Source organism: Aotus nancymaae, unplaced genomic scaffold (genome assembly GCF_030222135.1).
Source record: "Aotus nancymaae isolate 86718 unplaced genomic scaffold, 86718_ANA_hifiasm-v0.15.2.pri h1tg000012l, whole genome shotgun sequence".
NCBI lineage: Eukaryota > Metazoa > Chordata > Mammalia > Primates > Aotidae > Aotus > Aotus nancymaae.
This window is the reverse complement of record NW_026988423.1, coordinates 50,767,481-50,834,530: the sequence shown is the minus strand read 5'-3', so window position 1 is coordinate 50,834,530 and position 67,050 is coordinate 50,767,481. Positions and strand designations below refer to the sequence as shown.

Sequence of the window (67,050 nt, the reverse complement as noted above, 5' to 3'; positions counted from 1 at the left end):
GGTCACACTGCCTGAGTTAGTCCTATAGGAGATGCGCAGGAAAGAAGTTTAAAGGCAGAGTTGTGTCCGGGCACGGTGGCTCACGCCTGTAATCCCAGCATTTTGGGAGGCTGAGGTGGGAGGATCATGAGGTCCGGAGATCGAGACCACCCTGATTAACACGGTGAAAGACTGTCTCTACTAAAAATACAAAAAATTAGCCAGGTGTGGTGGCACATGCCTGTAATCCCAACTACTTGGGAGGTTGAGGCAGGAGAATCACTTGAACCCGAGAGGCAGAGGTTGCAGCGAGCCGAGATCGTGCCACTGCACTCCAGCCTGGTGACAGAGCAAGACTCTGCCCCCCTCCCAAAACAAACAAACAAAAAAACTTGCCAGGCACTGTGGCTCACACCTGTAATTCCAGCACTTTGGGAAGCCAAGGCGGGAGGATTGCTTGAGTCCTGGAGTTTGAGACCAGCCTGGGGAACAAAGTGAGACCCCTGTCTCTATCAAAAAATTGGCTGGGCATGGTGGCACGTGGCTGTGGTCTCAGCCACTGGGGAGGCTGAGGTGCAAGGATCACTTGAGCCTGGGAGGTCCAGGCTGCACAGAGCCTTGACTGCACCACTGCATTCCAACCTGGGCAACAGAGTGAGACTCCATCTCAAAGAAACAAATTAACTAGCCATCCTAGAGAAAAGACTGAGGAAGAATAGAAAATAATATTACAAAATCTTCATATGAAGAAGTGGTCAAAGAGTAACACATACATCTAAGAAAAAAGCAGGAAATGCAAGCATTCCAGCACTACGTCAGTCTTATTTACTATAAGTATTGTGATTTTTCTAGATTGTGTAATATTTATAATATTTGTCATATTTTAAACATTTGAGGTCAGTTGTGATTTCTTTTCTTTGTTTGTGTTTTTGTTTTTTGAGATAGTCTCCCTCTGTTGCCTAGGCTGGAGTGCAGTGGTGAAATCTCGGCTCACTGCAACTTCCATCTCCTGGGTTCAAGCAATTCTCCTGTCTCAGCCTTCTGAGTAGCCGGGACTACAGGCTTGAGCCACCATGCCTGGCTAGCTTTTTTGTATTTTTAGTAGAGATGGGGTTTCACCATATTGGCCAGGCTAGTCTCAAACCCCTGACCTCGTGATCCACCCGCCTCAGCTTCCCAGAGTGTTGGGATTAAAGGCGTGAGCTACTGCTCCCGGCCATCAGTTGTTTCTTTTCTCAATACAAGACATTAATTTTTACACCTAATTTTTTTTTTAAGAGACAGGATCTCCCTTTGTCTCCCATGCTGGAGTTCAGCGGCGTGATTGTGGCTCACTGCAGCCTCGAACTCCCAGACTCAAGAGATCCTCCTGCTTCATTCACCCTCCCAAGTAGCTGAGACTATAGGCGTGTGCCACTATGCCTAGCTAATGTTTTTAATGTTTGTGGAGATGGGGTCTCACTATGTTGCCCAGGCTAGTCTTGAACTCCTGAGCTCAAGTGATCTAGCCTCAGCCTCCCAAGGTCCTATGGTTACAGGTGTGAGCCACTGCACCTGGCCTGGCTAATTTATTTTATTTTAATTTTTTGTAGAGATAAGGTCTTAGGTCTTGCTATGTTGTCCAGGTTGGTCTCAAACTCCTACTTGATTCCAGCACTTTGTGAGGCCAAAAAAAAAAGTTTAAAACATGGGCGTGGTGCCTCATGCCTGTAATCCCAGCACTTTGGGAGGGCAAGGCAGGAGGGTTGCCTGAGGTCCGGAGTTCCAGACCAGCCTGGCCAGTATGGTGAAACCCCGTCTCTATTTAAAAAAATACAAAAATTAGTTGTGCGTGGTTACAGGCACCTGTAATCCCAGCTACTCAAGAAGCTGAGGCAGGAGAATCGCTTGAACTTGGAGACGGAGGTTGCAGTGAGCCAAGATCACGCCATTGCACTTCAGCCTGGGCGATAGAGTGAGACTCCGTCCCAAAAAAAAAAAGTTTAAAAAAGGCTAGGCAAGGTGGCTCACGTAAGCCTGTAATTCCAGCACTCTGGGAGGCCGAGGCAGGCATATTACCTGAGGTTGGGAGTTCACAACCAGCCTGGCCAACATGATGAAACCCTATCTCTGCTAAAAATACAAAAAATTAGCTGGGTACAGTGGTGCGTGCCTGTAGTCCCAGCTACTCAGAAGGCTGAGGCACAAAAATAACTTGAACCTGGGTGGGGGTTGCAGTGAGCCAAGTTCGCGCCACTGCACTACAGGCTGGGCAACAGAACGAGACTCTGTCTCAAAAACAAAACAAAACAAAAAAACAGACAAGGTATAGTGGCTCTCGCCTGTAATCATAGCACTTTGGGAGGCCAAGGTGGGAGGATTGCTTGAGCTCAGAGTTCCAGGCCAGCCTGGGCAACATAGTGAGACCCCATCTTTAAAAACAAAAAATAAAATAAAATAAAAATTGAAAATGGAGGACACCAAGTCATTCTCTACCTTCCAGGATTAGACAGGTCAGGGACAGAAACAGCCATGGACCTCACCAGCATCCAGGTGGCTCAGCGCCGAGCATAAGTGGTGGTGCTCAGAGGACCCTACAGGACCACGCAGGAAGCACAGCTGATGTAGGTTTCAGGTGAGCTTTCTGCAGCAGGTCACACTGCCTGAGTTAGTCCTATAGGAGATGCGCAGGAAAGAAGTTTAAAGGCAGAGTTGTGTCCGGGCACGGTGGCTCACGCCTGTAATCCCAGCATTTTGGGAGGCTGAGGTGGGAGGATCATGAGGTCCGGAGATCGAGACCACCCTGATTAACACGGTGAAAGACTGTCTCTACTAAAAATACAAAAAATTAGCCAGGTGTGGTGGCACATGCCTGTAATCCCAACTACTTGGGAGGTTGAGGCAGGAGAATCACTTGAACCCGAGAGGCAGAGGTTGCAGCGAGCCGAGATCGTGCCACTGCACTCCAGCCTGGTGACAGAGCAAGACTCTGCCCCCCTCCCAAAACAAACAAACAAAAAAACTTGCCAGGCACTGTGGCTCACACCTGTAATTCCAGCACTTTGGGAAGCCAAGGCGGGAGGATTGCTTGAGTCCTGGAGTTTGAGACCAGCCTGGGGAACAAAGTGAGACCCCTGTCTCTATCAAAAAATTGGCTGGGCATGGTGGCACGTGGCTGTGGTCTCAGCCACTGGGGAGGCTGAGGTGCAAGGATCACTTGAGCCTGGGAGGTCCAGGCTGCACAGAGCCTTGACTGCACCACTGCATTCCAACCTGGGCAACAGAGTGAGACTCCATCTCAAAGAAACAAATTAACTAGCCATCCTAGAGAAAAGACTGAGGAAGAATAGAAAATAATATTACAAAATCTTCATATGAAGAAGTGGTCAAAGAGTAACACATACATCTAAGAAAAAAGCAGGAAATGCAAGCATTCCAGCACTACGTCAGTCTTATTTACTATAAGTATTGTGATTTTTCTAGATTGTGTAATATTTATAATATTTGTCATATTTTAAACATTTGAGGTCAGTTGTGATTTCTTTTCTTTGTTTGTGTTTTTGTTTTTTGAGATAGTCTCCCTCTGTTGCCTAGGCTGGAGTGCAGTGGTGAAATCTCGGCTCACTGCAACTTCCATCTCCTGGGTTCAAGCAATTCTCCTGTCTCAGCCTTCTGAGTAGCCGGGACTACAGGCTTGAGCCACCATGCCTGGCTAGCTTTTTTGTATTTTTAGTAGAGATGGGGTTTCACCATATTGGCCAGGCTAGTCTCAAACCCCTGACCTCGTGATCCACCCGCCTCAGCTTCCCAGAGTGTTGGGATTAAAGGCGTGAGCTACTGCTCCCGGCCATCAGTTGTTTCTTTTCTCAATACAAGACATTAATTTTTACACCTAATTTTTTTTTTAAGAGACAGGATCTCCCTTTGTCTCCCATGCTGGAGTTCAGCGGCGTGATTGTGGCTCACTGCAGCCTCGAACTCCCAGACTCAAGAGATCCTCCTGCTTCATTCACCCTCCCAAGTAGCTGAGACTATAGGCGTGTGCCACTATGCCTAGCTAATGTTTTTAATGTTTGTGGAGATGGGGTCTCACTATGTTGCCCAGGCTAGTCTTGAACTCCTGAGCTCAAGTGATCTAGCCTCAGCCTCCCAAGGTCCTATGGTTACAGGTGTGAGCCACTGCACCTGGCCTGGCTAATTTATTTTATTTTAATTTTTTGTAGAGATAAGGTCTTAGGTCTTGCTATGTTGTCCAGGTTGGTCTCAAACTCCTACTTGATTCCAGCACTTTGTGAGGCCAAAAAAAAAAGTTTAAAACATGGGCGTGGTGCCTCATGCCTGTAATCCCAGCACTTTGGGAGGGCAAGGCAGGAGGGTTGCCTGAGGTCCGGAGTTCCAGACCAGCCTGGCCAGTATGGTGAAACCCCGTCTCTATTTAAAAAAATACAAAAATTAGTTGTGCGTGGTTACAGGCACCTGTAATCCCAGCTACTCAAGAAGCTGAGGCAGGAGAATCGCTTGAACTTGGAGACGGAGGTTGCAGTGAGCCAAGATCACGCCATTGCACTTCAGCCTGGGCGATAGAGTGAGACTCCGTCCCAAAAAAAAAAAGTTTAAAAAAGGCTAGGCAAGGTGGCTCACGTAAGCCTGTAATTCCAGCACTCTGGGAGGCCGAGGCAGGCATATTACCTGAGGTTGGGAGTTCACAACCAGCCTGGCCAACATGATGAAACCCTATCTCTGCTAAAAATACAAAAAATTAGCTGGGTACAGTGGTGCGTGCCTGTAGTCCCAGCTACTCAGAAGGCTGAGGCACAAAAATAACTTGAACCTGGGTGGGGGTTGCAGTGAGCCAAGTTCGCGCCACTGCACTACAGGCTGGGCAACAGAACGAGACTCTGTCTCAAAAACAAAACAAAACAAAAAAACAGACAAGGTATAGTGGCTCTCGCCTGTAATCATAGCACTTTGGGAGGCCAAGGTGGGAGGATTGCTTGAGCTCAGAGTTCCAGGCCAGCCTGGGCAACATAGTGAGACCCCATCTTTAAAAACAAAAAATAAAATAAAATAAAAATTGAAAATGGAGGACACCAAGTCATTCTCTACCTTCCAGGATTAGACAGGTCAGGGACAGAAACAGCCATGGACCTCACCAGCATCCAGGTGGCTCAGCGCCGAGCATAAGTGGTGGTGCTCAGAGGACCCTACAGGACCACGCAGGAAGCACAGCTGATGTAGGTTTCAGGTGAGCTTTCTGCAGCAGGTCACACTGCCTGAGTTAGTCCTATAGGAGATGCGCAGGAAAGAAGTTTAAAGGCAGAGTTGTGTCCGGGCACGGTGGCTCACGCCTGTAATCCCAGCATTTTGGGAGGCTGAGGTGGGAGGATCATGAGGTCCGGAGATCGAGACCACCCTGATTAACACGGTGAAAGACTGTCTCTACTAAAAATACAAAAAATTAGCCAGGTGTGGTGGCACATGCCTGTAATCCCAACTACTTGGGAGGTTGAGGCAGGAGAATCACTTGAACCTGGGAGATGGAGGTTGCAGCGAGCCGAGATCGTGCCACTGCACTCCAACCTGGGCAACAGAGCGAGACTCCGTCTCAAAACAAACAAACAAACAAACAAACAAACAAACAAACAGAGGCAGAGTTGTGGACATGATGAGATTGCCCCATTCAGAGAGCTGTCAGAGTTCACGATGCCAGGTCAGAGAGGGCAAGGGCAGGGACCATGGGTGAGCTGGAGAGGTGGGTGAGGACCAGCCTCAGGTCATTAGGAGTTTTTGTAGGACTGTCCTGAAGAGCTGGTGAAGGGTTTTAGGACAAGAAGCAACACTGTATGGTTTGTAGAGAAAGATCCCAAGTGCACAACTCTGGGGAATGGATTGAAAGGAATCAAGACTGAAGGCGAGTAAGTCAGTGCAGTAACCAAGTGAATACTTGGGCTTGAACCCAAATAGGCGTGTGTGTGTGTGTGTGAGAGAGAGAGAGAGAGAGAGAGAGAGAGAGAGAGACTGCTGGGGGGATGGAGCCGGGGAGGATTCAGGAGATGTTAAGGGTTGGGCACTTGGGAGGCTGAGGCTGGTGGATCACTTGAGACCAGGAGTACAAGACCAGCCTGGACAACATGGTGAATCCCCGTCTGTACAAAAATTAGCCAGGTGTGGTGGCGTGCACCTGTGGTCCCAGCTATTCGGCGGGGGCTGAGGTGAGAGGATCACCTGAGCCCAGGAGGCAGAGGTTGTAGTGAGATTGCACCACTGCACTCCAGCTTGGGCGACAGAGCAAGACCCTGTCTCAAAAATAAAAATAATAGGCTGGGTGCAGTGGCTCACGCCTGTAATCCCAACTATGCAGGAGGCTGAGATGGGAGGATCACTTGATCCCAGGAGGTGGAGGCTGCAGTGAGCTGTGATTTTGCCACTGCACTCCAGCCTGGGCAACAGAGTAAGACCCCGTCTCAAAAAAAAAATTAAACAAACAAAAGGGTATGATTGGCTGGGTGCAATGGCTCAAGCCTGTAATCCTAGCCCTTTAGGAGGCTGAGGCAGGAGGATCACCTGAGGTCAGGAGTTTGAGACCAGCCTGACCAACACAGAGAAACCCCGTCTCTACTAAAAATACAAAAAATTAGCTGGGCATGGTGGCATGTGCCTGTAATCCCAGCTACTCAGGAGGCTGAGGCAGGAAAATTGCCTGAATCCAGGAGGCGGAGGTTGCAGTGAGCCGAGATCGCGCCATTGCACTCCAGCCTGGGTAACAAGAGCGAAACTCCGTCTCAAAAAAAAAAATAAATAAAAAAATAAAAAATAAATAAATAAAAAAATTAGCCGGGTGTGGTGCTGCCTGCCTGTAATCCCAGCTACTCAGGAGGCTGAGGCAGGAGAATTGCTTGAATCTGGGAGGCAGAGGTTGTGGTGAGCTGAAATTGCACCGTTGCACTCCAGCCTTGGAGAAAAGAGCAAAACTCCGTCTTAAAAAACAACAAAAAAAATTTCAGGGCCGGGCATGGTGGCTCATGCGTGTAATCCCAGCACTTTGGGAGGCCGAGGCGGGTGGATCATGAGGTCAAGAGATTGAGACCATCCTTGTCAACATCGTGAAACCCCATCTCTACTAAAGATATAAAAAAATTAGCTGGGCATGGTGCGCGTGCCTGTAATCCCAGCTACTCAGGAGGCTGAGGCAGGAGAATTGCCTGAACCCAGGAGGCGGAGGTTGCGGTGAGCCGAGATCGTGCCATTGCACTCCAGCCTGGGTAACAAGAGCGAAACTCCATCTCAAAAAAAAAAAAAAAAAAATTTTCAAACACCAGTCTGTAAAAAAAAGAAGAAAAAGAAAAAAAAAAGAGTGTGATTGTATGGTTGACCCTTTAACATTTCATGCAGACTTTCCCATCCTGCTCCTTGCCTTAGTGCTGGGGTTAGAGGAAGGGCTGTTGAGTGCTGTTGGAAGAGCTGGAGGCTGAGAGAAATAGCTAGAAACGGCAGTGAGCATCAGTGAGCTGATAGGAATGAGAGGAGGAGAAGGGCAGAGCTTGCAGCAGAGGCCAGGGATGCCGGAAGGCATGGAGGTGGAGGAGAGAGGGCCTAAGGGGCTGGGGCCAGAGCTAAGAAAGCCGGTTGGTCGGGGGGGAGTGGAAAGGTAGGGGGACGTGAGAGGATTGGGGAGAGGTAGCGGGAGGGTTGGGGAGAGGTAGTGGGAGGCTCATTGTCCCAGCAGGGGGAAGTCTTTTGTTTCCTCTCTTCCCTGACAGCCTGGCAGGATATGAAGCCAGGTCCCCCATGCCAGCATCCCCGCACCCACTAGACTGCACTGTGGCCCTCCCCTGACTATTGTGTCCTGGCCGGGAATGGGGGCAAGGGCAAGCGGGAGGCTGGCTCCACGACTATTTGTGGCATGAGGTTAGGATACCGGGGTCAGGAAGGGACCAGTAGCCCTTGGGCTGGTTAGGGGAGCTTGGCACAGAAAGATGTGTGGGGAGGAGCAGGAAGCCAGGCCGGGTGGGGCCAGCACGGAGGGTAGCAGGTCGAGCCAGGGGAAGGTAGGCTGGGCCCCAGAGGAGATGACGCAGGGCCTCAGGCCTCTCCCAACCCCCTCTCTTCCAGCCTGGGACCAGAGCACTCACCTGAACCCCAGAGAACCCACCACCCCCTCCATTCCCTAAGGCTGACATCACCCCATGCGGCACAGCCCAGCAACCTATCTGGCCAGGGCCTTCCACATCCAGCTGCTGCCTGGATACTCTCCCTCCCCAGGACCCAGGAGTCCAGCCTCGCACTGCTGCCCTCCAGGAACGCTGGAAATTCATCCCTCCCCTTGGCTCACTCCTGGGCCGTTTTGCCCCATCAGCTGTTCTTGCAGGAAGGGCGCCCTGCTCGGCTCGCCTCTCTTCCCGAGAGCCTTTTGTTTGCTGGGTCTGCAGGAAATTGGAGGGGCGGTGGCCAAGGGCTCATCTGCCCCAGGGACCTGGGGGAGGGGGGCCCAGATTCACCAGACTTAATCCTGGGGAGTTTACAGCAGGAATGGGGTGGGGTGAGGTGGGAGGATCTCCAGGAAATTAGCATTTAAGGCCAACTCTGAGAGTGCCATTGGATCTGCTTGTCCCGAAGGGGCGGACGGGGCGTGTATGTTCCAGGGTCTGGGATCTCTAGAAGTGAGGGCTGGGAGGACACTCTGTGGTCACCTAATAGGTTGACAGGGTCATTGACACCACGGGAGAACATCCCAGATACGGAATCCCATCATTTTCTTTCTTTCTTTTTTTGTTTTTGTTTTTTTGTTTGAGACGGAGTCTTGCTCTGCCACCCAGGCTGGAGTGCAATGGTGCGATCTCGGCTCACGGCAACCTCCGCCTCCCGGTTCAAGCGATTCTTGTGCCTCAACCTCCGCAGTAGCTAGGATTACAGGTGCGCGCCACCACACGTGGCTTTTTATCTATACGCCATTTTAAAAATAGAGATGGGGGCTCGCTATGTTGCCCAGGCTGGTCTCGAAGTTCTGGGCTCAACGATCCTCTCGCCTTGGCCCCGCAAAGCGCTGGGATTACAGGCATAAGCCACCGCGCCTAGCCCCATAATCCCGTCTTTTACACGCCTCGGATCCTGGGGATGCCAAGAGGTGGGGAGGCAGCTCAGACTAAACCGTCTTTGAGAATTATTTTTTCCATCAAAAAAATGGTGGAGAGGAGGACCCGCACGTAGCCCCAGAATTCGCGCCTTCCCAGGACGCAATCGCAGAAAAGGCGGCGGCGTGGACGCTCTGGCGAGCCGGCGTCCTCTCGTTGATTGCCCTCTCTCTGAAGCCAACATGGGCGCCGCCATCTTTCCTTCCTTGCCGGCAGTCACGTGAACAGCAAGTCCCAGGTCTCCAACTGCTGGCGGGCGATGGCTTGGAGCCCAGAGGGTTCCTGCAGCTACCGTGAATGTTTGGTTATTCCAGGCTCAGGAGAGCAGCGAAGAAAACAGAAGCTCCTGTTTCGTGGAGCTTAACGTTCTTACTTTTTTAAGACAGGATGTCGCTCAGTTGCATGGGCTGAGTGCATGGGCGCGATCATAGCACATTGCAGCCTCCAACTCCTGACCTCCAGTGATCCTCCACCCTCGGCCTCCCAAAGTGTTGGGATGTGATAGGCCTGAACCACCGAGCCTGTCCTGAGCTTAACTTTCTATTGGGAGTAGGCAGTCAACGAACAAGATACATAAACAATATATATCAGTTAGATGGTGCTAAGTGCTATGGAGAAAAAAATAGGAAAAAGGGAGGAGATATGGTTTAATTTTATTTCTTTTTTTTGAGACAGAGTCTCACTCTGTTGCCCAGGCTGGAGTGCAGTGGCGCCATCGCGGCTCACTGCAACCTTCACCTCCTGAGTTCAATCGATTGTCCTGCCTCAGCCTCCAAAGTAGATGAGATTACAGACGCACGCCACCACGCCGGGCTAATTTTCGTATTTTTGGTAAAGACGAGGTTTCACCATGTTGGCCAGGCTGGTTTCAAACTCCCGACCTCAGATGATCCGCTTGCCTTGGCCTCCCAAAATGCTGGGATTACAGGCGTGAGCCACCATGCTTGGCCAATTTTATTTCATTTATGTATTTAAAATGTATTTCTATTTTTTAAATTTTTTGTGGAGACAGCGTCTTGCTATGTTGCCCAGGCTGATCTAACACTCCTGGGCTCAAGTGATTCTCCTGCCTTTGCCTCCCGAAGCATTGGTTCAATTTTAAATGGGATTGGCAAGGAAAATTTCACTAAGAAGATAATATCTGAGTCCTAAAGATCTAAAAAAGGTTCTAGGGTTGTCTGAGGAACAGCCCAGCGAGAAGAGAGATGTGGGGATGGAGAGGCCACATTATAGGTGTGAGCCACCGTGCCTAGCATTCTGGGACACTTCTGAGCAAAGAAGATGCTATTTTTATTTATTTATTTATTTAGATATGGAGTCTTACTCGGTCACCAAGGCTGGAGTACAGTGGCTCGATCTCAGCTCACTGTGACCTCCCCTCCCGGGGCTCAAGCAATCCTCCGACCTCAGCCTCCCCAGTACCTAGGATTACAGGCGTGCACTACCACCCCCGGCTAATTTTTTTTTTTGCATTTTTAGTAGAAATAACAGAGAGAGATCCAAGATGGCTGATGATTAGCAGCTCGGGCACGTACCTCCCAGTGAAAGCGCAAAGAACGAGAGGACGCCACACTTTCAGACGAATATTAGTTGCTCACGGACCACGAGATTCCCAGTGGAGGAGCTCCACGGGTCGCCAGGGCGACTCTTGTGGCCGGCGTGGCGGTTTTGCTGGTGCCTTAGCACGCCAGTTCTTGGTGCAGAATCCGGATATTCCCGGGCAGAAAAGCACCATCAATCTTAACACCGCTCTTTTGGCCGGCTCAGTGGATTGCTCAGATTTCGGCGCAGGGAATCAACAAGTTGGACGTCAGAGACCCAGTTAGAAAGTCGGTAATTATAAAGACGACAGACGGACAAATATATAATGAAGGGAAGAAACCAGCGTAAAAAGGTAGAGAATACTCAAAATCAGAATGCCTCTCCCTCTACAGGGGATTGCAATTCCTCATCAGTAACGGAACAAGGCTTAATAGATTACACCGGTATTCCAATAACAGAAGCAGGTTTCCAAACGTGGGTGATAAGAAACTTCTGTGAATTAAAAGAACTTATTCTAACCCAATGCAAAGAAACTAAGAACCTTGAAAAAAGGTTTAACGAAATGTTAATGAGAATGGACAATTTAGAGAAGAATATAAGTGAATTGATGGAGCTGAAAAACACAACACGAGAACTTCGCGAAGCATGCACAAGTTTAAACAGTCGAATTGATCAAGCGGAAGGAAGGATATCAGAAGTCGAGGACCAGCTCAGTGAAATGAAACGAGAAGACAAGAATGCAGAAAAAAGGATGAAAAGGAATGAGCAAAGTCTCCAGGAAATATGGGACTATGTGAAAAGACCTAATTTACGTTTGATAGGTGTACCTGAATGTGATGAAGAGAATGAATCCAAGTTGGAAAATACTCTTCAGGATATCATTCAGGAAAATTTTCCCAACCTGGCAAGGCAGGGTAATATTCAACTCCAGGTAATACAGAGAACACCACAAAGATATTCTTCAAGAAGACCAACCCCAAGGCACATAATTGCCAGATTTATTAGGGTTGAAATGAAGGAGAAAATACTAAGGGCAGCTAGAGAGAAAGTTCAGGTTACCCATAAAGGGAAACCTATCAGACTTACAGCAGATCTCTCAGCAGAAACCCTACAAGCCAGAAAAGAGTGGGGACCAATATTTAACATCCTTAAAGAAAAGAACTTTCAACCCAGAATTTCCTATCCAGCCAAACTAAGCTTTATGTGCGAAGGAAAAATTAAATCTTTTGCGAACAAACAAGTACTTAGAGAGTTCACCACCACCAGGCCTGCTTTACAAGAGCTTCTGAAAGAAGCACTATACATATAAAGGAACAACCAATATCAGCCTTTCCAAAAATATATCAAAAAGCAAAGAACTTTAACAGAATAAAAAATTCACATCAACTAATGGGCAAAACAGCCAGCTAGCATCAAATGCTGGTATTAAACTTACATATATTTTAATTGGATAAAAAGCCAAAACCCATCTGTATGCTGCATCCGGGCCCATCTTACATGAAACAATACACAAAGACTCAGAGAGAAGGAGGAAGATTTACCAATTGAACAGAGAGTAAAAATAAACTAATAAACAAAAAGCAGCAGATGCAATTCTCACCTCTGATAAAGTAGACTTTAAAGCAACAAAGATCAAAAGAGGCGAGGAATGACATTACATAATGGCAAAAGGATCAATGCAACAAGAAGAGCTAACGATTCTATAGATCAACGAGATAGAAAATTAACAAGGATATTCAGAACTTGAACTCAGACCCGGAACAAGTAAGCTTAATAAATATTTATAGTACTCTCCACTTCAAATACACAAAACATACATTACCACCTCACACCTATTCCAAAGGTGACTATATAATTGGAAGTAAATCACTCCTCAGTAATCGCATAGCATTTCATAGGTTTAAATTAAATATTGGTTGGCTGTTTGTTTGTTATCTTCTTCCCTTACTCCTTCCTGATTACATCATTAAGTATAATTATCAGTATAAAAGAGGTTTTCAATACCCATTACTAAATTGCATTCTAGCCTGGGCAAGAAAGCAATACTCCCATTCTCTCTCCCTCTTTCTTTTCCTTCTCCCTCCTCCCCATTCTCTCTCTCTCTTTCTCTTCTTTTTTTCTCCTTCCTATTCTCTCTCTCTCTTTCTCTAAAAAAAAAAAAAAAAAAAAAAAGAAATAACAAGTTGGCCAGGCTGGTCTTAAACTCCTGACCTCAAGTGAGCGGCCTGCTTTGTCCTTCCAAAGTGGTGGGATTACAGACATGAGCCACTGCGCCCAGCCAGGAAATACTGTTAATATTCGTGTAAAGGTGACCGGGTGCGGTGGCTCACGCCTGTAATCCCAGCACTTTGGAAGCCCAAGGCGGGTGGATCACGAGGTCAGGAGATCGAGACCATCCTGGCCAACATGGTGAAACCCTGTCTCTACTAAAAATACAAAAATTAGCTGGGTGTGGTAGCTCACACCTGTAATCCCAGATACTTTGGAGGCTGAGCCAGGAGAATTGCTTGAACTCGGGAGGCAGAGGTTGCAGTGAGCTGAGATCACACCTTTGCAGTCCAGCCTGAGTGACAGAGTGAGACTCTCTCAAAAAAAAAAATTTATGTCAAGGCATCAGGCATACAGCAGGACTGTAGTCGGTGAGTCAGGCCATCAAACGTACAGATGTGGCCTTTGCCTTTTACTTGAAGGAGAAAGGGATGCTACTGGAGAGTTATGAAAGGTGGCACCCATCAGGAATGGGTATTTACTTAAACAGCATCCCTGTAGCTGCTCAGTTGAGGATAGACTTTAGGGACAAGCATAGAAGTGGGAAAACCAGTTAGGGGGCTATTGTAAAAATGCAGAAGAGGTGACTATAGCTTGGACTCAGATGGTAAACCGTGGTTGCAGACATTATAACTCTAGAGTGGCGGCCAAAGGAATTGCCTATGTTTGGATGTTGGGTTTAAGAGTATTACGGTATAATCTCAGGTTTCTGGGCTGAGCGGCGGGAGAGAGGAGAGGACCACAAGAGGAGCAGGTGGCGGGAGTTTGAGTATTTGGTTTCGGACATACCAAGTTTGAGTTGCCCGTTTGATGTCCAAGCAGAGATTGTAGCAGAGGGGGTGCCGTGGTTCATACCTGTAATCTCAACACTTTAGAAGGCGGAGGTGGGTGGATCACGTGAGGTCGGGAGTTCAAGACCAGCCTGGCCAACATGGCGACCCCATCTCTACTAAAAATACAAAAATTAGCTAGGTGTGGTGGCGGGCACCTGTAATCCCAGCTGCTGGAGTGGCTGAGGCAGGAGAATCCCTTGAACTGGGGAGGCGGAGGTTGCAGTGAGCTGAGATCATGCCACTGCACTCCATCCTGGGCGACAGTGTGATTCCCTCTCAAAACAACAACAACAACAAGCGATGGTATTAGAGTGTTGGCTATCCAGTCTGAAGTTCGGGGTAGAGGTCTGGGCTGGAGGTATACCCTTGGGGGCACTATTATATAGATGGTATTAAAACTGAGATTGGGCCAGGTGCAGTGGTTTACGTCTGTAATCCCAACATTTTGGGAGGGCGAGGTGGGAGGATTACTTGAGCCCAGGAGTTCAACACCAGCCTGGGCAACATAGTGAGAACCTGTCTCTACAAAAAATAAAAAATTAGCTGGGCATGGGTGCATGTGCCTGTAGCTACTCAGGAGGCTGAGGCAGGAGGATTGCTTGAGCCCAGGAGATAGAGGTTGTTGTGAGCTATGATGGTGCCACTATATTTCTAGGCGACAGAGTGAGACCAAGTCTCAAATATAAATAAATAAATAAAAACAGAAAAAAATAGAACTATGAGACTGATGAGGTCGTGAAGGGAGAGTGGATATAAGTGTTTTTTTTTTTTTCAATGATTATGCTATGAGTGTGTTTTTTTCAATGATTATGCCATAGGTGTTTTTTTTTAAGACAGTCTCGCTTTGTCACCCAGGCTGGAGTGCAGTGGCGGGATCTCAGCTCACTGCAACCTCTGGCTCCCTGGTTCAAGCGATTCTCCCACCCCAGCCTCTCAAGTAGCTGGGACAGGTGCGTGCCACCACGCCCAGCCAATTTTTGTATTTTTCATAGAGATGGGTTACACCATGTTGGCCAGGATGGTCTCCATCTATTCACTGTGTGATCTGCCCACCTTGACCTCCTAAAGTGCTGGGATTACAGGTGTGAGCCACTGCGCCCAGCCAAGGGAGTGGGTACAAGTGCTGAAAAGAGTCTGAAGACCGAGCTTCACTCCTCAATAGCGCTTCCATTCCACCATGGCCTCTTGGCTGTTCCTACAACACCCACAGGTGCTCCAGGGTTAACACAAGAGATGAGGGAGAACCAGCAGGGCCGACGGAGCGAGAGGAATTTGGGATCTGAGAGGCCAAGTGAGGAAAGTGTTCTAAGGGGAAGGCAGTCGGTCAAATAACGCTGGTAGGTTAGTAAAATGAAGACTGGAGCGGAGGCCATTGCATTGACCAAGTGGATGGCATGGGTGACTTGGTGAGTACTTTCCATTTTGCAGAAGGGCAAAAGCCTGAAGTGCAGTGAGTTTAAGAAAAAGTGAGAGTTATCAACGTTGGGGGCCAGGAAATTGAAAAAGAAAGGAAGTGCCGGGTGCGGTGGCTCATGCCTGCAATCCCAGCACTTTGGGAGGCCGAGGCGGGTGGATCAACTGAGGTCGGGAGTTTGAGACCAGCCTGGCCAATATGGTGAAACCCCGTTTCTACTTAAAAATACAAAAATTAGCCGCGCGGTGGCTCACGCCTGTAATCCCAGCACTTTGGGAGGCCGAGGTGGGCGGATCACGAGGTCAAGAGATTGAGACCATGCTGGCCAACATGGTGAAACCCTGTCTCTACTAAAAATACAAAAATTAGCTGAGCATGGTGATGGTGGCTTGCAATCCCACCTACTCGGGAGGCTGAGACAGGATAATTGCTTGAACCCATGAGGGGGAGGTTGCAGTGAGCCGAGATTGCACAACTGCACTCGACCCTGAGCCACAAAGCAATACTCCATCTCAAAAAGAAAAGAAATAGAAAGAGGTGAGAGGAAAGATTATAAAGAGAGCTAGGATAGGCAAGTAATATAAGGAGGGTTTTTTTGTATGGTTAGTTTTTAGTTTTGAGGTTGTTTTTTGGGGACAGAGTCTTGCTTTGTCACCCAGGCTGGAGTCAGTAGCACAATCTCGGCTCACTGCAACCTTCACCTCCTGGGATTTAAATGGTTCTTCTGCCTCAGCCTCCCAAGTAGCTGGGACTACAGGCGCTTGCCACCAGCCCGGCTAATTTTTGTATTTTTTTTTTTTTTTTGAGACGGAGTTTCGCTCTTGTTACCCAGGCTGGAGTGCAATGGTGCGATCTCGGCTCACTGCAACCTCCGCCTCCTGGGTTCAGGCAATTCTCCTGCCTCAGGCTCCTGAGTAGCTGGGATTACAGGCACGAGCCACCATGCCCAGCTAATTTTTTGTATTTTTAGTAGAGACGGGGTTTTACCGTGTTGACCAGGATGGTCTCAATCTCTTGACCTCGTGATCCACCCGCCTCGGCCTCCCAAAGTGCTGGGATTACAGGCGTGAGCCACCGCACCCGGCTTAATTTTTGTATTTTTAATAGAGATGGGGTTTCACCATATTGGTCAAGCTGGTCTGGAATTCCTGACCTCAGTTGACCTGCCCACCTTGGCCTCCCAAGGTGATTACAGGCGTGAGCCACCATGCCGTGGGAGTGCCTCAGCCTCAGCCTCCCAAGTAGCTGGGATTACAGGAGTGCGCCACCATACCCAGCTAATTTCTTGTATTTTTAGTAGAGACGGGATTTCACCATGTTGGCCAGGCTGGTCTCAAACTCCTGACCTCAAGTGATCCTCCTGCCTCGGCCTCCTGAAGTGCTGGGATTACAGGTGTGAGCCACTGTGCCGGGCCTTTTTTTTCTTTAAAGCAAGAGAAATAAAGCATATTTGCATATCCATGGGAAGGATCCAGTGGAAAGAAAAGTTGGGAACTGCTGCAAAGTGGCAGGTGGCCCTTAGCTGGGTGTTTGATTCATTTGTTCCTAATAACTGGAGGGAAGGCAGAGCAATGGGCACTGCTGTGTGGAGGTAGGTGATGGGTGATGGGTGGGGAGGGGCTACTAGGGTCTCTCTGGATGACTTCTGTTTTCTTATTTTTTTAAGACAGAGTTTCTTTCCTTTCTTTTTTTTTGAGACAAGTTTCACTCTGTTTGAACAGACTGGAGTGCAATGGCACTATCTCGGCACGCTGCAACCTCTGCCTCCTGGGTTCAAGTGATTCTCCTGTCTCAGCCTCCTCAGTAGCTGGGATTACAGGCATGCACCACCATGCTCAGCTAATTTTGTATTTTTAGTAGAAATGGGGTTTCATCAGGTTGGTCAGGCTGGTCTCGAACTCCTGACCTCATGATCTGCCCATCTCTGCCTCCCAAATACCTGCAGCATTCTTGATGGGACCTTAACCAGACACCCACCTATGGGCACTTGTCATAGGCTGGGCCCTTGGGGGCAGGGTTAGTGTCTTTCTTTTGGACCTCAGCTGCAGCCGGTTTAATTTATCACACTCGTCGGTTCATGGGGTCATTGTCATGGTCTCTGCAAAGCCCGTCACCTGTCCATACCTTTTTGTTTTGTTTGAAGGATTTTGGTTTATTCGTTTGTTTTTTGGAGACGGAGTTTCACTCTTGTTGCACAAGCTGGAGTGCAATGGTGCAATCTCGGCTCACTGCAACCACCACCTCCAGGGTTCAAGCGATTCTCCTGCCTGACCCTCCCAAGTAGCTGGGATTACAGGCATGCGCCACCAGGCCTGGCTAATTTTTAGTATTTTTAGTAGAGACGGGTTTCACCATGTTGGCCAGGATGGTCTTGAACTCCTGACCTCAGGTGATCCTCCCACCTCAGCCTCCCAAAGTGCTGGGATTACAAGTGTGGGCCACCATGCCCAGCCGGCTTCTGTTTTCTTAATGAAATGGGAAGCTGGGCAGTGAGCCCAGAGTGAGAATGGCGGAGGAAGCATTGGAGGATTGGAGGGAGGGGTGAGGATTTGCATCTAGGGGTGTGGGAACAAGAATGGACCAGACAGATGTTCGGGGAATGCTGGGCAGCATTAAGAGCCCACTTGGGGCTGGGCGTGGTGGCTCATGCCTGTAATCCCAGCACTCTGGGAGGCTGAGGAGGGCGGATCACTTGAGGCCAGGAGTTCAAGACCAGCCTGGCCAACATGGCAAAACCCCATTTCTAGTCTCTACTAAAAATACAAAAATTAGCTGGGCGTGGTAGTGCTCTGTTGCCCAGGCTGGAGTGCAGTGGTGTGATCTTGGCTCACTGCAACCTCTGTCTCCTGGGTTCAAGTGATTCTCCTGCCTCAGCCTCCTGAGTAGTAGCTGGGACTACTGGCGTGTGCCACCACATCCAGCTAATTTTTTGTATTTTTAGTAGAGACAGGGTTTCACCATGTTGGCCAGGCTGGTCTTGAACCCCTGATCTCAGGTGATCTACCCACCTCGACCTCCCAAAGTGCTGGGATTACAGGTGTGAGCCACTGAGCTGGGGTGGTTGAATGTTTTCTCCAGACACATTCAGTAGTTTGGGACAAGCTGAATGAGTTTACTAGGTCTTGGTTTTGCCAGACAGGTACAAAGAGAGGGCAGGCCGGGTACAGTGGCTGACACCTGTAATCCCACCACTTTGGGAGGCTGAGGTGAGCAGATCACTAGAGGTCAGGAGTTTGAGACCAGCCTGGCCAACATGGTGAAACCCCATGTCTACTAAAAATATAAAAATTAGCCAGGCATGGTGGCAGGCGACTGTAGTCTCAGCTACTCTGGAGGGTAAGCCGGAGAATCGCTTGATCTTGGGAGGCGGAGGTTACAGTGAGCCGAGACTGCGCCACTACACTCCAGCCTGGGTGACAGAGCAAGACTCTGTCTCAAAGAAGAAAAAAAGAGAAGGGAAATGAAGATGCTGGGGAGGGAGAGTTGGGAAAGAAGGGGAGAGTGGAAAGAGGGTAGGATGGATGAACTGGGGATCCAGTCAGGTAGAGAACTGTTGGGCCCAGGCATGACAAAGACTTTCTCCTTGAGTAAACTTTAGTCAGTCTCCTCTGGGTACTCCTCTCTTTATTTTTTGGAGATGGAGTCTAGCTCTGTCACCCAGGCTGGAGTGCAGCGGTGCAATCTTGGCTTACTGCAACCTCCCGGGTTCAAGCAATTCTCCTGCCTCAGCCTCCCGAGTAGCTGGGATTATATAGGCACCTGCCACCACGCCTAGCTAATTTTTGCATTTTTAGTAGAGATGGGGTTTCACTGTGTTGGCCGGGCTGGTCTCGAACTCCTGACCTTGTGATCCATCTGCCTCGGCCTCCCAAAGTGCTGGGATTACAAGTGTGAGCCACCGCACCCGGCCTAATTTAAAAAAAAAACAAAAAACAGACCCTCACTCTGTCACCCCGGCTGTAGTGCAGTGGCATGATCTCAGCTCACTGCAACTTCTGTGTCCAGGGTTCAAGGGATTCTTCTGCCTCAGCCTCCTAAGTAGCTGGGATTACAGGCGCCTGCCACCACGCCTGGCTGGTTTTTGTATTTTTAGTAGACGCTGGGTTTTGACATGTTGGCCAGGCTGGTCTGGAAATCTTGACCTCAGGGGATTCACCCACCTTGGCCTCCCAAAGTGCCGGATGATAGGTGTGAGCCACCGCACCCGGCCTGGGTCCTCTTCTTGACTGGGTCTCACTTTTGTGTTCTGCTCCTGCACATCCCACCGCCTTTCCAGGCCTGCCTTGCCTGGTGTAGAGAGAATCCCTTACCTTTGGTATTTGATCACCCTGTGCTGATTTCTGGGAAAATTCCCTACCCTTGATGTCCTCTCTTGGTAATTTTTCCATTGTCTCCCCGTCACTCCCATTCTGCTAGTTGGCTGTAAACCCCCAACTGCCTTTGCTGTGTTCGGAGTTGAGTCTGAACTCTTCCCTATTGCCACAGTCATTTTATTTTATTTTGCTGGTTTTTCTTTTCCTTCCTTTCTTCCCTCCCTCCCTCCCTTCCTCTCTTTCTTTCCATTCTTCCTTTTCTCCCTCCCTCCCTCTCTTTCCTTCCTTCCTTTTTTTTTTTTTTTTTTTGCTGAGGTAGTCTCACTGTGTCACCCAGGCTGGAGTGCAGTGGTGAGATCTCGGCTCACTGCAACCTCCACCTCCCAGGTTCAAGTGATTCTCCCACCTCAGCCTCCCGAGTAGCTGGGACTACAGGCGCCTGCCACTGCGCCCAGGTAATTTTGTATTTTTAGTAGAGATGGGGTTTCCCCATGTTGCCCAGGCTGGTCTCGAACTCCTGGCCTCAAATGACCCTTCTGCCTCATCCTCCTAAAGTGCTGGGATTACAGGTGCAAGCCACTACAGCTTGCCACAGTCTTTTGTTGTTCGTTTGAGACAGGGTCTCACTCTGTCACCCAGGCAGGAGTGCAGTGGCACTATCATAGCTCACTCAACTTCCTGGGCTCAAGGGACCTTCCAGCTTCAGCCTCCTGAGTAGCTGGGACAAGAGGCAGACACCATCACGCCTGGCTAATTATTATTTTATTTTGTAGAGTTGGGGTCCCACTATATTGCCCAGCTGGTCTGGAGCTTTTGGGCTCAAATGATCCCCTTGCTTCAGCCTTCCAAAGTGCTGAGATTACAGGCAGGAGCCTCCGCACCCAGTTCCTTGTCACCATTTTGGTGCCAGTCAAACTAGTCCTGAATAAAGTCTGCCTTACTGTTTTAACAAGCATCAGGTTTTTTCTTCAACAAGCTCAGTAGAAGAGGCGAACTGAAGAGGAGGGCTGCAGTCACTGACGAAGACAAGGTCCAGGGCAAAACCACAGAGTAACAGGGTAAGGTGGAGTGTGAGATTTACCGAAGCAGAGTTCAGTGATGGACAGGTCCACCTAGGCCAGGGAGTGCTTATAACCGATGCTGAAAAAAAAATTTTTTTTGAGACAGAGTCGAATTCTGTTGCCCAGGGTGGAGTGCAATGGTGCGATCTCAGTTCACTGCAACCTCCGCCTCCCAGGTTCAAGCGATTCTTCTGTCTCAGCCTCCCAAATAGCCGGGACTACAGGCACATGCTTGAGTTCAGGAGCTCCAGAGAAGCCTGGGCAACATGGCGAAACCCGGTATCTACAAAATAGTAAAAAATTAGCCAGGTGTGATGGTGTGCTCCTGTGTAGTTCCAGGCACTTGGGAGGCTGAGGCAGGAGGATGCTTAAGCTGAAAAGGCTGAAGTTGCAGTGAAGGGAGATCGAGCCACTGCACTCCAGCCTGTGTAATAGTCCTTGGATCCAAAAAAAAAAAAAAAAAAAAGGAAATATATAGTCTCCAGGCTTCAATTTCTTAATCTGAAAAATTGAAATAATAGTGGGTACCGGCTGGGCGCAATGGCTCACGCCTGTAATCCTAGCACTTTGGGAGGCCGAGGTGGGTGGATCACCTGAGGTCAGGAGTTCAAGACCAGCCTGGCCATCAGGGTGAAACCCCATCTTTAAAAAAAAAAAAAAAATGAAATAATTGTAGTACCTACCTCGGAGAGTGGCTAATTTAAAGCAGTGCTATTTGGAAGAGATAATTTACTGAACCTTTAGGTGTTGTTCTAAAGTGCTTAGGCCGGGTGCCGTGGCACACCCCTGTAATCCCAGCAGATCACCTGAGGTCGGGAGTTTAAGACCAGCCTGACCAACATGGAGAAACCTCGTCTTTACTAAAAGTACAAAATTAGTCAGGCGTGGTGGTGCATGGCTATAATCCCAGCTACTCGGGAGGCTGTGGCAGAAGAATCACTTGAATCCAGGAGGCGGAGGTTGCGGTGAGCCGAGATGGCACCATTGCACTCCAGCCTGGGCCACAAGGGCAAACTGTATCTCAAAAAAATAAAATAAGATAAAGCCTATTAGCTCACTTGACTCACAGCAACCTTAGGAGGGAGGTTCCAGTCTATGCCCATTTTACACTTGAGGACGCGTTGACAGGCGGTACTGCTGTTGATGGGATCTGTAAAGAGTGAAGAAGGAGTCTCAGCTCTCAGTAGTGTTCACAGGCTCTAGGATTTCTGCTGGAGGTGAGAACACTGCAGGGAGGCACGAAAGCGGGCATCAGACGGAGCAAAGCGACCCTGGACCCACATCGGTGGCCAATGGCTCCCTCTGGTGGCCGAAGCGAAGAGCGCAGCTGGATCGGGCGCAAGAAAGGATCCCCGCAGGGGTGAGAGGCGAGGCTGGGACCCCGCGGAGGTTCTAGGGCTTTGAAAGGTTGGAGGACTAGGACTCCAGAAATCCCGAACGAAGGGGGCCGGAGTCCCCGTGACGCACCTGGCCCAGGTATGGCAGCCCCACCCACCTCCCGGCCGCCTTCGGCCGTCCTCACACGCCCACTTTAGCGGGGTGACAGCTCCCGGCACCTAGGAGCTCGGACTGGGGTCCGGCCCCCGCGGCGGCGATTGTGTGGACGAAAATGCTGGAGGCTCCGACACCCGCGGCCCACGCCCTGCCGGAGACGGCCGTCTTCAGGGAGACCGGGGCTGCAGGGCAATCCCCGGGCGCACGTGGAGCTGGAACTGGAACCTGGCAGGCGGGGGAACGCAGAGGGGGCGGAGCTTCCCCGGACGCGCCCACGGGGCGGGGCCGGGGACCGGGACCAATGGCGCGCGCGTGCTGGTGGGGGTGGGAACAGGCTCCGGGCCTGGCATCCCGGTAGCCGCGGCTGTCTTTTCCGGCCCGCGTCCGCTCTCCGCCCGAGGCGGAGCCCCCAGGCTCGCGGGGATCGCCCCCGAGCGCTGCGTCCTGCGGGTGGGTGAGTGAGTGCCCCACGGCCCACCGAGCTGTGGGATGCACCTGGCCGGGACGGAGATCCTGGCCCCCTTGCACCCCAGCAGGCGCAAAGGAGCAGGAGCCCGGGTGGGGGGAGGAGGACCCGGGGACCTTGAGTTGCTCGGTGGGAGCCGGCCTGTGTTTCTGTTTTCCTAGTCGAGGAGTGTGTTTGGGTTGGTAGAGTTTGTAGTGGGGATGGGAGGAATCTGGGGAGGCTCGTTTGGATGGGAGGAATCTGAGGAGGCTAAGGAGAGGAGGAGGGGGTTTGGGATGGGTTGAGGGAGAGGTTTGACGGAGGGTGTGGCTTTGGAAGAGTTGGAAGTTTCTTGCTGCCTGTGGGTGCAGTGATTGCATGGGGGGCTTGGTAGGGGCAGCTCGGGACACCGAAGGAGGAGATGGGGAAGGCTCTCCTGCCCGTAACTTACTTCCCTTTTGGGAGACTTGCTTCCTCTTGAAATGCTAGTTAAGGAAGGAGAGGCTGGAGAAGCCTGTGCCGTCAGAGAACCTTTGCCTCTTTCCAGACCCGGTGCCATCCCTAGTGTCAGGAACATAAGGGAAGGGGTGGCCCCCAGCAGCCGGGAGGGGCCCTGAAACCCCTGCTGACGGGTTTGGGGTACCACTTCTTTGTGGAGGAGTGGCTGGTACCATTTGCAGCCTCATCGGCTCTTTTGAGTTGCTGTAAGCAGGGTGTGGGGGTGTTCCCGTTTCCTTGAGGTTCTCTTTTTTTGTTTCTTTCTTGAGACAGGGTCTCGCTCTGTCAGCCAGGCTGGAGTGCAGTGGCTCAATCTGGGCTCACTGCAGCCCTATGCCTCCAGGGCTCAAGCAATTCTTGTGCCTCAGCCTCCTGAGTATCTGCAATGACAGGCGTGCACCTTCACTCCTGGCTTTTTTTTTTTTTTTTGAAACAGAGTGTCACTCTGTTGCCCAGGCTGGAGCGCAGTGGTACAGTGTTGGCTCACTGCAACCTGTGCCTCCTGGGTTCAAGCGATTCTCATGTCTTAGTCTCCCAAGTAGCCAAGACTACAGGCGTAAGCCACCACACCTGGCTAATTTCTGTATTTTTAGTAGAGATGGGGGTTTCACCATTTGACCAGGCTGGTCTCGAACTCCTGACCTCAGGTGATCCACCCATCTCCTCCTCCCAAAGTGCTGGGATTACAGGTGTGAACCACTGAGCGCAGCCAATTTTTGTGTTTTTAGTAGTGAGCAGCTTTCTCTCTTGGGGAGGCTTCTGGGTGTTTGGTTAGTGGTGTTTAGGGGTGGGTGGGCTCTATGGAGCTGCTTTTGATGCAACATAATCTCCTTTGCAGGTCACCTAACCCATTTGTGGTTTCCTCTGCCTGTCCTCAGCCATGGCCAGCGAGAGCTCGCCTCTGCTGGCCTACCGGCTCCTGGGGGAGGAGGAGGCTGCCCTCCCTGCTAATGGGGTTGGGGGTCCTGGAGGGGCGTCTGCCCGGAAGCTGTCCACCTTCCTGGGTGTAGTGGTGCCCACTGTCCTGTCCATGTTTAGCATAGTTGTTTTTCTGAGGATTGGTGAGTGGGCCCTGGACGGGGAGGGCTGAGGGGACATGATGGGGAGGGGTGGGACTGGGATGACATTAGGAAGCGGCCCTGGGAGAAGAGGGTGGCTGAAGGGCTTGGGGAGGGCTCCCTGTGAGCTTGCATTTAGCTCCACCCTGGAGCGCTGCTGAGCCAGTGGGTGGGGGATTTGGGGTGTGAGTCCCCATGACCTGACTTGCTGCTCCTGCCTCAGGGTTCGTGGTGGGTCATGCTGGGCTGCTGCAGGCCCTGGCCATGCTCCTCGTTGCCTACTTCATCCTGGCACTCACCGTCCTCTCTGTCTGTGCCATCGCCACCAATGGAGCCGTGCAAGGGGGCGGAGCCTACTGTATCCTCCAACCTCAATGGACTGGGGTCTGGGCCGGGGTCTGGGCCGTTCTGCCTGCTAGGGAGGGTGGAGAAGGGGCCATTACCTTTGTTGGCTCAGGGGCAAGACAAGTGGTTTTTTTTTTTCATTCTTAAAATTTTTTTAGGCTGGGAGCGGTGGTTCACGCCTGTAATCTCAGCACTTTGGGAGGCCCAGGTGGGAGGATCACTTGAGGCCAGGAGTTTGAGACCATCCCGGCCAACATGGTGAAACCCCGTCTCCACTAAAAATACAAAAATTAGCTGGGCATGGTGGCATCTGCCTGTGATTCCAGCTACTTGGGAGGCTAAGGCAGGAGAATTGCTTGAACCAGCTACTTGGGAGGTGGAGGTTGCAGTGTGCCAAGATTGCATCACTGCACTCCAACCTGGGCAACAGACCAAGACTCTGACTCCCAGGCTGGAGTGCAGTGGCGCCATCATAGCTCACTGCAGTCTCGACTTCCTGGGCTCAAGTGATCCTCCTGCCTCAGCCTCCTGAGTAGTTAGGACTATAGGCATGTACCACCACCCCTGTTTAATTTTTAAATTTTTATTTTTAATTTTATTTTTTGAGACAGAGTCTCTCTCTGTCACCAGACTGGAGTGCAATGGTGCGATCTTGGCTCCCTGCAACCTCTGCCTCCCAGGTTCAAGTGATTCTTCTGCCTCAGCCTCCCAAGTAGCTGGGACTGCACGTGAGCACTACCATGCCCAGCTAATTTTTGTATTTTTAGTAGAGACAGGGTTTCACCATGTTGACCAGGATGGTCTCGATTTCTTGACCTGGTTATCCGCCTGCCAAAGTGCTGGGATTACAGGTGTGAGCCACCACGCCAGGCCAATTTTTAAATTTTTTTGTAGAGAGGGATTCTTGCTATGTTTCCCAGGCCGGTCTTGAATTCCTGGCCTCAAGTGATCCTCCCGCCTCAGCCTCCCAAAATGCTGGGATTACAGGCGTCAGCCACTGTGCCTGGCAGGGCAAGTTTTAATGAATGTGCAGCAGGCAGGCTGGTATAGTGAAGAAGATCAATATTGCCCTACACGTTAATGCCAGTTTCTAGTCTAACAATCTTGTCTGTTGGGCAGTGATTTTTTTTTTTTTGAGACGGAGTCTCGCTCTGTCACCAGGCTGGAATGCGGTGGGGTTTCACCATCTTGGCCAGGATGGTCTCGACTTCTTCATCTCGTGATCCACCCGCCTCGGCCTCCCAAAGTGCTGGGATTACAGGCGTGAGCCACCGAGCCTGGCCTAGGCTGTGATTGTTTTACAGATGCAGAAACTGGCACTCAGAGGGTATAAGCGACTTGTGCAAAGCCACGTGGCTGGGGACTGGCTGCACTCGGGTGAAGTGCTTCGAGCTGTGGCGCCTTCCTCACAACCATTTCATTTTTTTTTCCCTTAATGCTCACCCCTGCTTCCACTTTCAGTCATGATCAGCCGGACACTGGGGCCTGAGGTCGGCGGCAGCATTGGCCTCATGTTCTACCTGGCTAACGTCTGTGGCTGTGCCGTCTCCCTGCTGGGGCTGGTGGAGTCTGTGCTTGACGTCTTTGGGGCCGGTCTGTGCTTTGTCCACTCTGGGCATTTCTGCGGGTTTGCAGGGTCTGGGAGTGTACAGTCATGAAGGAGAAGGTCCTCTCCAGGCGAGGGGCAGAGTGAGCCATTACCTTGGCTTTCTGGAGCTCCTGCTGTGTGGCCAGCATCATGCAAGAGATGTGACATCCCGATATTGTCCTTGCCTGCCGGGAGCTAACCAGTCAGAGAGATTGGGCTGAGATTCTTGAAACTGACGAGACCACCAGGGAGAGCTAAGATGCTGGGTTAGAGCTAAGAGGGAAGTGGGGAAGGTGGTCTCTCTGACAGCAGGTGGGCAGAGGGGGGCTTGTCTTGCTTTGGGTCATGGTTGGGACTGGGTCCCTTCTTTTTTTTTTTGCAATGGAATCTTGCTTTGTCGCCCAGGCTCGAGTGCAGTAGCGTGATCTCCACTCACTGCAACCTCTGCCTCCTGGGTTCAAGCGATTCTCCTGCCTTAGCCTCTTGAGTAGCAGAGATTACAGGCACCCACCACTATGCCTGGCTAATTTTTGTATTTTTATTAGAGATAGGGTTTCACCATGTCGGCCAGGCTGGTCTTGAACTCCTGATCTCAAGTGATCTACCTGCCTCGGCCTCTCAAAGTGCTGAGATTACAGGCGTGAGCCATGGCGCTCGGTCCCCCTTTTTTTTTTCTTGAGACAAGGTCTCACTCTGTCATCCAGGCTGGAGTGCAGTGGTACGATCTTGGCGCAGTGCAACTTCTGCCTCCCAGGCTCAAGCGATTCTCCCACCTCAGCCTCCCAGTAGCTGGGACTACAGGTGCACATCATCATGCCTGGCTAATTTTTGCAGTTTTTGTGGAGTTGGGGTTTCGCAGTGTTGCCCAGGCTGGTCTTAAACTCCTGGACTCAAGCAATCTTCCCACCTTGGCCTCCCAAAATGCTGGAATTGCAGGCATGAGCCACCCACCATGCCCGGCCGGTGGAGTGCCTTAGGATCAGGTCTTCTAACTCTGTTCCTACCTCTCTCCAGATGCCACAGGGCCTAGTGGCCTCCAAGTCCTGCCCCAGGGCTACGGCTGGAACCTGCTGTATGGCTCCCTGCTGCTGGGCCTTGTGGGAGGGGTCTGCACCCTGGGAGCCGACCTCTACGCCCGGGCCTCGTTCCTCACATTCCTGCTGGTCTCTGGCTCCCTGACCTCTGTGCTCATCAGCTTTGTGGCTGTGGGGCCGAGGGACATCCCCTTGACTCCTCGACCTGGCCGCAATGGCTCCTCCCTGCCGCCTCGATTTGGCCACTTCACCGGCTTCAACAGCAGTACTCTGAAGGACAACTTAGGCGGTGAGCTAGGCACTGTGGTGGCTGGGATCGTGGGGTGAGGAGTGGGCAGGCATTGGGGCTGGCCCTTAAAATCCCTGGATGAGTAAAGGTGTCAGAGGGAATGTGGGGCAGGAGGTCTGGAGTGCAGAACAATGCAGCTTCATTCAGGCCTGTCCAGTGTGTGTTTGGCCTTTGGGGCAGGAGGGAGCCCACAAGACAGTCCCTGATTTAGAGGAACCTGTGTTCTAGCTGGGGAAAGATGTGTATTCAGGAATCAGTTCAATAGCACAGTAAGGCCCAGCATGACTTAAACAGATCAGGATCGCCCAGGAGTGGAGAGAAGGGAGGCCTGACTATGGGCTGGGAAGGGCAGGAGCCGTGGAGCTGGAGGTGGCCTGAGATAGACAGGTGGGGGATTCAGCCAGGAGCTGAGAGCAGGGAGGGAAGGCATCTCAGGAAAGAGCTTGAGACCAGGTGTGGTGGCTCAGGCCTGTAATCCCAGCATTCTGGGAGGCCGAGGCAGGAGGATCACCTGAGGTCAGGAGTTTGAGACCAGTCTGGCCAACCCTGTCTCTACTAAAAATACAAGAATTATCTCAGTCAACATTCTTGGGAAGAAAAAGAAAAAAAGATACAAAAATTAGCTGGGCACAGTGGCAGGTACCTGTAGTCCTAGATACTCAGGAGGCTGAGGCAGAATCGCTTGAACCCGGGAGGCAGAGGTTGCAGTGAGCCAAGAATTCGCCACTGCACTGCAGCCTGGGCAACAAGAAGGAGACTCCGTCTCCAAAAAAAAAAAAATAACAATAATAAAATACAAAAATACAAAAATTAGCCAGGCGTGGTGGTACATGCCTGTAGTCTCAGCTACTCAGGAGGCTGAGGCATGAGAATCACTTGAACTCGGGAGGAGGAGGCTGCAGTGAGCTAAGATCGCCACCTCTGCACTCCAGCCTCGGCTTCAGAACGAGACTCTGTCTCAAAAAAGTAAAGAGGCCAGGTGCGGTGACTCACACCTGTAATCCTAGCACTTTGGGAGGCCGAGGAGGGTGGATCACTTGATGCCAGGAGTTTGAGACCAGCCTGACCAACATGGTGAAACCTCATCTGTACTAAAAATAAAAAAATTAGCCAGGTGTGCTGGTGGGCACCTGTAATCCCAGCTACTTGGGAGGCTGAGGAAGGAGAATCACTTGAACCCAGGAGGTGGAGGTTGCAATGAGCCGAGATCACACCATTGCACTCCAATCTGATATCTATCAGTCCAATGGTGATAGAGTGAAACTCCGTCTCAAAATAAATAAATAAATAAATAAAAATTAAAAAGTTAGATGGGCATGGTGGTGCATACCTGTAGTCCCAGCTACTTGACAGGCTTGAGCCCAGGAGGTAGAGGCTGCAGTGAGCTACGATGGCACCATTGCAGTCCAACCTGGGTGACAGAGCGAGACCATGTCTCTAAAAAGTAAATAAATAAATAATAAATAAAAGAGTGTGGATTAGGGCCTGGATGGAGGAATATCATAGTGTTTCGGGGATGTGGCAATGCGTCTGGCTGACCCAAGGCCAGTGCAGGGCAGGCTGGGGTCTTGGTGAGGGCAGTCAGGGGAGGCGGGGGGCTGTGGAATGTGTGGAAAGGGTGGCTGAGAGGCCTGGATCCCTGAGGGGGATGCGGACGTCCTCTCCCTCCTGGGAGCATCCTCCTAGCTGGCTATGCTGAGGACTACACCACGGGAGCCATGATGAATTTTGCCAGCGTCTTTGCTGTCCTCTTCAATGGCTGTACAGGCATCATGGCTGGAGCCAACATGTCAGGTGAGAGTTCCTGCCTGCCGCCTCCTGGGGGTGTGGGGCTGCCACCATGAGGGACCCAGGGGGATGGCGGGAGGGCTGACCTTGCCCCGTCTGCTCCCCTCCCCTCAGGGGAGCTGAAGGACCCCAGCCGGGCCATCCCTCTGGGCACGATCATCGCCGTCGCCTACACCCTCTTCGTCTATGTCCTGCTTTTCTTCCTCTCCAGCTTCACCTGTGACAGGTACCTAGGGAGGGATGGGGGTGGGGTGTCAAACAAGGTTGCTGCACCTGGATCACCAGGGGAAACACAGGCTGAGGGATTGGGGAGCAGAAACCCAGCTTGTTGGGGTGGAGGGAAAAATAGGGGAAGGTTGGCCACTGGGGATTGATAGCGTGTAGCCAGCGACTGCCATGGACCTGGTACTGTTGTAGGCACTTAGCTTGGGAGCGAGGGTGGGCAATGGCTTTCTACTAAGTTTGCATTTCCATAAATATTTGGCCTCTTGTGCATATACCATTAGGTGTGACAGCTGGGTGAGGTGGCTCACACCTGTAATCCCAGCACTTTGGGAGACTGAGGCAGGAGGACCGCTGGAGCCTAGGAGTTCCAGACTAGCCTGGGCAACATAGCAAGACCTTCTCCTCAAATACAAAAATTAGTCAGGCGTGATGGCACCTGCTTGTAGTCCTAGCTACTTGGGAGCTGAGATGGGAGAACTGCTTGAACCCAAGAGGCTGAGGCTGCAGTGAGCTATGATTGCAGCACTGCACTGCAGCCTGGGGGTTGGAGTGATACTTTGTCTCTTAAAAAAAAAGAAAGGAGTGGGCTCGGTGGCTCATGCCTACAATCCCAGCACTTTGGGAGGCTGAGGCGGGTGAATCACTTGAGGTCAGGAGTTCGAGACCAGCCTGGCCAACGTGGTGAAACGCTGTCTCTACTACAAATACAAAAAATTAGCCGGGTGTGTTGGTGGGTACCTGTAATCCCAGCTACTCAGGAGGCTGAGGCAGGAGAATCACTTGAACCCAGGAGGTGGAGGTTGCAGTGAGTGGAGATTGAGCTACTGCACTCCAGCCTGGGCAACAAAAGTGCAACTCAGTCTCAAAAAAAAAAAAAAATAGAGAAAGGAAGGACCACTGAGTGATTAAATCCAAGGTCGCCCAATGAATACCAGGCACATCCCTTTAGCACATTTGATATCTGAGTCTGATCCTTAAGATCAGGGCTGGGGGTTTTCCCATCCTATGACGCATGATCCTCCGCGTCCCCCTTTCCCTCCCTCCTAGGACCCTGCTGCAGGAGGACTATGGGTTCTTCCGCGCCATCAGCCTGTGGCCCCCGCTGGTGTTGATCGGAATCTATGCCACCGCACTCTCAGCGTCCATGAGCTCGCTCATCGGTGCCTCCCGCATCCTCCATGCCCTGGCCCGGGACGACCTCTTTGGTGGGTTCTCTGCCTCCTTGCTGGCTCGGAGCATGCCCTCCCTTGTCTCTTCTGTGTAACCCCTAGGCCCCGGCTGATGTGTCTGCTGTGGATTCTGTTTTTCTAGGAGTGATCTTGGCGCCGGCCAAGGTTGTGTCCCGAGGGGGAAACCCCTGGGGAGCTGTACTGTATTCTTGGGGCCTGGTGCAGGTGAGACTTCTTCAACGGGCCCTTTCCTCACCCCACCAGCTGGCAGGATGGAGGTGCAGTTAGATGCAGGCTGGGAGACAAATGCAAAGGCAAATGCATTTGCAATTGGGATATACTGGTACTCTGCAGGTTTCACTGGCACTTTGTGGGGTTCACCAGCACTTTGCAGGGTTCACTCGCACCCTCGGGGGGTTTGCTGGCACTTTCTGGGGTGCACTGGCATTTTGCAGGGTTCACTGACCCTTTATGGGGTACACTAGTATTTTTCAGGGTTCACTGGTACTTTGTGGGGTACCCCAGCACTTTGAGGGGTTTGCTGGCACTCTGAGATGTACCAACACTTTATGGGGGTTTGCTGATACTTTGGAGGTTCAGTGGCTCTCTGTAGGGGTGCATTGGTATTCTCTCGGGTTCATTGACACTTTAGGGGGTGCACTGGCACTTTGGAGGGCTCACTGGCACTTTCCAGCATTCATTGACACTTTGGGGTGCACTGGCACTTTCCGGGGTTCATTGACACTTTGGGGTGTGCTGGTACTTTTCATGATTCACTGGTACTTTCCAGGGTTCACTCATACTTTGGGGGTATACTGGCACCTTTAGGGGTTGACACTTTTGGGGCATACTGGCACTTTGCAGGGTTCACTGGCACTTTCTGGGGCTCATTGACACTTTGGGGGTGCACTGGCACTCTTTGGGATGCACTGGCACTTTGGGGGTACACCAGCACTTTGGATCAACGGCATACCTCTTGGCCCCTGCCTAGCTGGTGCTTCTGGCCGGGAAGCTGAACACGATAGCCGCTGTAGTCACCGTCTTCTACCTGGTGGCCTATGCCGCCGTGGACCTGTCCTGCCTGAGCCTGGAGTGGGCCTCGGCCCCCAACTTCCGGTGAGAGACTCAGAGGCCTGTATCCCCGGAGAGGGAGAGAAGAAGGGAGGAATGGGAAAATGCGGAGGACTCTGGCCCAGGCGTGGGGCTGGGGACTGCAGCCTGGCACGCGGCCGACCCTGAGTTTCCGTCCGTCCTCCCCTCCGTGTCTGCAGCCCCACCTTCAGCCTGTTCTCCTGGCATACCTGCCTGCTAGGGGTGGCCTCCTGCCTGCTCATGATGTTCCTCATCAGCCCTGGCGCGGCCGGGGGCTCCCTGCTCCTCATGGGCCTGCTGGCTGCGCTGCTCACTGCGCGAGGAGGCCCCAGCAGCTGGGGCTATGTCAGTCAGGCCTTGCTTTTCCACCAGGTACAGGGAGCTGGGGGCAGTGGGTGGGGGAGAGGGAGGCGGTCAGGGAACCTCTTCTCCCTTCCTTCAGCCGGAGTTGGTGTTCCCATCCAAGAGGTGCCAAACGGGGCTGTGTGTTTGATCTTGCCACTTCCCCCCCACCTCCCGCTGTACCCAGGTGCGTAAGTATCTACTCCGGCTGGACGTCAGGAAGGACCACGTGAAGTTCTGGCGGCCCCAGCTGTTGCTGCTGGTGGGGAACCCCAGGGGTGCCCTGCCTCTGCTGCGACTGGCCAACCAGCTTAAGAAGGGGGGGCTTTACGTGCTGGGCCACGTCACCCTGGGAGACCTCGGTGAGCTGCCCTCCCACTCATTCACTCACTTACATCCTTCTCTTACCTTACTTTTTTTTTTTTTTTTTTTTTTTTGAGACAGAGTCTTGCTCTGTTGTCCAAGCTGGAGTGCAGTGGAACAATCTTGACTCACTGCAACCACCACATCCCGGGTTCAATCAATTCTCCTGCCTTAGCCTCCTGAGCTGGGATTATAGGCGCACACCACCATGCCTGGCTAGTTTTTGTATTTTTAGTAGAGATGGGGTTTCACCATGTTGGCCAAGTTGGTCTCAAACTCCTGACCTCAAATGATCTGCCCACCTTGGTCTCCCAAAGTGCTGAGATTGTAGGTGTGAGCCACCACGGCCAGTCCCCCTCCCCCCTTTTTTTTTTGAGATAAGGTCTTGCTTTGTCACCCAAGCTGGAGGGCAGGGGTGCCATCATAGCTCACTGCAGCCTCAACTTCTTGGGCTCAAGCGATCCTCCTGCCTCAGCCTCCTGAGTAGCTGGGACTACAGGTGTGTGCCACCAGGCCTGTCTACTTTGTAGAGATGAGGTCTCTTTATGTTTCCCAGGCTGGTCCACAACTCCTGGCTCAAGCAACCCTTGCACCTTGGCCTCCCAAAGTGCAGGGATTACAGGCATGAGCCATGACACCAGCCCCTTTCCTCCCTAGTGAATTCTCCAACCAGCCATAGCCCTGCCTGGGCCCATCTATGATTTGGACTCTAGGAGACATTGAACTTGGCTGACACTGGCTACCTTCCTTTCCTTATCTTCTCTGTAGACTCCCTGCCCTCGGACCCAGTACAGCCTCAGTATGGGGCATGGCTGAGCCTGGTGGACCGGGCCCAGGTGAAGGCTTTTGTGGATCTAACCCTCTCACCCTCCGTGCGCCAGGGGGCTCAGCATCTGCTGCGAATCTCGGGCCTTGGTGAGATGCTCCTCCCTAGATCCCCTCAGCCTTCCCCTGTGGCTACTTCAGATCTCCGCTCCCCTCCCCTAGAGAGTCAGCCACAGATTGCAAACTGCAAAAGGACCTTATAGTCGAGAGCAGATAAGACAGTGCTCAAAGATAACAGCCGCAGACAGTGTGCGATAAGGTCTCGTAGGAGGTGCTGCGGACTAGCAATGGGGTGGGCGATGCTGTTGCGGTTTTTCCCTTCTTTTTTTTTTAAGATGGAGTCTCGCTCTGTCTTGCCCAGGCTGGAGTGGTGCAGTGGTGTGATCTCGGCTCACTGCAGCCTCCGCCTCCTGAGTTCTAGCGATTCTCCTGTCTTAGCCTCCTGAGTAGGGAGTGTGCTACACTTGTGTGCTACCATGCCCGGCTAATTTTTGTATTTTTAGTAGAGATGAGGTTTCACCATGTTGCCCAGGCTGGTCTTGAGCTCCTGACCTCAGGTGATCCACCCGCCTCGGCCTTGCAAAGTGCTGGGATTACAGGCATCTGCCACTGTGTCTGGCCTTTCTTTCTTTTTTTTCTGATCCAAAAATTGGGGCATAGGCACTGAAGAGTGTATTTTGAGGGACAATGGAGCATTATTTGAATCTCCAGCTGCCTCATCAAATCAGATGGTTGTTTTCTTTTTTTCTTTTTTGAGACGGAATTTCGATCTTGTTGCCCAGGCTGGAGTGCAATGGTTTGATCTCGGCTCACCGCAATCTCCACCTCCCGGCTCCAAGCAATTCTCCTGCCTCAGCCTCCTGAGTAGCTGTGATTTACAGGCATGCGCCACCACACCTGGCCAATTTCATATTTTTAGTAGAGATGGGGTTTCTCCATGTTGGTCAGGCTGGTCTTGAACTCCCGACCTCAGGTGATCTGTCCACCTTGGCCTCCCAAAGTGCTGGGATTACAGGTGTGAACAACTGCACCCGGCCCCCAGATGGTTTTCAGCCACCAGCGTTCAGAGGAAGGAAGGCCAGCCACTATATAGCCAGCAAAGGTTTTGTGGAGAGATGGTAATTCAGCCAGGCTTTGAAAGGGGTTGGGAAGTAGGAGATGTAACATGCCCCGCCCCGCACCCCCAAGCCACAAAGGATGCCGGAGGCTGTGTGGGGCTGACACGCTTGTGGATGGAGTGGTGAATTCTTGGCTTTTAGCGCTGAGGCCACTGGGGTCATCCATGCTCAGTCACTGCCTTCTCCTTTAATCCTGGACCAGCGCCTGTCACCAAAGTGCATGCTTCCTTCTCTATTCAGAGTCTGGCTGAAGTTCAACTGTGTTGGACATTGCCCGGTTCAGTGAAAATCAGACCCTGGGAGATACTCAGGAGGGGGCGTGACTAGTTTATTTTGCAAGATCAGCTGGAGTTCACACCCGCCGAGATGTTTTAGGGTGTTGGCAAGCATCACTGACCCATAGAGCATCTGAGAGCCTGGTCTTCACCTTTTGTGCACTGACTACTATGCTCATGAAATTTATCCTGTGCAAGATTTAGGTTGGTGCAAAAGCAGTTGTGGTTTTTGCTCTTATTTTTGGACAGGGTCTCACTTTGTCACCCAGGCTGGAGTGCAGTGGTGTGATCTCAGCTCACTGCAACCTCTGCTTCCCGGGTTCAAGTGATTCTCCCATCTCAGTCTCCTGAGTAGCTAGGACTGCAGGTGCACGCCAGCACGCTGGCTAAATTTTGTATGTTTTTGGTAGAGATGGGGTTTTGCCACGTTGCCCAGGCTGGTCTTAAACTTCCGACCTCAGGTGATCTGCCTGCCTCAGTCTCCCAAAGTGCTGGGATTACAGGCATGAACCACCACACTGGCCTGTTTTTGCCATTTTAATGGGGAAAAAAAACGCAATTACTTTTGCATCAACCTACTCCAATAAAAGAAAAAGTATTTCCTTTAAATGGTGGATTCTCCTGTCATAGAGAATTTGATTTATGGGTTGAGCAATGTTTGTTTCATGAGAAGGGGTCTTAGAAGAGGTCTCTGAGTCTCCCTGTAAACTCAGCCTGGTTTAAGAGGGGGAATTACCCAATTCCACATGGGTTGTTAAAAAATTAAGAACCAGGAGCTTGTTGGCAGGGACTTGGGGCATTGTGGTTGGCATGTGCCCAGCTTGGTGTCTCAGAGTGTGACCTCTCATGCTGGGTGGAGGCAGCGTGTGTCGACCTACCTGACCCAGTACCTACCAGCCGTGAGCCTGTGGGCGAGTGACTTCATCGCTTGCTGCTTCGGGTTCCTTATCAGTAAAAAGAGGAGACTAAATAGTACCTACCTCATAGCGTTGCTTCAACGTTCAAAGGAGTTCAAATACAAAGTGCTTTCTACAGGACACAGCCCCTGGTAAGCGGATACCATGCTATACCACCACAATTAGGGTTTTGCAGTAATAGAAACATACTGGGTAGCCCTGGTTCATTTTTTCCTTTTTTTTTTGAGATGGAGTCTCGCTCTGTTGTCCAGGCTTCAGTACAGTGGTGTGATCTTGGCTCACTGCAAACTCCACCTCCCGGGTTCATGCAATTCTCATATTTCAGCCTCCTGAGTATAGCTGGTGCCCGCCACAATGCCCTGTTAATTTTTGTATTTTAATTTTTTTTGAGACGGAGTTTCACTTTAGTTGCCCAGGCTGGAGTGCAATGGCGGGATCTTGGCTCACCATAACCTCCACCTCCTGGGTTCAAATGATTCTCTTGCCTCAGCCTCCTGAGTAGCTGGGATTACAGGCATGCGCTGCCATGCCCAGCTAATTTTGTATTTTTAGTAGAGATGGGGTTTCTCCATGTTGGTCAGGCTGGTCTCAAACTGCTGACCTCAGGTGATTTGCCTGTCTCAAAAAGTGCTGGGATTATAGGTGTGAGCTACCGTGCCCAGCCTAATTTTTGTATTTTTAGTAGAGATGGGGTTTCATCTTTTTGGCCAGGCTGGTCTCAAACTCCTGACCTCAGGTGATCTGTGTGCCTCAGCTCCCCAAAGTGCTGGGATTACATGCGTGAGCCACTGTGCCCAGCCTGGTCCATTTTCTCATCTTCCCCTAGCAGGGTCTGGGGTGCTGTTCCCCTGGGGATTCAGGCCATGAGCTTGGCTGATCAGGGTGTCTGGTTTGAATGACAGAGTTCGACTCACATCTCCTACCATGAAACAGATGCCCTGCTAGAAGGTGGGAGCAGACAGTGTCCTACTCTCGCGATAGAATTGGAGTGCTCATTCGTGGCAAGCATCCTAATGCGAACTTCGTCTGTTTAAGTGGAGGAGATTAGTCACCGAGATAATAAAATAAGTGCATGTGAAAGTGTTTAGGAAAAATGAAAAGTCATTATGCAAATGTGCAGAATGTTGCTGTAAGAGCCTGTACACAGTGGGAATGTCATAGCTTATGGCTGACACATATTGCTGTCAGCGTGTGGGAGCGTGATGTAAACTTAGCCTTTGAGCCTGACTCCTGTCTGTTCCTGCCTCCCCCTCTCTGCCCTCAGGTGGCATGAAGCCCAACACTCTGGTCCTGGGTTTCTACGATGATGCCCCACCACAAGACCATTTCCTGACGGACCCAGCTTTCTCTGAGCCTGTGGACAGCACCAGGGAGGGTGGTTCCCCGGCTCTCAGCACCCTGTTCCCTCCTCCCCGGGCTCCTGGGAGCCCCCGGGCTCTCAGTCCCCAGGACTATGTAGCCACGGTGGCTGATGCCCTCAAGATGAACAAGAATGTGGTGCTAGCCCGGGCCAGTGGGGCCTTGCCCCCAGAGCGGCTGAGCCGGGGGTCCGGGGGCACCTCTCAGCTGCACCACGTGGATGTGTGGCCCCTCAACCTACTGCGGCCCCGGGGTGGGCCCGGCTACGTGGATGTCTGCGGCCTCTTCCTGCTGCAGATGGCAACCATATTGGGCATGGTGCCTGCTTGGCACAGTGCCCGGCTCCGGATCTTCCTGTGCCTGGGGCCTCGGGAGGCGCCTGGGGCGGCCGAGGGGCGGCTGCGGGTGCTGCTGAGCCAACTGAGGATCCGGGCTGAGGTGCAGGAGGTGGTGTGGGGCGAGGGGGCTGAGGCTGGGGAACCCGAGGCGGAGGAGGAAGGGGACTTCGTGAACAGTAGGCAGGGAGACGCGGAGGCAGAGGCCCTGGCATGCAGCGCCAACGCCCTGGTTCGGGCTCAGCAGGGGCGTGGCACGGGAGGAGGGCCGGGTGGGCCGGAGGGTGGGGATGCCGAGGGCCCCACCACAGCCCTCACCTTCCTGTACTTGCCTCGGCCGCCCGCCGACCCCGCCCGCTACCCCCGCTACCTGGCGCTACTGGAGACTCTAAGCCGAGACCTGGGCCCCACACTACTGGTTCACGGTGTCACCCCGGTCACCTGCACTGATCTCTGATGCCCCTGCCTCCAGGGCTGGGTAGAGAGGGCCCAGGCAGGCGGCCCATCCTGATCCTTGGAGGAGAAGGAGGGAAGTGCTGTGTCCTGTGGCCCTGCCCCTGGGACCTGGAGCCCAGGGGAGGTTTTAAGGGGGTTCTGGGCTTGGGTGTCACACCCACCTCCTTTGGCAGAGGAATCCCAGCACAGTAACTCCGGGTGGCCGTCTCCACCGTGCAGGGGAGGGAGTCCACAGCCTCCCTTCAGTGGTGCCTTGATGCTAGGGGCTGGCCCTTCTCCGAACTCTGGGCTACCTCAGTTTCCTCATCCTGGCCAGACTCACTGGCCCACTGGGGTGGTGATGTTTTCATTCTGTTTTATTTTTCTAACTGCTGACCATGAATAAAAGACCAAAACACTACAGGCTGGCTGAGCCACGCTGGTGGGTAGGTGAGAGGGAGGGGGTGGGAAAGGAGAGCTCTGCAGAGGGGTGGAGATCGGAGCTTCAGCCTCCCGCAGCGAGGCTGCCACGTGCAGGGCAGGGGCGCGGGGCCCAGGGGGCATCTGTGGACTTGGAGACTGGCCCTGGCCCCCACCTCCCATCCCCAGCTGCCCACAGCCCCCAGTGACTCGGGCTCCCCCGGAGAGCCCTTCCTTCTCGGCGGGAGGGGGCCGACTCAGAGAGAAATGGCAGTTTAGGGCCTAGGGGGCCACGTGACCCTCCCCCAGGAATGTGGTGACGTCATCGGGGGCGTGGTCGTCCCCAAAATTAGGGAGGAAGAGGAAAAAAAAGCCAGAAAAAGTTTTCTTTTCTGGAGTCCCGAACGAGGCAGGACGGAAGAGGGGGTGAAGGCCTGAGGCTTGGGGCTTCAAGACCACTGTCCGGAGTTCCCCATTCTAGGCCATGTCGGGGCCCACCTGGCTGCCCCCGAAGCAGCCGGAGCCCACCAGAGCCCCTCAGGGGAGGGCGATCCCCCGAGGCGCCCCGGGGCCACCACCAGCCCACGGAGCAGGTAAGGCAGCCCTCGTGAGACAGAGGAGCCACCCCGCTCTGGCGCTCACCTCTGTCCTCCAGTTCCAGCCTCCCGCCCTGCCGGCTTCCTCCTGCCCCTTCCCCAAGCCGGTGGGAACAGCTGCCCGAGATCTCTTGGGACCTTAGATTCGGGGGAGAGGTAAAGAGTGGTGAAGAGGGCAGCTCACCAAACGCACACCCCTCCTGTCCTCTGCCACCTCACCTTTGATCTCTCTTCCTTCAACCCAGCACTCCAGCCCCACCCCAGGGGCAATTTTTGCCCCCTCCCATCAGAGCAGTGTTACCAGGCCCCAGGGGCACCGGAGGATCGGGGGTCGGCCTGGGTGGGGTCCCATGGAGTACCCCAGCGCACGCAGGTGAGAAGTGGGATTGCTGGGTGGGACGTGCGGGGTCCCCTAGAACCCACTGTGAGAGAGCCAGGGCAGGAGAGGGGCCATGGCGATTTGCATTCTCTCTGCTCCGGCTTCATCCTCAGGGGCTCCCTGCAGACAGGAGTGCCCTGCGCCCCGGCAGCCTGGACGCCGAGATAGACTTGCTGAGCAGCACACTGGCTGAGCTGAATGGGGGTCGGGGTCACGCGCCACGACGACCAGACCGACAGGTGACTCCCCGGTCCTGCCTCTCCTCCCCATCTGCAGCCTCCTGCTTCTCTGGACTCACAGCCCCAGTCCACCCCATCATGTGTGTGCTGTGCACTCCAGCATGGAGGAAGCGTGGCTGCAAGTACCAACATGTCAGCCACCTGAGGACGGGACCTTGTCAAATGCAAACACCCATGCTGCCCCACACCCGGGCATTTCCACAAATGTGGGTCCCAGAGTGGGGGCTTCGCTTAGGCTTCTGGTCTGCGTTTCTCCTTAGGCATATGAGCCCCCGCCACTTCCTGCCTACCGCACGGGCTCCCTAAAGCTGAACGCAGCCTCGCCGCTCCCAGCGTCTCCCTATGGGGGCCCCACTCCAGCCTCTTATGCTACTGCCAGCACCCCAGCTGGCCCTGCCTTCCCTGTGCAAGTGAAGGTGGCACAGCCAGTGAGGGGCTGTGGCCCACCCCGGCGGGGGGCCTCTCAGGCCTCTGGGCCCCTCCCAGGCCCCCACTTTCCTCTCCCAGGCCGAGGTGAAGTCTGGGGACCTGGCTATAGGAGCCAGAGAGAGCCAGGGCCAGGGGCCAAGGAGGAGGCTGCTGGGGTCTCTGGCCCTGCAGGAGGAGGAAGAGGAGGCGAGCACGGGCCTCAGGTAAGCCCTGGGGAACTGGGATGTCAGGTCTTACAGGCAATGGGATACTGATTAGTGGGGAGGCTGGTGTTCTAGGGCGCTGGTTTTTTTTTTTTTTGAGCGGGAGTTTTGCTCTTGTTGCCCAGGCTGGAGTGCAGTGGCGTGATCTCGGCTCACTGCAACCTCCACCTCCTAGGTTCAAGTGAGTCTCCTGCTTCAGCCTTCTGAGTAGCTTGGATTATAGGCACATGCCACTATGCCCAGATAATTTTTGTATTTTTAGTAGAGATGGAGTTTCACCATGTTGGCCAGGCTGGTCTCGAACTCCTGACCTCAGGTGATCCATTGCCTCAGCCTCCCAAAGTGCTGGGATTGCAGGCGTGAGACACTGCGCCTGGCCAGGGGGCTGGTTTTGGAGCACAGTCAGAGGTCTGGGATGTGGAGCCGGTCAGGAAATACAGGGCGGGGCGGTGCAGGGAAGCAGGATAGAACTGCCCACGGGGAACCGGCACAGTGGCTCACGCCTGTAATCCCAGCACTTTGGGAGGCCAAGATGGGTGGATCACCTGAGGTCGGGAGTTTGAGACCAGCCTGAGCAACATGGAGAAACCCTGTCTCTACTAAAAATACAAAATTGGCTGGGCATGGTGGCTCATGCCTGTAATCCCAGCTACTAGGGAGGCTGAGGCAGGATAATTGCTTGAACCCGGGAGGCAGAGGTTGCGGTAAGCTGAGATTGTGCCGTTTCCCTCCAGCCTGAGTGACAAGAGGGAACGAAACTCCTTCTCAAACAAAAGACAAAAAATAACTGGCCCCTGGGCTGAGATATTCTCAAATCAGCTTTCTAGCTGGAACTGCCTGGCCATCTTCAGGGACATACAGCAGTCCCCAACCTTTTTGGCACTAGGGACCAGTTTTGTGGAGGACGATTTTTCCACGGACTGGGGCAGGGGATGGTTTTTGAGTGATTCAAGCGCATTACATTCATTGTGCACTTTATTTCTATTATAACACTAATAGAATATGTATAACATGTATAATTGTTTCATTATAATATATAATGATAATATGAAATTATATAATTATAATATATAATGAAGCAATTCTACAACTCATCATCATGTAGAATCAGTGTGAGCCCTGAGCTCGTTTTCCTGCAACTAGATGATCCCATCTGGGGGTGATGGGAGACAGTGACAGGTCATCAGGCCTTAGATTCTCATAAGGAACACACAACCTAGATCCCTTGAATGCACATGTGATTCCCGTGAAGGCTTCCTATGAGAATCTAATGCTGCTGCTGATCTGAGAGGAGGTGGTGCTGGGGCGGTAATGCAAGTGATTGGGAGCGGCTGTAGATACAGATGAGCTTTGCTTGCCCATTGCTCACCTCCTGCTGTGTGGCCTGGTTCCTAACAGGCCCCGGCCTGGGGGTTGAGGACCCCTGTATTATAGCATCAGGAGCTAGAGTAGGACCGAGCCCCTGATTCCCACCTTCCAGGTGTCCCTGAGCCAGCCTCCGGAGGATGAGCTGGACAGGCTGACCAAGAAGCTGGTGCACGACATGAACCACCCACCCAGCGGGGAGTACTTTGGTAAGCTGAGGCTGTGAGGCAGGTGGAAAGCGGGAGGGAGGCTGGGAGACAGAAGGGACAGCGGCTTCCTGGGTCTGTGCAGACTGATGTTGTTTCTGCCTGTCCTCAGGCCGGTGTGGTGGCTGTGGAGAAGATGTGGTCGGGGATGGGGCCGGGGTTGTGGCCCTCGATCGCGTCTTTCACGTGGGCTGCTTTGTGTGTTCTACGTGCCGGGCCCAGCTTCGGGGCCAGCATTTCTACGCCGTGGAGAGGAGGGCATATTGCGAGGGCTGCTATGTGGTGAGTGGCTGGGGCTTGGGGGCTGGAGTCAGTGACTGGATGCTGGGGGCTTCCATCCAAGGTGGGAGCTAGAATGTCCAAGCCCAGAGGAGGAATGGTGCTAGAAGCCGGGCCACTGGAAGCGGTGTACAAACAGGAAGGAATTCTGCAAATATCAAGCAAGTAGCTCAACACTGGTGGCTGGAGGGAAGGACGCAGCTCTTAACAAGCGTGGGGCGTCTTACAGTTAAAGAGAATGTGTTAGATTCCCACGACACCCATGAGGCAGGTATGACTACTGACTCCCGTTTTTCTTTTTCAAGACAGAGTCTTGCTCTGTTGCCCAGGCTGGACTGCAGTGGCGCAATCTCGGCTCATTGCAACCTCTGCCTCCCCTGGTTGAAGTGATTCTCGTGCCTCCACCTCCCGAGTAGCTGGGATTACAGGCGCCCGCCACCAAACCTGGCTAATTTTTGTATTTTTAGTAGAGATGGGGTTTTGCCATGTTGGCCAGGCTGTTCTTGAACTCCTGGCCTCAAGCAATCTGCCCACTCCGGCCTCCCGAAGTGCTGGCATTACAGGCATGAACCACTCTGGCCCGATTGCTGTTTTTCTCAGAGTGGTTAAATACCTTGTGTAGTGCTGGGATCTGAACTCAGATCTGCTCAAGTCTGCTTTTCACCGAATCACATGCAGGGGGCTGCAGAAATAGATGGCTGGGCTGTTGGGGTGCCTGGTGGGCTGCTGTGGCTCCCGCCGGCTGCCAGATTTTCCTGCCTTCCTTCCCAACAGGCCACCCTGGAGAAATGCGCCACGTGCTCCCAGCCCATCCTGGACCGGATCCTGCGGGCTATGGGAAAGGCCTACCACCCTGGCTGCTTCACCTGCGTGGTGTGTCACCGTGGCCTCGATGGCATCCCCTTCACGGTGGATGCTACCAGCCAGATCCACTGCATCGAGGACTTTCACAGGTCAGGCCCAGCCTCCACCTCGTCTCACAATGTCTGACCTTTACTGTCTCTCTCATCTCCCCTTCATGCCCCAGGACTGTGTCTTCCTGTTTCCAACCCCTGGCCCTCCTTCATTATTTGTTATTATTTTTTAGAGACAGAGTCTCACTCTGTTGCTCAGGCTGGAGTGCAATAGCGTGATGATAGCTCACTGCAGCCTCCAACTCCTGGGCTCAAGTGATCCTCCTGTCCCAGCCTCCTGTGTAGCTGGGACTACAGGTGCGCATGCCACCATGCCTGGCTAGTTTTCTTCTTTGTTTTTTGTTTCTGTTGACATGGAGTCTCACTCTCTCGCCCAGGCTGGAGTGTACTGGCATGATCTCGGCTCACTGCAACCTCTGCCTCCAGAGTTCAAGTGATTCTCCTGCCTTAGCCTCCCAAGTACCTGGGATTACAGGCACGTGCCACCATGTCCAGCCAGGTTTTTTTTTTTGTATTTTTAGTAGAGACAGGGTTTCATCATGTTGGCCAGGCTAGTCTCAAATTCCTGGGCTCAAGCGATCTACCTACCTCAGCCTCCCAAAGTGCAGGCATTGCAGGCGTGAGCCACTGCACCTGGCCTTCTTTGTTTTTTAATAAAGACAGGGTCTTGCTCTGTTGCCCAGGGTGGTCTTGAAAGCCTGGCCTCAAGTGATCCTCCTGCCTTGGCCTCCCAAAGTGCTGGGATTACAGGCCAGAGCCACTGTACTCGGCCTCTCTCATTCTCTTTGACATCATCCCTTCCCCAGACCTAAGGCCACACCTCTGGCCTCTGAGTCCCTCCAGTGCCCCACCTTCTCTGGGTCCCATTGTTGGTGTCCTGCAACCCCAGGGCTTGATGGCCTTCTCGGTTCTCTTCTCCTCCAGGAAGTTTGCCCCGAGATGCTCAGTGTGTGGTGGGGCCATCATGCCTGAGCCAGGTCAGGAGGAGACAGTGAGAATTGTTGCTCTGGATCGAAGTTTTCACATTGGCTGTTACAAGTGCGAGGTCAGGGGGCCCCAGCATGTGCAAGGGGTTGGCAGTGTCCGGACTGCTGAGTAGAACACGAGGGAGGGGGAACACAGAGGTCTCTGGTTGACAGAAATCTGCTTTTTTTTTTTTTTTGAGATGGAATCTTGCTCCGTTGCCCAGGCTGGAGTGCAATGGCGTGATCTCAGCTCACTGCAACCTCCGCCTCCTGGGTTCAAGCGATTCTCCTGCCTCCCGAGTAGCTGGGATTACAGGCACCCGCCACCATGCCCAGCTAATTGTTGCTTCTTTTTCAACAGGAGTGTGGGCTGCTGCTCTCCTCTGAGGGCGAGTGTCAGGGTTGCTACCCGCTGGATGGGCACATCTTGTGCAAGGCCTGCAGTGCCTGGCGCATCCAGGAGCTCTCAGCCACCGTCACCACTGACTGCTGAGTCTTCCTAAAAGTACCTGCTGGGTTCTCAGTTCCAGTTCCCATCCATTGATTGATCACCCTCCCTGACATCTACCTGTATGACTTTCTCACCAAATGCTGGCTCCTCTTTCTCCAATCACGAAATAATAATCCCTCCAGTTTACAAAACACTTTCAAGTCTGTCGTTTCGTCTGATTCTCCCAGTAGCCCATTACAAGCCCATTCGCTGTTACTGTCTGTATTTTTACATGTGAAGATGCCAGAGCTGAGAGGTGACTCCCCCAGATTGCATGTTTTTTTTTTTTTTTTTGATGGAGTCTTGCTCTTGTTGCCCAGGCTGGAGTGCAATGGTGTGATTTTGGCTCACTGCAACCTCTGCCTCATGGGCTCAAGTGATTCTCCTGCCTCAGCCTCCCAAGCAGCTAGAATTATAGGCACCCGCCACCATGTCCAGCTAATTTTTGTATTTTTAGTAGAGACAGGGTTTCACTATGTTGGCCAGGCTGGTCTAGAACTCTTGACCTCAGGTGATCCACCGCCTTGGCTTCACAAAGTGCTAGGATTACAGGCATGAGCCACTGTGCCTGGACTGCATGGTTCTTAAACGGTAGAACCAGGGTCTTTTTGGCTCATTCGTTTTTTGTTTTTTGACAACTCTTGTAATGTATCCCTACCCTCCTCTCAGTGCTAGGAGCAAGCATGCCTCAGGGAGGAGGCAGCATTTCTATACATATCTGTATTTTGAGACAGGGTCTCACTCTGTTCCCCAGGTTAGAGTGCAGTGGTGCAATCAAGGCTCACTGCAGCCTTGAACTCTTGGGCTCAAACATTCCTCCTGACTTAGCCTTCCCAGTATCTAGGACCACAGGGGGGATCCCACCAAGCCGTTATTATTTTTTGTGTGGAGATGGGGTCTTGCTATATTGCCCAGGTTAGTCCTGAACTCTTGGGCTCAAGTCTTCCCTCATCAACCTTCCCACGTTCTGGGATTACAGGTGTGAGCCACTGTGCCTGGCCCTAAATATTCTGTAAAAATGGGGACTTGCCATGTCGCCCAGGCAGGTCTCCCGACTCAAGCGATCCTCCCACCTCGGCCTCCCAAAGTGCTGGGTTCGCAGGCGTAAGGCACCTCAGCTGGCCTTCCTATTAAGTCTCACACTCAATTCACTGAGAGGGGACTTGAATCTGGGCGGTCCATACTCTGTTGTTTAGGGCGTTAACTTACAGCCTATCTCATCCAACTACTGAGTGGGGTTAAAACTGATTATCTGCCACTTTTACTTAAACATGGGGCGTGTTTGTCGAGGAAGGGCAGAAACGACTGACTTTGCAGATAGTGCCCACTGTGGCACCCAATTTTGGCTGGATCTTTGGAGCAGAAAATGGTGGGAGACGATGCTTTAAAATGGTCGCTTCCATCTTTCGTCCCCTAAACGCCCGCGCTTCCCAAGCCCACGCCTTGCCCAAGGAGGGAACGAAACTACCCCCGGCGAGGTCAGGAGGCTCGTGGGGGCACCACGGCTGGATGAGAACTAGTTTAGACCCCCGACACATCCCGGGTCGCGCGACCGTCTACCTCGGCCCTCGGAAGCCTTCCCTACACGCCCAGAGAGCTCCTCCGCTCCCCGGCCTCGAGGCCGCGCTTGGCCCAGCCGACTTCCCGTAGTTCCTCAAGCCGTTCTCGTCTCGAAAAGCCGCGCGAGACTTGCAAGAGTCCGCCCCTTTCCCATCACGCCCTGCTCTCCCCGCCAGTCGCGCTGCGTTCGTTAGGTACAGTTCGGGCCGCGAGGGGCGGGGGCTTTGTGCCGGGGAGGCGCGAGTGACGCAGGCGCAGCGCGGGCGGCGCGGGCGGCGCGCGCTACCGTCCATCCTCGGTTGTTCCACTTTTGTTCTCCTCTCTTTGGCTCTCTCGCCAAGAGCTCCGTGTTTCCCTCTCGCCCTCCTCGCCGTCCTCGTCGCGCAGCCGCGGCCCAGGTCGCCCTGAAATCTAGCCGGTCAGAGCGCGAGTCCAACAGCCGCGGCAGCTCCCAGGTGGGGGAGGGGAGGAGCCTGGGGCCCCCGCTGGGCCGGTAGAGGAACTAGGGGCGAGCGGGGAGACCCTCCGGGCGCGTAGAAGCGTTGGATCCGCGTCCTCTGGCTCAGGATGGTGGGGGCCGCGGAGGGCTGGCCTTGGCGCGAGGGAGGCGGCCGAGGTGCCTGCGAGGGACGGTCCCTCCCTCCGCTCCTCCTTGTGCACCATCCCGACCGCCCCTTCCCGGTCCCCACGCCCCCTCAGGCTGTGCCATGGGTGACAGTGATGACGAGTACGATCGAAGGCGCAGGGACAAGTTCAGAAGAGAGCGGAGCGACTACGACCGTTCCCGCGAGAGAGATGAAAGACGTCGAGGGGACGATTGGAATGACAGGTGAGCCGTTTTTAACTCATCTTGTCCCCATTTCATGCCATTCCACTTCATCCGCGTCGCTTTTCTTTTCCCCCGTTGTAATTTATATGAGAGCGAACCCTATGAAATGGCTCATTGGACTGTTTGCTATGGTGCAACCTTTCTTTGCTATTGGCCAGAGAACTAACTGTGGCTTGGTTTTAGAAATGCTCTGCAGATCAGAGCAATAGAGCTAAGAGTTTGAGCATAAAAAGAAGTCTTTACACATTCACGAAAAGCGTGCTTTTTTCGTTGTTACTGAGATGGGGTCTTGTTCTGTTGCCCTGGCTGCAATCATAGCAGCCTCTACCTTCCTGGCTTAATTGATCCTCCCGCCTCAGCCTCCTGAGTATTTTGGACTACAGGGGGAGGCCACCACACCCGGCTAACTTTTAAAAACTATTATTATTATTATTTCGAGACGGAGTCTTGCTCTGTCGCCAGCTGGAGTGCAGTGGCGCAACCTTGGTTCACTGCAACCTCCACCTCGGATTCAAGCGAACCTCCTGCCTCAGCTTCCCGAGTAGCTGGAATTACAGGCGCCCACCACCACAGCTGGCTAATTTTTGTATTTCTGGTAGAGACGGGGTTTCACCATGTTCGCCAGGCTGGTCTGGAACTCCCAACTTGAGGTGATCCACCTGCCTCGGCTTCCCAAAGTGCTGGGATTACAGGCATGAGCCGCAGTGCATGGTCAAAAATTATTTTTTATAGAGACAGGGTCTTGCTCTGTTGCCCAGGTTGTAAATTGTATTTTAGAAAGATTGCTTCAGAAATTTTTTTTTTTTTTTTTTTTTTTTGAGACGGAGTTTCGTTCTTGTTACCCAGGGTGGAGTGCAATGGCGTGATCTCGGCTCACCGCAACCTCCGCCTCCTGGGTTCAGGCAATTCTCCTGCCTCAGGCTCCTGAGTAGCTGGGATTACAGGCACGCACCACCATGCCCAGCTAATTTTTTGTATTTTTAGTAGAGACGGGGTTTTACCGTGTTGACCAGGATGGTCTCAATTTCTTGACTTCGTGATCCACCCGCCTCGGCCTCCCAAAGTGCTGGGATTACAGGCGTGAGCCACCGCACCCGGCTTAATTTTTGTATTTTTAATAGAGATGGGGTTTCACCATATTGGTCAAGCTGGTCTGGAATTCCTGACCTCAGTTGACCTGCCCACCTTGGCCTCCCAAGGTGATTACAGGCGTGAGCCACCATGCCGTGGGAGTGCCTCAGCCTCAGCCTCCCAAGTAGCTGGGATTACAGGAGTGCGCCACCATGCCCAGCTAATTTCTTGTATTTTTAGTAGAGACGGGGTTTCACCATGTTGACCAGGATGGTCTCGATCTCTTGACCTTGTGATCCACCCGCCTTGGCCTCCCAAAGTGCTGGGATTACAGGTGTGAGCCACCGCGCCCTGCCCAGAAAAATATTAATATTTTTATTTATTGATCTGACTGGAAAGGTTGTCAGACTAGTTTCCTGACAATGTATGATTAGGTTTCTTGTCACTGTTTTGCCCAAAATCTCAGAGTTCACTGGGTGGTGCTGATTGGACTAATTGACTATAAGATGTGGTTATTGAGCTTAGGATATTACAGTGTGGGCTTGACATGGGGGGTCAGAATGGTTATGGATGTATCCTGTAAATGAGTATGTTGGAAGTTATAAAGAGGGTAAGCAGTGAGAGAACAGATCTCTAAAGGAGGGGAGTGGTGCTGGAGGTGGTATGTCAGGGACCCTTTGGAAAGTGACACTTAGCTAGTTTGGAAAGAGTGGGAATTCCCCAGACACAGGTGACATGCACAGGTTGAAATTGTAGACATAACATTGTGTACTTTTAGCATGTTCTGGATTGGTTAGAGTCCTGTTTCTCAGGATGTCCGTAGACCACAGGGGGTCTTCGAGGCTAAAATTAATTTTTGTGGTAATGTTTACATATTATCGCCATTTCCACTGAATGTGCCATAGCAATGGTGGGTAAAACTGCTGAAGCTTTAGCAAACATCAAGGCAGTGAGAACAAAGAGTTAAAAAAAAAAAAAGCCAGTTTCATTAGTGGTTCTTGATGAAAGAGTAAAACATTTAAATTTGATTAAATTGGACTCTTGATTGTAGGTCTTTTTTTGACATAGAGTCTCACTCTGTTGCCCAGGCTGGAGTGCAGTGGGGTGATCTCAGCTCACTGCAACCTCCGTCTCCTGGGTTCAAGCCATTCTCCTGCCTCAGCCTCCCGAGTAGCTGGGATTACAAGTGCACATGCCACCACGCCCAGTTAACTTTTGTATTTTTAGTAGAGATGGGGTTTTCACTATGTTGGCAAGGCTAGTCTTGAACTCCTGACTTCAGGTGATCCACTTGCCTCGGCCTCCAAAAGTGCTGGGAGTACAGGCATGAGCCACCACACCCAGGCAATTTTGGATAACTTATGTCTACTAATGTGAGCTTGACAGCTTCCCATTAAGTAAAGACTTTTCTGGTGAGATAGGCAGTGATGCTAATGAATGTATTTTGATACTGTGTGAGACATAATAAGGTCCATTCAAAGGGCAAGATAGAACAGTAGATTTTAACTTGGCGGAGAATGAAGTGTTGTTCACTGATGCTATTTCAGATTGAAGGTTCTAACTAGCCTGTGAGAAACTACCTCCTTCTTGAACAAGGTAGCATAAAGAAAAGGAAAAAAAAAGAACCTATTTCTTGTTGAGTTTTGGGTAGTATCCAAAAAGAATATCTACAGTTATCTGTAGAGGCTTTTTGAACTGCTTATCGGTGGAAGGCCAGATTTTCTGTTTACTGTTTTTTTTTTTTTTTTTTTTGAGACAGGTTCTTGTTCTGTTGCCCAGGCTGGAGTGCAGTGGTGCACTCTTGGCTCACTGCAACCTTGACTTCCCCAGGTTCAGGTGATCCTCTCACCTCAGCCTCCTGATTAGCTGGGACTACAGGTGTATGCCACCACACCCAGCTAGTTTTTTTTTCTTTTTCTTTTTTTTTTTTTTGAGATGGAGTTTCGCTCTTCACTCAGGCTGGAGTACAGTGGCGTGATCTGGGCTCACTGCAGCCTCTGCGTCCTGAGTTCAAGTGATTGTCCCGCCTCAGCCTACTGAGTAGCTAGAATTGCAGATGCCTGCCACCATGCCCTGGTAATATTTGTGTATTTAGTATAGACAGGGTTTTGCTTTGTTGGCCAGGCTGGTCTCAAACTCCTGACCTCAAGTGATTTGCCAGCCTTGGCCTCCTAAAGTGCTAGGATTACAAGCATGAGCCACCACTTCTGGCCAGCCAGCTAATTTTTGTATTTTTAGTAGAAATGTGGTTTCACTATGTTGCCCTAACCTGGTCTTGAACTCCTAGGCTCAAGCCTCGGCCTCCCAAAATAACATTCATTACAGATGTGAGCCACCATGTCTGGCCTGTCTCATATTTTTCAACCAGAACAAAATATCTCAACAGATTCAGTGTAGAAGCTATCCTCTATAAAGCCATAACTTGGAGAGATTTGTAAAAATGTAAAAACAATGCCAGTTTTTCTCACCAAAATTTTTTTGGAAAAGAATCACTTTTCATAAAAACATGTAATCTATTTCATCTTACTGTGTAACTTAAAAATGAAGGTTTTGGAATGTTTTGTTTTAATTTTGAATATAGTAAGCATTGGTAGATAAGCAGAAACTCTTTGTCCTCGGTCATTTTTAGCAGGAGCCGAGGCTGGAGAAGTGCTTCAGTCCAGGAGGCTGAGGCTGCAGTGAGCCGAGATTGAGATTGCACTGCTGCACTCCAGCTGGAGCCACAAAGTGAGACTGAGACTGTCTCCAAAAAAAAAAGAAAAGAAAAAGATGAGGATGGGGGAGGTTGGTGACTGGTGGGGAGGCTGGAGGGACAGCCAGGGGCCAAAGTTAAAACAACAGTGTTGCTTCCTGGCATTGAAGCAAGGGCATGATGTGATGAGATTTGTATTTGAGGAAGGTCCCCTTGACGGTGGGGAGACAGAAGCGAGAGACCAGAAGCAGGTAGGCAGCCAGGGCTGTAGGAGCCACACTGGACAAGGACAAGGATTAGGACAGCGTGTGGGGATGGCAGAGAGTGGGACAGCTTTGATAGGCTTCCAGGCAGAGAGTTAGCAGAAGGCATTAGTGGCGAGGATGGTGAATGAAAGCTGGGGAGAGATGCTGCTCCGTTGATACAACAGAGTGGGGAGTGGAGGGTCGGGGAAGACATTTGGGCCCATGGTGGTAGCATGAATAGGCTCGATTCTGACAATTTGAGGGGGTGATGGACTGGTAGGGGATGATTTTAAAATACATTTTTGTGTTATTTTTAGAGACAGAGTCCCCCTCTGTCACCTAGGCTGAGTGCGCTGGTGCAGTCATAGCTTGCTGCAGCCTCGACCTCCTGCCTGTAAGTGGGCCTTTAGCAGGGTGATGCCTCTAGCAGGGGTGATGCATGTGGGTCTGGAGCTCAGGCAGAAGGCCAGGCTGGAAGGAGAGTTGGAGAACCATCAGTTCTTGGGTATTGGCTGAAATCGTGGAGTTAGACAAGAATCTTTGTTTTGTTTTGAGGCAGGGTCTTACTCTGTTGCTAAGGTTGGAGTGCAGTGGCTTGCCCCGACTAGACAAAAATCTTTTTCTGTTAAGAGTGAAGTTTTATAATTTTAGGCTTTTAGTCTGGTATCTCAGGGTAAGAAGGGCCTGTTTAGGAGTGTAGCTGTGGCATATCCAAGCTGTATCTTTAATTATTGTTACCTTTTTTTTTAAAAAAATTATATTTTTATTTTGAGACAGTCTTGCTCTGTTGCCCAGGCTGGAGTGCAGTGGTGTGATCTTGGCTCACCGAGACCTCCACCTCCTAGGTTCAAGTGATAATCCTGCCTCAGCCTGTTGAGTAGCTGGGATTACAGGCGCATGCCACCACAGCTGGCTAATTTTTCTCTTTTTAGTAGTGATGGTGTTTCGCCATGTTGGTCAGTTTGATCTCAAACTCCTGACCTCAGGTGATCTGCTTGCCTTGGCCTCCCAGAGTGCTGGGATTACAGGCATGAGCCACTGTGGCCGGCCAACAAATAAAAATTTTTTTATTGAGATGGGGTCTAACTATTGCTCACCTAGTCTTGAATTCCTGGTCTCAAGTGATCCTCCTGCCTTGGCCTCTCAGAGTGCTGGGATTATAGGTGTGAACCACTGCGCCCAGACTTTAATCACTGTTTCTTGTTCTTACTGCCAGAGAGTGGGACCGTGGCCGTGAGCGCCGCAGTCGGGGTGAATATCGGGACTATGACCGGAATCGGCGCGAGCGCTTCTCGCCACCCCGCCATGAACTCAGCCCGCCACAGAAGCGCATGAGGCGAGACTGGTGAGATGGAGTGGTTTCCCTCTCCTCCCCTTCGCCTCACTTCCCCCTGGGCCTTCCCTTTCGCCCCTCACCTGGGCCTAAATCTTTGTCATTGCCTTTTTTCAAGTCCCCATCACCCATCGTTTCTTTGTCCCTTGAAACCCTTGTCTGGGAGACCATGCTGTGTATGCCCCCGTCTGTCCTCCTTCATGACCCGGGAAGATGGCTTCCTTCTCTGCCTTACTTTTGTGTCCCCCGCCCTCAGGGATGAGCACAGCTCTGACCCATACCACAGTGGCTATGAGATGCCCTATGCTGGGGGGGGTGGGGGCCCAACTTATGGCCCCCCTCAGCCCTGGGGCCACCCTGACGTCCACATCATGCAGCACCATGTCCTGCCTATCCAGGCCAGGTAAGGACCGGGTTTCCGGGCTTCTCGGGAGAAGGGGGTTGATAGGACTGGGGGATGGTTGGGGTTGCTGAAGCCAGGGAGCGGGTTAGGCACACAGAGGCATGCCCCTTGGGTGGCGGTGGTAGCAGTTGGGGTTTGGGGTGATGTCCATGGTGGGCAAAGGAAGGGGGCACCTGGCTACCTTGGCCCCTCTCCAGGCTGGGCAGCATCGCAGAGATAGACCTGGGTGTGCCGCCGCCAGTGATGAAGACCTTCAAGGAGTTTCTCCTCTCCCTGGATGACTCGGTGGATGAAACGGAAGCCGTCAAGCGCTATAATGACTACAAGCTGGATTTCCGGAGGCAGCAGATGCAGGATTTCTTCCTGGCTCACAAAGATGAGGAGTGGTGAGTGCCCCTGCTTCCCTGGACCTTTTCCCTGGCATGTCCCCCTTGCCCCGCTGATGGAGCTGTGGCCATGTCCTCTTCCCAGTTTCCCCAGTCCGGAACTTTCTGGGGGGCGGGGGGCGGGAAGTATGACAGCATTGGCTGATGGGGTCTCCCCTCACTTCAGCGACTGCCACGGCCCCCGCCCCACCCCATCTCCTGTCCTGCTGTCCTCAGAGTGGGACACCTCCAGGCAGCAGGCCAGAGCCACCTGGCCCCTTGGGGCAGCAGACAGACCGCTTCCCACTTGCTGGTGTTGGGTCACTGTCATCCCCGATCACCAGGACCCCGTGTGGCTGTGGCATCTTCCCAAAGCGACGAGTGAATCCAGAGAAGAAAAGCAAAGCTCTCAGGGTCGTTTGACAGAAAAAGAATTTTAATTTTTTTTTCCTTTTGTGGATGTTTTAATTTTAATCAACCATCTTTTCCCCCCTTCCTGCTCCTCCTCCTCCTCATCCTCTTTCTGCTCCTCCTCCTTGAAAAGAGCCAGAACTGGGAACTACACCCGCTCATCGACGGAGCTCGGAGCAAACCCACCTCCACCCCCACCATACCCAGCCCATACATGAGCCCCTGGGCTGAGCCGCGCGGCCCCGGCCAGGCAGACAGGCAGGGCACTGCTGTGCACAATGCAGCAGTTTAGCTGAATGTGATTGCTCAGGCAGTTAGTCAGTCAGGGCCCCCACTGCGGAGTCCCGTGGGGCAGGGCATCTCGGCCGGGCGCCCAGCCAGGAGCCAGCCGGTGGCCCGCCAGCCAGAATGGGCCCTGGGCACCGCTGGTTAAATCTTGAGCTCTGTTTGACCAAGCGGCCAAGGTAAAGATCCTGGAGGTGATGCCTGCGGCTTTCCTTTCCTCTTCCGCCCTACTCGTGGTTCTGTTCTGTCTTCGCCGTCCCCTCTCTCAAAGTGCTCTGTGTGTCTTTGTCCTAATCTCTCGTGCATCTTCATTCTTTCTCTGTCCCTGTTCTTGCTCCCTAACACTGCCTTCCTCCCTGTTGGTTTTCTCAGTTTCTCTCTCTGATCTTTAGTTTTTCCTTTGTTTTTGGTTTCTGGGACTTTCTCACACCCTCCCCTTTCCTGCCTTTCTCCTTTTTCTCATACTCCTCATTTCTTTTGTTTTCCCCCTGAGGTCCTGTTTGAAATGTTTTATTTTTCTTGCTCCTCCCTAGCCTTCCCTCTCCTCTCTCTCCCACTGTGGGCAGGACCTGAGGCTCTAAAGGGCACTCCAGTCTCTCCCTTTGGTCTTTCCTGTCCCTTCACCATCTTGCTTATTTTCCCATGGGTGGAGAAAGGTGCCCTGCTTCTGGGTTTTGCTGTCTGGCCCTCTGTCTTCCACCTTGGGGTGGAGGGAGTTGGCGGGAGCAGGTTTTTAATGACTGCAGTTTGGGGTTGGTGAGGAGAGAGAGGTTCTTCAGGGCCTACTATTTCCTGAGCCTTCCTCTCTGAAGCTTTGGGAAATGACACCTTTTTACTACGTTAGTGTTTCCCAGAGACTTAGAGTGGTAAATCTGCCTCTGCAACCCTGGCGTTCCCCTGTAGTCATTGGTCTTCCCAAACGCAGAGCTTGTAGTTGCTGGTTCTTCCCCCCAAATCTTCTCAGAGCACAACTTCTGGTTCCTTTTAGGGTGTTGGGTGGTTTTAGCACACCCCTATCCCCTAATCTCTCTGCTTTGATGACCCTTTGTGGGTGTGAGGATGGGGGCTATGCCGTGTCTTTCCTGGGCCCCTCCCCACATGCTGGCCTTGGCCTCCAGTAACTGTTTTGTCTTTCCCTCCCCCGCTTCATTCCCAGGTTTCGGTCTAAGTACCACCCAGATGAGGTGGGGAAACGTCGGCAGGAGGCCCGGGGGGCCCTGCAAAACCGACTGAGGGTCTTCCTGTCCCTCATGGAGACTGGCTGGTTTGATAACCTTCTCTTGGACATAGACAAAGCTGATGCCATTGTCAAGATGCTGGATGCAGGTGTGTGGAGTTGGAGGGGTGGCAGGCATCTGGGCCCCATGAGGGCGGGCATGTCTGGGGACCAGGTAGAAGTGGGTTGACAGGAGCCCTGGGGTTGTGACCTCTGTTCCCTTTGTTGGTAGCCGTGATTAAGATGGAAGGAGGCACAGAGAATGATCTCCGCATCCTGGAGCAGGAGGAGGAGGAGGAGCAGGCAGGAAAGCCCGGGGATCCCAGCAAGAAAGAGGAAGGCCGGGCTGGAGCAGGCCTGGGGGACGGGGAGCGCAAAGCCAATGACAAGGATGAGAAGAAGGAAGATGGCAAGCAGGTCCGAGTCCCAGGCCTCCTAGCACTGCCCCTGGCAGCCTGGGGAAGGAGAGTCGGGGGCAGGCCCCAAAAGAGCTAGAACTGGGGGGCTGTGTTCTGGGAGGAGTGGGCAGAATGAACCTGTGGGCTCAGCTGTGGGGTGGGGAGTCCTCTGATGAAAGGGGAAGGGGAGATTTGACATCCTCAGTGGCTGTCTCTTCCCGTAGGCTGAGAATGACAGTTGTAATGATGACAAAACGAAGTCTGAGGGTGACGGAGACAAGGAAGAGAAGAAAGAAGATTCTGAGAAGGAAGCCAAAAAGGTGAGGTGTCTGTAACCTGGGGTCAGAGCATCAGGGCTGGGTTCCTGGTGCGTTAACTTGTCCCTTCTGCCATGGCTTGCACAGAGTAGCAAGAAGCGGAACCGGAAGCACAGTGGGGATGACAGCTTTGACGAGGGCAGTGTGTCGGAGTCTGAGTCGGAGTCTGAGAGCGGCCAGGCTGAGGAGGAGAAGGAGGAGGCCGGTAGGGTTTCTTTTCTGCTTCTAAAGTGTATTCTAATGCTGGTGGGGAAGTGAGAGGTTGGCAACATTGATGGGGGAAAGGTGGCTTTTAGGGGAAGGCTTCTCTGTCCTCCCCACCAAAATCAGTAATAACACACCAACTCCTACCGCACCAACTTCCTGCCTAGAAGCAGTGCTCAAGGAGAAAGAGAAGCCCAAGGAAGAAGAATGGGAGAAGCCCAAGGACGCTGTGGGGCTGGAGTGCAAGCCTCGGCCGCTGCACAAGACCTGTTCCCTCTTCATGCGTAACATCGCGCCCAATATCTCCCGGGCTGAGATCATCTCCGTGAGTGGGGAGAAGTGGAGGGCAGAGGGAAGGCAGTGGGGCCCCCATTTCACCTAATAGGGAGGCCCCCTTCCCCAGGAGCACATGCCCTCAAGGGCTGGTCTTGATCACGCCATTGGCTTTCAGGTGCTGGTGCTCTGAAGCCCTGCAGTGGTTTTACCCTGCCCAAGGACGGGAAGAGTGACCAGGCAGTTAGTCTCCAGGGTTCTGAGGACAGTGGGGGATTGGAGGAAGAAGTGAATGAATCCTTGAGTCACTAAGTAGGGCTGGTTTTCTGCTTCTTGCAGCTTTGTAAAAGGTACCCAGGCTTTATGCGGGTGGCACTCTCGGAGCCCCAGCCAGAGAGGAGGTGAGTAACTGGGTGTGTTGGAGGGAAAAGTGCAGGGGAACGTTAATGGCCAACACCACCTCCCTCGATTGACTGCCATAACATTTTCTTCTGTAGGTTTTTCCGTCGTGGCTGGGTGACCTTTGACCGCAGTGTTAACATTAAAGAGATCTGTTGGAACCTGCAGAACATCCGCGTGAGTGCTGCGGGTGGGACTGTCTGGGGAAGAGAGTGGGAGGCTAACCTATCTGTCCTGGTAACTGCCCTAGAGCCTTACCCAGAGGCAATGTAGGCAGACAATGTAGGCAGACAAAGACAGGACCTGTCAGGTCCCCGTCCTGAGGGAGCTCACAGTTTGATCAGTCGCTGGTGCTTGAGAGGGGAGGGTCTTAGAGCTGCTACTTCTCCCTGGCAAGTGGGGTTAGTGGAGTAAACTTCTGGTGTCTGCCCTCCAGCTCCGGGAGTGCGAGCTGAGCCCCGGTGTGAACAGGGACCTGACCCGACGTGTCCGCAACATCAATGGCATCACCCAGCACAAGCAGATCGTGCGCAACGACATCAAGCTGGCAGCCAAGCTGATCCACACGCTGGACGACAGGACCCAGCTGTGGGCCTCGGAGCCAGGGACACCTCCCCTGCCAACGGTCAGTGACTCCCACAGGACTGTCAGGAGCAGCTGATGGTGCCTCCTCTGCTGTGGGCACCTCTGACCTCACCTGTCTGTAGCACCTCCTCCAGCTTCCAGCAGAACTGGGGCATGGGCTGGGGTGGAACAAAAGCAAAACTGAAGACAAATCCCAAGGGGGCAAAAGGCGTCAGTTGTGTCTGGTGAGCTCTTGTCCCCTCACCACTCTTCACATGCGGAAGGTCTCAGGTTACCTGCCCTGAAGGTCTTTCTCTGCCTTACTTGCCCCTCTTCCTTCCACCAGAGCCTGCCCTCGCAAAACCCGATCTTGAAGAATATCACAGACTACCTGATCGAGGAAGTGAGTGCTGAGGAGGAGGAGCTGCTGGGGAGCAGCGGGGGTGCCCCACCTGAGGAGCCTCCTAAGGAAGGGAACCCAGCAGAGATCAATGTGGAGCGGGATGAGAAGCTGATCAAGGTGCCAGCAGTGGCAGCGCAGGGACGTGGGGGTCGGGTGGTAAGGGCAGGAGCAGGAGCTGAGCACCCATACTCAACTTCCTCAGGTATTGGACAAGCTTCTCCTCTACCTGCGCATCGTGCATTCCTTGGATTATTACAACACCTGTGAGTACCCCAACGAGGACGAGATGCCCAATCGTTGTGGCATCATTCACGTTCGGGGGCCCATGCCACCCAACCGCATCAGTCATGGGGAAGGTGAGCTCCAGGTTCTCCTTTCTCCCTGGCTGCCTCTTGCCTTGGTCCTCCAGCCCCTCCCAGCTCCCTTCCCTTCCCAACCTTTCTTCCTCTGTTCCCAAACCATAGTGCTGGAGTGGCAGAAGACGTTTGAGGAGAAGCTCACGCCATTGCTCAGTGTGCGGGAGTCGCTTTCAGAGGAAGAGGCCCAGAAGATGGGCCGCAAAGACCCAGAGCAGGAAGTGGAGAAATTCGTTACCTCCAACACGCAGGAACTGGGCAAGGATAAATGGCTGTGTCCTCTCAGCGGCAAGAAATTCAAGGTCTGGATGTTGGAGAATGGGCGTGCCAGGGTGGTGGGAGGTGGGGCTGAGACAGGAAGCCCCTAAAGGCCTGGACCGGGGGTGGGAGAATTGCTCACTGGACTGGCAGGCGGGAGCTGGGAATCCTTTCAGGTCGGGCCTGGGAGCGAGGCAAGCGTTACGTGGCTGTTGTGACCCCGCTCCTCTTTCCACCCAGGGTCCTGAGTTTGTGCGAAAGCATATCTTCAACAAGCATGCTGAGAAAATTGAGGAAGTGAAAAAGGAGGTGGCATTTTTTAACAACTTCCTCACTGATGCCAAGCGCCCAGCTCTGCCTGAGATCAAGCCAGCCCAGCCACCTGGCCCTGCCCAGAGTAAGATACGATCCATGAGGGTCACATGTCCCCTCTCCCTTGACTGTCCAGGGACTCCTGTTTCTCTTTTACTTGTTGGCCTGAGAAGTTTCTGCCCCATCCTCAGGCCATAGTCCTAAAAGTCAGTTGTTCCTGCCCCCCTCACCCCCCCGCAGTAATTCATGTCCCTGTCCGTGTTGTACTCCCCCCAGGTTTGACCCCGGGACTCCCCTACCCACACCAGACTCCCCAGGGCCTGATGCCCTACGGTCAGCCCCGGCCCCCGATCTTGGGCTATGGAGGTAAGTACAGGAGGGAGATGAAGGGGCTTGGTGAGTGTGACATTGGGTGAAAGGGAGAAAGAAACAGAGGATGGAGTTGAGGACATAGTTTTGCAACTCAGCGCTGATCTCTGTCATAGCTGGTGCTGTCCGCCCTGCAGTCCCCACAGGAGGCCCTCCATACCCCCACGCCCCGTATGGTGCTGGCCGAGGGAACTACGATGCCTTCCGAGGCCAGGGAGGTTATCCTGGGAAACCTCGCAACAGGTGAGGAGGAGCACACACGCCCAAGCTTTGTTGCCCCCTGCAAACTCCCTTTTGGGAGCCCTCAGCTCTCATACTTTACCTCTCATCTCACAGGATGGTTCGTGGAGACCCAAGGGCCATTGTGGAATATCGGGACCTGGATGCCCCAGATGATGTTGATTTCTTTTGAACCGTCACTGTTCCTCACTTCCTCATTCCTGTATCATCCTTTACTTGTGACTACCTGGTCCCATCCAACTCAGAATTTTTTGTACGATCAGCCTTACTGCCAATAAAAGCACTTCCACAGGGCTTCTGACTCATGTATGTTACATATCTCCTCCATCCTTCCAAAGGAATTCCCGAGGTGTTGTTCAGCCCTGCCACTTTTATTTCTGATGTCAAAAGGCCCAGGCTCTGCGGGGACACCAGCCCCAGGTACGCAGGTGCATGTCTGGGACCGGAGAGTCTCAGTTCTGGAACTTCGCCCTCAGTCCAGGGGGTGCTGCTGCTGTTCTGAGCTATGGCTGGTCAAGCACAGGTTGTAGAAAGAGTTGGGGTCAAATGCCTCATTTATCTCTCGCCAGCCCACCCACCCAGCAGCCTGTAGTTCACTGGGGCTTTTTGGAGCGCCCCAGTAGTGAGGGTCCAATACCAGGACGTAGGCTTCCGTGCCTGACCCGATGCAGACTCCCAGCAAGGCCTTGGACCTGGCATCCGCGTCCCCCCCAACCATGACTGGGCCCCCGCCCCCTGCGAAGTGGGAGTAAAGCCTCTCCAGCTCCCCATGCAGCCCCGCCCCCCGGGGCACGTGGCAGAGGCGCCCCTGGGTCCCTCCGAAGTGAGCGAGGCACAGGCTGGCCTCCACGCAGCCAATCCAGTCCCGGGAACCCCGGAAGCCGGGGGGCTTGTCGCCCATGTCCTCCAGGGCCATCTGCACAGCGGCCAGTCCAGGTACGCCCGCGGGCTGGCCCTCCGGCCACGAGCACAGCGTCTGCAGAGTGCGGTAGCCGCAGCCCCAGCCGCGATCATCCAGGCCGTCGCAGCCGTAATGGTAGTAGAGGTAATGGCCAGAGAGCAGCGCCAGGCGGGCAGGGCCGCGGCTCGGCGCGGCCAGGCCCACGTGGACGTCCCTCAGCAGCTCCAGGGCGGTGGGCGGGAGGGGCAGTCCCAGGCCGGGTACAGCGTCCACCCGGCGGCGCGGAACGACCCCAGACTCCAGCACTTCCCCTCGGCTCCGGGTCTTGGGCCAGGTGCCGCAGGACCGGCGCGCAGGCTGGGGACACGCTCCCCTGGCCTCGGTGATCAGCGCAGGGAACAAGCAGCGGCCACGGGCAAGATCTCCCACAATGCTCCGCAGCGCCTCGCCCTCCCCTCCGCCGGGCCCGCCAGCTTCACTCCGCAGGCGCGAGCTCCGCCCCATGGGGCGGGGCCAGGGACTAGCCTTGGCCGGAGTGCGCAGGCGCTTCGCGCCCGCTTCAGAGCTCGCCTTGTCCCTCGTCCTCCGGCCCCGCGCCTGCATAGATTCGGACCCCGTGATTCCGGCGTTATGCCCCCTACTCCTGGCTCCCTAGTCGCGCACACTCCCGTGGCTGTAACAGTTTATTGGCAGCCCGGAGGGGCGAAGGCACCGCGGGGGTGGGAGCTCAGCCCGAGACATGCAGAGGACGGGGAGCCCCGGGGGACATCGGGGGTGGGGTGAGGATGGGCAGGGTCTGGGGCTCGTCTGTGTTGTAGCCCAGCCCTGAAATAAATAGTATATACAGCTAGGGGGCCGGGCGGAGCGGGGGACGTGAGGGTCCCGCCGGGGTCACAGGTCTGAGCAGCGATCCTGCTTGCTGTAGTGGTCGAACTGGTTCTTCCAGTGTACCATGTAGGAGCTCCAGCGGTGGAACTCGGCCTTCCACTGGCGCTCCGCTTCGTCGAGCGTGTCTGCGGCCAGGGCGCCCGGCGAGGCGGCGGGGGGGAGGACGGCACGAAGAAGGTCGGGGATCGGACGTGGGAGGGGGAGCATGAGTGCAGGGAGGACGCATGGAGAAATGCAGGCGACCACGTGGGACGGTGACAAGAGGATCAGGAGAATGTGCGAAAGACGAGAGGGAGGAAGAGGGCAGAGGCGGGGCCAGAGAAGGACAGCAGGAAGGAGAGAGGAGGAGAAAAGGATGACCGGAGGCAGGGGGACAGAGGGAACCAGGAGGGGGAGGTTGGGGGAAAAAGAAGAGACAGAAATGGTTGACCGTTATAACCCCAATGGGGGAGATACTATTCAGCCTGGGGCCCCCTCTGTCCCCCAGTGTCAGGCTCAAGCTCCAAAGATAATTTTATAAAAGAATATTGACTTTTTCATTTCCATTCAAACAACAAAGGCGTGGGGGTCCCTGAGACGAGTAGGGGGCACGGCCCCCTCCTCCTGCCCTGTCTTGGCTTGAGGAGGGAGGGGGCGCTGGGTCTGAGATCCCTGAGTGGGGCCTTTCCCCACGGTCCGACCACTCATTAGAGGAGGGACCCCTGTGGCCGGAGGGGAAGAGGCCGTGGTCACAGCCGCAGAAGCTGGGAGAGAAAGAGGAGGAGGAGGTGGTGGAGGAGGAGGGGCAGGGGGAGGCCCGGCCTCGGAGCAGCCTCCCCATGGGTGAAGCCTGAGCAGGTGCTGGGAGCCTCCGAGGCTAGGGGGAGAAGAGAGGGGTTACACCTGGCCAGTTCCCACTCCCCTCCTCCCAGCCGCTGCCCGCTGGCCCCTGCATACCGGTGGCGCTGAGCAATTTGGGGAGGAAGCGGTTCCAGAAGGCACAGGCCTGGGCGCGCAGCCCCTGCCGCACTTCCAGTGGCCGCAGGTCCAGGCTTACATACTGCTGCGCCCCCGCCGTGTACAGGGGCCACTGCGGGGCCTTGGGGTCTCGGGGCTCATTGGGGTCCCTGCAGAAAAAAGGGAAGGCTCAGCCCAGATGGGCAGTGGGAGGAGGCTGCCCCCATCCCCACAGGACCCTGGACTCTTCAGCTCTGCAGAGAGCGCCAGCGAGCCTGTCCCCTCCCTCCCACCACCAAGTCACTCCTTTCCCTTCTCCAATGTCCCCGGGGTCATCGGGCTCTTCCCTTCCTCCTGTGCTCCCTGTCTCCTCTCCATTTCCCTCAGCTTTTCTGTTTCATCTTTGTTTCTCCCACTAAAAAAATGGCTGGATGTCTTGAGCCCTTCCTAAGTAACCAGGACCAGGACAGGTCGTAGGTCTACAGACATCACATTTTAACACCGCCTGATGCTAGATTTCATTGTCCTGTTCTTGATCCAGGTAAATTTGTGTGTGTGTGTGAGAATGTGTCAATGGTGGTGAATCATCACTGGTTTGACTTAATCCAGCTCCAACTCCTTTGTCTTGGTCTCCCGATTTTTTTTTTTTTTTTTTTTTTTTTTCAGAGACAGGGTTTTACCCTGTTGCTCAGGCTGGAGTGCAGTGGCGCCATCATAGCTCACTGCAGCCTCAACCTCCCAGGCTCAAGCAATCCTCCTGCCTCAGCTTCCCGAGTAGCTGGGACTACAGGCACCAGCCACCGTTCCTGGCTAAGTTTTATGTGTGTGTGTGTGTGTGTGTGTGTGTGTGTGTGTGTGTGTATATTTAGAGATGCGGTCTCGTTATGTTGTCCAGGCTGGTTTTAAACTCCTGGCCGCAAGAGATCCTCCCACTTTGGCCTCCCAAAGGGCTGGGATTACAGGGGTGAGCCGCCATGCCTGGCCCCTCTGTGTCTACATCTTCTCACTTTCCTTTGCCTCTGTCTCCTTTCTCTTTCTCTTTCCCCTTTTGTCTCCCTTGTGAGCATGTCTGCCTCCGGCTCTCCTGTCCTGCCCTGTCCCACTGTCCTTCCATCTCTGTGTGTCTGCCTCTCTCTGTGTCCCGCCCCCATTCCTGTCCTCCCCAGCCTCCTCCCCATCTCCACTGCTGACCCTGTGCGGGCGAAGTTGGCCCAGTATTGCATCAGTCGCTTGGCAAAGATTTTCTCCTCTGCGGTGTAGTTTCGAGAGGGGTCCAGGGGGATCCCAAAGATGAACTCGATCTCGTAGCCGTGGGGCACCCCCATCCACAAGGGCCAGGAGAGCGTAGAGGCACGGTGTTCAAAGACGTAGGCGTAGACCCGGGCACCCTGGGTGGCCAGTCGCCCAGCCAGCTGGGCCACGGGGCACACGACATTGTGGTCGCCCACTACATCACTCAGGGCCTCCCTCAGGCGCGCCGGGTCCTCGGGATGCAGCCAGTCTGTGTAATGCAGGACCACAGCCTCGGCCGCCAGGTCACTTACCTGGGGGACCCCGACCCGCACCCCTTCCAGGAACTGGGCCCGGCTGATGAGAGACTCGTTGTCTTTGCTGAAGCCTGGGGCCCCGTAAATCAGAAAATACGAGCCCTCATCCTTCACCACACCCACCAGCACCTGGGGGTGAGGGAGAGGAGGATGGGATGGAGGGATGGGCATAGACGGACAGAGACAGAAACAGATGGACAGACAAAGAGCCAGAGAGATGAACAGTTACAGACCCGGAACCATGGATGGAGAGAGGCTGAGATCAGGGGAGGGGCGCAGAGAAAGAGAAAATAGACCCATGGTGCCTTTCCTGTTTGCCCCGCTGACCACCCTGGGATCTGAGCCCTCAGGGAGAACTTCTGGGAGGACTTCTGGACTTCTGGGAATGGGCCTGGAGAAGCCCTGATGCCTGGGTCCCTGTGGGGAGGGGAGGGGCTGTTGGGGCCCAGAGGAGCCAGCTTCATCCCTGTCAGCCACTAGTTACCTGCAGGCCATGAAAGTCACCAGCGTTGATGAGGGCCTCTGGGGTGTCACTGAGGAAGTCTCCGTCCACCACAGGCACGAAGGAGAATCGAAAGACACTTTCTTGAGGCAGCACGTGCCATTCGTGTTTCACCAGGTCCTGCGCTGGTCGTGCCCGAAGGCAGGCTACTAGCTCTGTGTCATTCCCACCTGTGCCGCCGGGTGGACAGCCCACATAGTGGGCCAGCAGCGTGGCCCTGCGGCGGGCCTCTCCCACACCCACTGTGGCCCAGGGCCCATTGGGGGTACCACTCTGCAGCACGGCCCTGTGGAACAGGCCCCGACTGGGCGGGGACAGCAGGTGCATACCCACTGAGGCGGCACCTGCGCTCTCCCCAAACAGTGTCACTGATGTCGGGTCCCCCCCGAAGGCTGCCACGTTCTCCTGCACCCACTGCAGGGCCAGCCTCTGATCCAGGAGACCCACGTTGCCCGGGGCCTCTCGGCTCCCTGGCAGGGCCAGGAAGCCAAAGGCTCCCACCCGGTAGTTCATGGACACCAGCACAGTCCTCTCGGCCTGCACCAAGAAGCGGCCATCGTATACGTCCAGGGAGGAGGCCCCACTGTAGAAGCCACCCCCATAGATCCAGACAAGGACAGGGGCAGGGGATGTAGGCCGGGGGTGTGGCGTCCACACGTTGAGGTAGAGGCAGTCCTCACTCAGCTCACGGTTGGGGTTCCACATCTCAATGCCCTCAAAACCCGGGTACAGGGTATCCACATATTGGTAGCAGACACTCTGGAAGGTTGTAGCGTCCAGCACCCCTGGCCAGGGCTGCTTGGGCTCCGGTGGCAGAAAGCGACGGGGTCCCACAGGTGGCTCCGCGAAGGGGATGCCCAGGAAAGCAGAGACGGGGCCCCCAGGGGCCTTCAGGCGAATGCCCCGCAGCCGGCCCCCACGTACCGTCACCAGCAGCTCTGCGTCCTCCCGGCCCTCAGCTCCCATCCCTCCTCCCAGGAGCCAGAGGAGGAGGAGAAGGAGTGGGGAAGCCAGGGAAGGCATGTGCAGGGGACACCGCGGGGGCCTCATGGCTGCAGGGCAGGCGGGGTCTGCTGGGAAAAAGAAAGGAAAAAGGGTGAAGAGCCGAGAAGCCAGGAGGGAGGAGATTAGGGCACAGTCGGCCCAAGGGTTATCACTCAGCTGCAGAGGAGGTGGGGCAGGTTGGCAAAGATGAGGGTAGAGAGGGAGGGAAGAAAGGAGACAGGCAGAGACAAGGACACAGGCCAGTGGGCAGGAGGGGACAGAGATCAGGCAGACACCCCCATCCAGACAAATGCAGGAAACAGGAGCACCCCGCAGGGGGCCGACCACCCTCACCTCCTTCCCAGCTCTGGGAACTGGGCCTGGCCCAGCTCCTGCAGTGTGGGCACCAGAGGCCGCAGTCCACGTACAGGTCACCCGACAGGGGCGCGGCCTCACAGACGGGCGGCGCCGCTGGGGGAGCGTGAGGCGGCCTGAAGGCGCAGCCCCTCTCCTGGGTTGGCCAGGCCCGGGCCTTTGGGGGGCGGTGGGCTGGGCATTCAGGGTGTGGAAGCCTCAGGTTCCCGGGTCCCCCAAATCCTGCCTAGTCCACTCCCCATCCCACTTTGCCCTGTCTCATCCAGTGTCTGGCACCGAGCGCTGATGCCTGCGGGTTCCCGTTAGCTGCGCACGCCCCCAGGCCAGCCCCAACAAACAGGCTCTCCAGCCCGCACCCCCAGTACTCGAGAGCACCCCCATCCGTCTGGAGCTGCCGTACACGCCGCCGCCGGCGGAGGGCAGTATAGACCCAGAAAAGGTCGGCGCTCCCCGCCCCGAGACGGGAGCCGGGAACTTGGGGTGGGGGCCTGGGGGATCGAGGGCCTTGCAGAGCCGCCTGAAGGGCGAGCCGGGACGCCTGTGTTCCCGGGACTCCGGAGATCCCCGGCTGCAGGGGCGGGGGCGCTATTTTGGGGGCAGCAGCTGCTACGGTTCCGGCATCTCCAGCCAAAGGATCAAAATTCCCCGGGTGGGAACTCCCCCCTCTCCCGCCGGTCACCCCTCGCCCAGCCTCCGCCGCCCTGAGCTGTGGATGGTGATGGTGCTGCTGGAGATTAAGTAGGAAACCCGAGTGGCGCTAATTATAACTGGGGCTTCCGCTGAGCCTCCCCTTCCCAAAAAATAGAGATGGAGTCTCCGCGGGAGGGGGCGTCCTGGGCCTCGGAGGGCGCCTCTGCGGGGCGCTGCGCAGGGGCGCTGGGCTCGTGGCCCTGGGGATGGGGGTGCCCAGTCGGGCGTCGGGAACCTGCGCAGCTCGGGTACCGCCCCAATCAGGGGGTGTCTTCCAGTGGCCCCGGACTAGGGAGCGATCGCGGAAGGGGCGCTCGGGGGTCCCCGCGGGAATCAGAGCGCAGAGGCGGCGGCCGTCCCCGCGAGCTCAAGCTCCTGCGTGGGCGTCGGTGAGTGTGCGGCGGCCGGGGAAGAGTTCCGGACGAGTGCGGGGCGGAGGAAGGCGGCGCGGGGCAGGCCCGGGGACGCGGGAGCCGTCCGGTTAGGGAGGCCTGGACCCCTCGGGGAGCGCACTGTGCCCCGGACGCGGGCCGGGAGGAGAGTCCCAGGCGGGGAGGGAGACTCACCTGAGGCGGCCGAGCCGGGCCGGGCCGGGCCGCGCCGGGAGCTGGAGACGGCCGATGTTCCCCCGCGCAGGCTGAGCCGACTCTGACAGCCGCCGCCTCCGGCCCCCCCCCACACACCCCTCCGGGCCACACGGCGCCCCCGCCCGCCCCCGCCCACTGTCTCCGCCCCCGCCCCTCCCCGCTCCCCCGGGCGGCCACCACCCCTCCCTCTCCCTCCCTCGGAGTCGAGACCCGGAGACCCCGGGGCCCAGACGCACTCCAGTGCCAGACGCCGACCGACGACAGACGCGCAGTGACAGACGCGACCCAAAGACCTGCAGCGGCGGAGTAGACACCCACGTGACAGACAGACGGACAGAAGCCCGCGGAGACAGACACGCGCAGACGGACGACCTCATGCAGCGACAGGCACAGATAAACGCAGGGACCGACTTTCACAGACGGACGGACACACTTGGACACCCTGACGGCCTCACTAGAGGAGGGGGAAGTTGGCTTAAGGCCAAGGGTTCATGCATCCCCGGCCACGACAGAAACATTGGTGGCATGGGAGGAGAGCCATGTGGGAGTGTGGCCGAGGACGGTCCCCTTAGGGGTTCAGGTGGCACTGGTGCAGAAAAGGTGGCGTGGGACACTCCTAGAGATGAAGGGACACCTGTGGGAATGGAGATGTAAACATGGGATCGCTAGTGGAAATGAGGTGGGGGGGCATGGAGACCCCCGGGGGCGGAAGGGGTGACTCAGGGACACCCGAGAAGGCAGGCCAGCGTGGTGGCACGCGCAAGACTGCGGGGCGAGGCCGCACTCCGCGGCGGCAGTGGAAACTTCTGGAATCCCCGCAGGTGGGTCTGCGCTGGTTCTCTGACAGGTGACCTCGGACATTCGTCATCAGGGTCCGGTCGGGGCATGACATCACCAGGCCTAGCATTCATTGGCCGCGCGGCTGGCAGGTGGGAGCGGCCTGGCCCAGGCGCCCCCAGCCTGCTCCAAGGGGCCTGACCCGCGCAGATTCCCCCCCGGCCCCGCCCTCCAGGAGGTCACTCGTGGGGACCGGGCTGCTGCTGCCGGGTCCCCACGCCCCAGGTGCAGGCGGCAATAGCGCGCGGCGCCTACTTCCTGTAGGTGGCCGGCTCGGGAGCCCCCGGGCCCCCGCGTGGGA

General features: G+C 54.0%; 5 protein-coding genes across 13 annotated transcripts; 3 read left to right on the top strand and 2 right to left on the bottom strand.

Annotated features, from left to right (window-relative positions):
* The first annotated feature begins 22,340 nt into the window (after positions 1-22,340).
* SLC12A9 (solute carrier family 12 member 9) lies at positions 22,341-37,935 on the top strand. Of its 4 annotated transcripts, none has more exons than XM_012474759.2 (14): positions 22,341-22,464; positions 23,796-24,018; positions 24,239-24,373; positions 25,822-25,953; positions 26,963-27,271; positions 28,958-29,065; positions 29,174-29,285; positions 30,332-30,489; positions 30,596-30,678; positions 31,445-31,569; positions 31,725-31,917; positions 32,075-32,249; positions 33,019-33,165; positions 36,650-37,935. In XM_012474759.2, exons 2-14 carry the CDS (start codon positions 23,838-23,840, stop codon positions 37,534-37,536), a joined length of 2,745 nt encoding a protein of 914 aa, XP_012330182.2. In that variant the 5' UTR covers positions 22,341-22,464; positions 23,796-23,837; the 3' UTR covers positions 37,537-37,935. The 4 variants fall into 4 exon arrangements, with proteins under 4 accessions (XP_012330182.2, XP_012330183.2, XP_064231798.1 ...); XM_012474760.2 differs by having other exon boundaries at positions 22,341-22,468; XM_064375728.1 differs by lacking the exon at positions 22,341-22,464 and having other exon boundaries at positions 22,625-24,018.
* An 86-nt stretch (positions 37,936-38,021) lies between these two features.
* Positions 38,022-44,153, top strand: TRIP6 (thyroid hormone receptor interactor 6). The gene is made up of 9 exons (XM_012474762.2): positions 38,022-38,527; positions 38,776-38,903; positions 39,023-39,148; positions 39,409-39,780; positions 41,261-41,354; positions 41,464-41,633; positions 42,405-42,583; positions 43,469-43,589; positions 43,871-44,153. Exons 1-9 carry the CDS (start codon positions 38,419-38,421, stop codon positions 44,000-44,002), a joined length of 1,431 nt encoding a protein of 476 aa, XP_012330185.2. The 5' UTR covers positions 38,022-38,418; the 3' UTR covers positions 44,003-44,153.
* Positions 44,154-45,828: 1,675 nt separating this feature from the next.
* On the top strand, positions 45,829-58,796 carry SRRT (serrate, RNA effector molecule). 5 transcript variants are annotated; one of them, XM_012474754.2, is made up of 20 exons: positions 45,829-46,014; positions 46,259-46,388; positions 51,613-51,741; positions 51,986-52,132; positions 52,330-52,518; positions 54,350-54,519; positions 54,642-54,826; positions 55,032-55,127; positions 55,212-55,329; positions 55,499-55,653; positions 55,941-56,002; positions 56,099-56,177; positions 56,437-56,625; positions 56,911-57,084; positions 57,170-57,323; positions 57,432-57,625; positions 57,822-57,978; positions 58,170-58,259; positions 58,379-58,505; positions 58,599-58,796. In XM_012474754.2, exons 2-20 carry the CDS (start codon positions 46,267-46,269, stop codon positions 58,672-58,674), a joined length of 2,613 nt encoding a protein of 870 aa, XP_012330177.1. In that variant the 5' UTR covers positions 45,829-46,014; positions 46,259-46,266; the 3' UTR covers positions 58,675-58,796. The 5 variants fall into 5 exon arrangements, with proteins under 5 accessions (XP_012330177.1, XP_012330178.1, XP_021527256.1 ...); XM_012474755.3 differs by having other exon boundaries at positions 55,496-55,653; positions 58,400-58,505; XM_021671581.2 differs by having other exon boundaries at positions 55,496-55,653.
* UFSP1 (UFM1 specific peptidase 1 (inactive)) lies at positions 58,164-59,820 on the bottom strand. The gene has a single exon (XM_012474758.3). It carries the CDS (start codon positions 59,416-59,418, stop codon positions 58,975-58,977), a length of 444 nt encoding a protein of 147 aa, XP_012330181.2. The 5' UTR covers positions 59,419-59,820; the 3' UTR covers positions 58,164-58,974.
* Positions 59,821-60,073: 253 nt separating this feature from the next.
* Positions 60,074-64,660, bottom strand: ACHE (acetylcholinesterase (Yt blood group)). 2 transcript variants are annotated; one of them, XM_064375727.1, is made up of 4 exons: positions 63,259-64,660; positions 62,419-62,903; positions 61,228-61,397; positions 60,074-61,147 (listed from the first exon to the last, which is right to left on the bottom strand). In XM_064375727.1, the coding sequence occupies exons 1-4, from the start codon at positions 64,324-64,326 to the stop codon at positions 61,020-61,022; spliced, it is 1,851 nt and encodes a 616-aa protein (XP_064231797.1). In that variant the 5' UTR covers positions 64,327-64,660; the 3' UTR covers positions 60,074-61,019. The 2 variants fall into 2 exon arrangements, with proteins under 2 accessions (XP_064231797.1, XP_012330174.2); XM_012474751.3 differs by having other exon boundaries at positions 60,074-60,416; positions 63,259-64,659.
* Positions 64,661-67,050: the final 2,390 nt, after the last annotated feature.

Coding starts and splice junctions, on each gene's coding strand:
- SLC12A9 (XM_012474759.2), top strand. CDS start 23,838: ATGGCCAGCGAGAGCTCGCCTCTGCTGGCCTACCGGCTCCTGGGGGAG. Junction 24,374..25,821: donor GCAAGGGGGCGGAGCCTACT/GTATCCTCCAAC, acceptor TTCCACTTTCAG/TCATGATCAGCCGGACACTG. Junction 33,166..36,649: donor GCTGCGAATCTCGGGCCTTG/GTGAGATGCTCC, acceptor CTCTGCCCTCAG/GTGGCATGAAGCCCAACACT.
- TRIP6 (XM_012474762.2), top strand. CDS start 38,419: ATGTCGGGGCCCACCTGGCTGCCCCCGAAGCAGCCGGAGCCCACCAGA. Junction 39,781..41,260: donor GAGGCGAGCACGGGCCTCAG/GTAAGCCCTGGG, acceptor CCCACCTTCCAG/GTGTCCCTGAGCCAGCCTCC. Junction 42,584..43,468: donor TGCATCGAGGACTTTCACAG/GTCAGGCCCAGC, acceptor CTTCTCCTCCAG/GAAGTTTGCCCCGAGATGCT.
- SRRT (XM_021671580.2), top strand. CDS start 46,267: ATGGGTGACAGTGATGACGAGTACGATCGAAGGCGCAGGGACAAGTTC. Junction 52,519..54,349: donor GCTCACAAAGATGAGGAGTG/GTGAGTGCCCCT, acceptor CTTCATTCCCAG/GTTTCGGTCTAAGTACCACC. Junction 56,178..56,436: donor GGAACCTGCAGAACATCCGC/GTGAGTGCTGCG, acceptor TCTGCCCTCCAG/CTCCGGGAGTGCGAGCTGAG.
- UFSP1 (XM_012474758.3), bottom strand. CDS start 59,418: ATGGCCCTGGAGGACATGGGCGACAAGCCCCCCGGCTTCCGGGGTTCC.
- ACHE (XM_064375727.1), bottom strand. CDS start 64,326: ATGAGGCCCCCGCGGTGTCCCCTGCACATGCCTTCCCTGGCTTCCCCA. Junction 62,904..63,258: donor GTGACTTTCATGGCCTGCAG/GTAACTAGTGGC, acceptor CCTCACCCCCAG/GTGCTGGTGGGTGTGGTGAA. Junction 61,398..62,418: donor GCCAACTTCGCCCGCACAGG/GTCAGCAGTGGA, acceptor TTTTTTCTGCAG/GGACCCCAATGAGCCCCGAG.